The following is a 68,067-nucleotide window of genomic DNA, read 5'->3' as shown; positions in this document are numbered from 1 at the left end:
AATACTGTGTACAGATGTGGTCTCCTCACCTCAAAAAAGATATTCTAGCACTAGAAAAGGTTCAGAAAAGAGCAACTAAAATGATTAGGGGTTTAGAGAGGGTCCCATATGAGGAAAGATTAAAGAGGCTAGGACTCTTCAGTTTGGAAAAGAGAAGACTAAGGGGGGACATGATAGAGGTATATAAAATCATGAGTGATGTGGAGAAAGTGGATAAGGAAAAGTTATTTACTTATTCCCATAATACAAGAACTAGGGGTCACCAAATGAAATTAATAGGCAGCAGGTTTAAACCAAATAAAAGGAAGTTCTTCTTCACTCAGCGCACAGTCAACTTGTGGAACTCCTTACCTGAGTAGGTTGTGAAGGCTAGGACTATAACAATGTTTAAAAGGGGACTGGATAAATTCATGGTGGCTAAGTCCATAAATGGCTATTAGCCAGGATGGGTAAGAATGGTGTCCCTAGCCTCTGTTCGTCATAGGATGGAGATGGATGGCAGGAGAGAGATCACTTGATCATTGCCTGTTAGGTTTACTCCCTGAGGGGCACCTGGCATTGGCCACTGTCAGTAGACAGACACTGGGCTACATGGACCTTTGGTCTGACCCGGTACAGCCTTTCTTAGGTTCTTATGTTCTTATGTTCAAGACAGATGCCTGTCGAGCCTCCTTTACAAAACCTGCAGTGAAGGACTTTTCTCAGCCTGCCTGCGCTCTGTGGCAAGAAAGAACAGCTTTCCTCCATTTTTATAGTAACCTTTCAAGTATCTCAATACTGCTGTCATGTCCCTGCTTAATCCCTCTTTTCCAAACTAAACATACCCAGTTCCTTCAGCCTTTGCTTCTATGGTTTTCATTCCATCCTGTGGCTCATCTTTTTTGCTCCCCTCTGGATCCTTTCCAGTTTCTCTCACCTTCTGCAGCCTCCGATCATTTTTGTGTCTCTTTTCTGCATCCTCTCCAATTTTCCAATATCCTTTTTAAATGTAGACCCTGAGACTGGGCGTGGTTGGTTTCACAAGTGCCATGTGTAGAGGTAAACTCCTTCCCCTGCTCCAAATCAACACTCTCCCGGTTATGCATATAAGTATCACATTTGCCCTTTTGGCCACAGTATCGCACTGGAAGCTCATGATAAATTTGTTTCCACAGTGACCAATAAATCCATTACAATGTCCCTGCATTCCATAATACAGTGCCCTAGTCATCGACTCATAGAAGATTAGGGTTGGAAGAGAATTCAGGAGATCATCCAGTCCAACCCCCCACTCAAAGCAGGACCAACCCTAGCTAAATCATCCCAGCCAGGGATTTGTCAAGCTGGGTCTTAAAAACCTCTAAGGAAGGAGATTCTACCACCTCACTAGGGAACCCATTCCAGTGCTTCACCACCCTCCTAGTCAAATAATGTTTCCTAATATCCAACCTAGACCTTCCCACTGTACCTTGAGACCATTTCTCCTTGTTCTGTCATCTGCCACCACTGGCAACAGCCAAGCTTCATCCTCTTGGAACCCCCTTTCAGGTAGTTGAAAGCAGCTATCAAATGCCCCCTCACTCTTGTCTTCTGCAGACTAAACAATCCCAGTTCCCTCAGCCTCTCCTCATTACTCATGTGCTTCAGCCTCCTGATAATTTTCATTGCCCTTCGCTGGACTCTCTCCAATTTGGCCACATCCCTTCTGTAGTGGGGGGACCAAAACTGGACAAAGTACTCCAGATGAGGTCTCACCACTGCCGAATATAGGGGAACGATCACATCCCTTCATCTGCTGGCAATGCTCCTACTAATGCAGTCCAATATGCTGTTAGTCTTCTTGGCAACAAGGGCACACTGCTGACTCATATCCAGCTTCTCATCCACTGTAACCCCTAGGTCCTTTTCTGCAGAACTGCTGCTTAGTCAGTCGGTCCTCAAACTGTAGTGGTGTAAGGGATTCTTCTATGCTAAATGCAGGACTCTGCACTTGTCGTTGTTGAACCTCATCAGATTTCTTGTGACCCAATCCTCCAATTTGTCTAGGTCACTCTGGACTCTATCCTTACCCTACAGCATATCTACCTCTTCCCCCCCAATTTAGTGTCATCTGCAAATTTGCTGTGGGCGCAAATAATCCCATCATCCAGATCATTAATTTAGATGTTGAAGAAAATTGGCCCCATGACCGACCCCTGGGGCACTCCGCTTGACAACAGCTGCCAACTAGACATTGAGCCTTTGATCACTATCCACTGACCCCCACAATCTAGCCAGCTTTTTTCTACCTTATAGTCCATTCATCCAATTCATACTTTTTAAATTGCTGGCAATAATACTGTGGGAGACAGTATCAAAAGCTTTGCTAAAGTCGAGTTATCACATCCACTGCTTTCCCCATAACCACAAAGTCAATTATGTCATCGTAGAAGACAATTGGGTGGGTCAGGCATGACTTGCCCTTGGTGAATCCATGCTGACTGTTCCTGATCACCTTCCTCTCCTCCAAGTGTTTCCTTGAGGACCTGCCCTATGATTTTTCCAGGCGCTGGGGTGAGGCTGACTGGTCTGTAATTTCCTGGGTTTTCCTTCTTCCCCTTTTTTAAAGATGGGCACTATATTTGCCCTTTTTTCCAATTGTCAGGGACCTCCCCCAGTCATCACAAGTTTTCAAAGATAATGGCCAATGGCTCTGCAATGACATAAGCCAATTCACTCAACATGCTCAGATTCATTAGAGCTGAACCCATGGACTTGTGCATGTCCAGCTTTTTTCAATAGTCTTTAACCTGTTCTTTCACCACTGAGGGCTGCTCACCTCCTCCCCATACTGTGCTGCACAGTGCAGCAGTCTGGGAGTTGACCTTGTCTATTAAGACAGAGAAAATAAGCGTTGAGTACCTCAGCTTTTTCCACATCATCTGTCACTAGGTTGCCTCCCCCATCATACGTGGGTCGAGCCTGCATTCCCTGATCAGAGAGGATCACTTTGCATTTGATTATATTTAAATGTTTTGTTTGCATGGGCCAGCTCACCCAAGTCTACAGATCAATCGGTGTGCCTGCCCTGGCCTCCTCATTCTGACCACTCTGCCAATCATTGCATTGTCCACAAATTTTATCTGCAGTGATTTTCAATTTGCTTCTAGATCCTTGATGAAAATATTAATTACCACTGGGTTTGGAGCTGCTCCCTGCAGAACTCCAGTAGAATCAGCCCATTTGCTGACAATGGCACATTATCAAATGTTTTCTGAGATCTATGAGTTAACCAGATTTTTGTGCATTTAATATGTGCTCTACTGATATTGTATAGGGTTCATAATTTTATCTGACTGTTTTCCCCTACTGAAGCAAATGCCTCAGAGAAATCAAAGTCTGTTCCATCTGCTTGGTTCTCTTGATCAACCAAACATATATTCTCATAATTTGCCTTTGTGTGTGTGTGTGTGTGTGTGTGTCTTTGCTGCTGCCTGATTGCATACTTCTAGTTTCGAGTGAGGTGTGTGGTTCTTTAGTCAGTTCATAACTGTGGTGTGGGTGCAGCAACAGTGAGAGCAATGAACTGTTGGTAGCTATCCCATAGTTCACCTTGCCACCTTGTGCTGATAGGTGTTGTGGGAAGGCAGAGCAGATTGCAACACATCATGGAACTGAGCTCAATTACCCATGATGTGTTGCTTTATGTCCCAGCATTCCATGTTTTTCCATCTACAGTTCACGACATTTTTAACAACCCTTGTTCCTGCTCAGCTTGCCATCTCTCTTTGCAGGCATGTATCCCATGCTGCTCCCCACTGATCTGCTAGCTGTTAGTAGCACATCACGAATTGCAGTGGAATCAATCTTGAAGTTGCAGAGGCCATAGGAGTCACCATTGCCTGACATGCTGTCTGACATGGATTGCAACAGCATTAAAGTGCTTTTGGCGTTCACGGAAGAGCTGAACAAGTTGGAACATCGCTTTTGGGGTTGGGGAACTAGCATAGAATGGTGGGAACACATGATTATGCAGGTCTGGGATGAGGAGCAGTGGCTTCGGAACTTTAGGTTGCAGAAAGCCATCTTTCTGGAAGTGTGTGTTGAGCTCATCCCATCCCTGCCGTGCAAGGACACACAAATGAGAGCTGCCCTCTTGATGGAGAAGCACTTGGCGGTCAAGAGTGGAAGCTGGTGACACCAGGCTACTACTGGTCAGTTGCAAATCAATTTGGAGTCGGGAAATCAGCCACTGGGGCTGTGTTAAGGCAGATGTGCAGGGCCATTAATCACATCCTGCTATGAAGGACTGACTCTTGGCAACGTGCATGAAATTGTGGATGACTTTGCAGAAATGGGTTTCCTTAACTTCGAAGGGCAGATAGAAGTCATGCATATTTCAAATTTGGCACCAGAGCACCTTGTGATGGAGTGCATCAGTTGGAAAGGGTTATTCTCCATGGTGTTGCAGGTGCTCATAGATCACCGAAAGCTCTTCATTGACATCTCTGTGGGGTGCTCCAGAAAAGTGCATGACGCACGAGTCTTCAGGAATACCGGGCTTTACTGAAAGCTGCCAGTGAGGACATTCTTTCCAGACAAGAAAATCCCCTCAGCAGATGTCGACATGCCTATAGTGATCCTGGGATACCTGGCATACCCCTTAATACCATGGCTCATGAAGCCGTACATGGGAAACCTGGATAGCACTAAGGAGCATTTCAACAATAGGCTGAATATGTGCAGGATGATCATCGATGTGCATTTGGCAGATTAAAGGCACGGTGGTGATGACTTTATTCTAGGTTAGATCACAATGAGGATAATATTCTATGGTCATAGCCACATATTGCATGTTGCATAATATTTGTGAAGGAAAGGGTGAAAAAATTGCTTAGGAGTGGACTGCTGAGGCAGAATGCTTGGCTGGTGATTTTGAGCAGTCACATACCAAGGCTATTAGAGGGGCACAACAGGGGGCAATTTGAATCAAGGAGGTTTCAAGGCAACACACTGAAGATGAAGACCAATAATATTTATTGCTGAGCTTGGGATTGTAATGCATAATGAAGCCCAGTTTTCGTAGGGTACGACGCAGTTCTGATTGTTCAGGCCGAGTATGCAGTGTAAGGAAATGATAAAAATGCTTCTTTGTTTGCTACTGCCATATGCTGTCATAACTTCCATGGAAACAAATAAAGAGCGCTTATTATTGTAGCCAAAACAACCCACAACACCATGAGCTCACACACAGACACACATACATTCTTGGCCGGGGGGGAGGTACGAGAGGAGGGATGAATTTTAGAGTTAAGCGTAAGCCCCACTGTCGTTTGAAAAGCTGTTTGTGGGGGTGTAGTTTAGGGGAAAGCTTGAAGTCCCAGAAATTAGAAATGAATGTGCGGGTGGAATTTGGTGAGGGCATGGGGAAGAGTTCTGAAGGTTCTGAAGGGGAAGGCAGACATGCATGTTCTCAGTGTAGAGGGTTATAAGGGACTGCAGCATGTTGGTTTGCTGCTCCAAAGCTTGTATCAGCCTCTCTGTTGCATCCCTCATTTATGCCTCATTTTCTTTTCTTTCCTTCTTGTAGCTTTCCCTCCACAGCCTGTATTCCATCTTGTCTATATCAGAGTACTGCTGCGCCTCCCAGAACATATCTTCCTTGCCCCATCTTGGGCACTTTCTTATCCAGCTGAGATGCTCGGCTGGAGTGGAGGGGGTGCCTCCTTTGAAAAGACATATCTGGTGAACCACAAGTAACAATAAACGGAAGCATTATTGTTAATTACACATACAGCATTGAAACGCTACATTAAAATACACCCCTGGTAACAAACCAGTCATTTTCTGGCTGTCCCTTGATAAGCAAACACTGCAAGGGTGATGAGTGTACCGAGCAACGGGGAACATTGTGCGTGGGAAAAAGCAATGTGAGAGGGGTCGCGAGGCACTTATCATGGGACAACACTATAACATTTCCCACCCATTCCCACAGGAGGGGGTCATTGTGGCAGATATCTCTCTCCTGAGGGGAAGCAATGAAGCAAGGTTTCATCTAGTACATGCTTGCAGCTTCCAGCCCGGTCCCTATGCTACTCACCTATTCTTCCCCAAGTAATTGCACAATGGGGTGGGAAAGGGTCACTCAATGCTGGAAGGAAGAGAGCAGCTCTGCCAAGGACCCTCAGCACAGGATTGCTGAGTACCTGCCGGAAAGTTTCCTAGAAATTTCCATGGAGCAATCCTGTGAAATCTCCGTGTGCATCGGCAGCCTGCCCCCCACACTGCCTAGCTGCACAGGGAAATGCCCAGCACACAGAAACTCAGCCAGCCTTGTACATTTCTCTGTCCTCAACCAACCTCCATACTTCAGGGGTCTATTTTCCTGCTTCTGGCTCACCTGATTGCAACTGCCCAGACTGGCTGCACACCTCTGGAGTGGAGAACAGCTCCTGACAGGACAAAGCACTGGGCGAACCCAGCATGGGCTCCACATCTTCTAATGACTCCATCTCTTTATCAGTGACTTTCTCCTGTGGGTTGAGTCCAATTTCCATCATCTCGAGACCCACCAAAATAACCACAGGGTTCCTGGCCATGGAGGTGGTGCCACAGATGAGGATAGCTTCCAATTTCTTATAAAAATGGCAGGTCTGGGGAGCAGCACTGGAGTAACCTTTTGCCTCCATTGCCTTCTAGTACACGGCATTCCTGGTACGTGGCACTCAGCTCCTTCACCTTTCCTGTGCACTGCAGTGTGTTCTGGTCACCGCTATTTTCTTACACGCGGCATGAAACCTGCCCATTGGTATCGACATTCCTACAGCTGGAGCACAACTGGGACCGCACAGCCTCCTCTCCCCAAATTCTGAGCAGATCCAGCAGCTCCACAGTGGCCCAAGCGGGAGAGCATTTGCTTCGTGGAGCCGCAATGGTCACCTGAGAACAGGCAGTGTGAAGTCTCCACGCCAAAGAGGAAGGGGAATTTCAAAATTCCCGGGCCTTTAAATGGGGATGGGCAGAGGGTGTTTACCTTGGTGCAGGGCAGAGGAGTTGAAACTGCTGACAACAGGGGTCAGGATGGGCATTGTGAGACACTTTCAGGAGGCCAATTACAGTGATAAAATCAAGTGCAAGTGTCTACACTGGCGTAATAAACCTTACAACTCTTGTCAAGGTGGTTTTATGATGTCACTGAAACAGAGGAGTTCCATCATAGAAAGTGGATTTTCAGTATGGACACTGCCACTGTTTCTTCATATACAGTTGCTTTTTCATGAAAAAACTTGGCAGTGTAGAGAAGGCCTTAGAAACAATGATGGTTAAACAGTATCCACCATCATGTTTCCTGCTGGTGTCTATTAAGGTTTCCCATGCCACAATGTGTAAGAATTATTGAGGAAGGGAGCACTATAAAATACGGAATTCTGATTAGTAGGGTCATGTCATCATAATTCATTTATCTAATAAATGAAAATTTCATTTTTCAGTGTGTGAGGAGTGACCAATCTGCTTCACCTATAAGAACAGCCTCTAGTAGTGCATGTAGTGTCTCAGATTAATATTGTGTTTCCATACAGGTGTTTGTACTGTGACCATCAGCCTGGGCACATACAGGAAGTCAGTGGAACATACGGTACATGCAGGAGACACCGTTCTGCCTCAGAGTTGGACACCTTCTCCCCTACGCCATGTCAGATTCCAACACAACCGACTTCACCAACCCCTCCACCTTCATCCTGCTGGGCATTCCTGGCCTGGAGGCAGCCCATGTCTGGATCTCCATTCTCTTCTGCACCATGTATGTCATAGCCATCTTGGGGAACTTCACCATCCTGTTCATTGTGAAGTCGGAGCAGAGCCTCCATGTTCCCATGTACTATTTCCTCTGCATGCTGGCCTTCAGCGACCTGGTCCTGTGCATGTCCGCCCTGCCCAAAATGTTGAGTATTTTCTGGTTCAAATCCAGGGAGATCAGTTTCAGTGCCTGCCTCACCCAGATGTACTTCGTTCATTGCGTCTCAGTGATAGAGTCTGGCATCTTTGTGGCCATGGGTTTTGATCGCTACGTGGCCATCTGTGATCCCCTGAGGCATTCCATCATCTTGACAAATCCTGTGGTGGCCAAGATTGGCCTGGCCGTAGTGCTGCGTGGCAGCATGATCATTCTGCCCTATCCCTTGCTGGCCAAGCAGTGGCCATATTGCAGAACCAACGTCATCCCCCAGTCGTACTGCGGACACATGGCCGTGGTGAAGTTGGCCTGCGCTGACACCCGTGTCAATAGTTACTATGGCCTCTTTGTGCTTTTCTGTGTGAAGGGTCTGGACGCAATTTTTATTGCCATGACCTATGTCCAGATCCTCAGGGTCATCTTCAACCTCCCCACAAACAATGCCCGGTTCAAGGCTTTTGGTACCTGTGGCTCCCACCTCTTTGTCATTTTAGCCTTGTATATCCCAGGTCTCATCTTCTCTCTCATGTATAGATTTGCCCAGAATGTGCCCCTGCATTTCCAAGTTCTCTTTCCCAACGTGTACCTCTTTATTCCCCCCATGGTAAACCCCATCATCTATGGGGTAATGACCAAACAGATCCGGGACAGGCTGATCCGGCTCTTTACTCATAAAGAGGCCTAATGTTTTCTCCTGGTGCTCTGGCTCTGAGCTTTAGTTTCCGTTCAGAGCTGACTGGTGACATGGTGCTGGTCCCTCTCCCCTGAAACACTGACTGCAAGGCCAAAGGGGCATTAAATCCTTTCCTGGCCTTACTCTGCTTCATCTGCATGACAAACCGAGGAATCAGTCTGGGTACAGCTCATTAACTGACAGGGTTGCCACCTTTCTAATTGCTGGTAACGGGACACCTGAGACCCTGCAGGGCCAGCTCGAGACCCCAGTGCACCAAGCGCACGCGTGGGGGTGGCATTTTCCCACAGGGAGGCCGGCGGGTCTGGCAGACCTTCCGCCGTCATGCCTGTGGGAGGTCCACCGGAGCCCAGGGAGCAGCGGACCTCCTGCAGGCATGAAGCTCCACCGGGAGCTCCACCAGAGCCGCGGGACCAGCGAACCCTCCGCAGTCATGCCTGCAGGAGGTCTACCCAAGCCGCGGGACCAGCACCTCCCGCAGGCATGACTGCTTGGGGCGGCCAAATTCCTAGAGCCACCCCTGGACCCTGTTCCCTTCCCCACCTGTTCCCCAAGGCCTTGCCTCCTGCCCCACACCTTTCCACAAGGCCCCTCCCACTCTCCCACCGATTCCGTCAAGGCCCCACTCCCCTCTCCACCTCTTCCTCCAGGCCCTGCCTCACTTCTGCCTTTTCCTCCAAACTGCCACCCCTGTTGCTTGCTCCTCAGCTCCCCAGCCCCGACATTTTCTGGATTATCTCCACCTCCCTCCGCCCCTGCCCCCCAGCTGGGCTCCCTATGCTCTGGGGCTGGGACAGGAGCTGCTGCAGCCTGACAAGGAGCCTGTAGTGAGGGCAGTGAGGACAGAGTGCTGGGTCTGACAGACCAATGCGGAGCAGAGAGGGAAGTTAGGAAACCCTGTAAGAGCAGCTGATGGTTGGTAGCAGGGTTGTGTTGCAGGCGGGTGAGATTGTGCACCATACAGCTTGTGGGCCCTGAAGCTCAGCTACAAACTCCTGAGGGCAGAGACCCTTGTGTGGCTTATTTCCTTAGCTTTCAGCTCCCCTTTGTTCCTCCTGGCGGGGGGCCTGTAACAGGCAGGGCCCTGCAATGGGGCTGGGCTGGGAGCCCTTTGTCCTGAGCCAGGTCTTGGGGGCAGGGCCAGGGAACAGCTTTGAAGCTAGAGGGAGAACAGCTAAGTGAGGTGATAGGATAAGCCCCTGTGTTAGCTAGGAAAGTGGGATGCTGGCACTGGCCGGGGAGGCTGCGGTAGGTCACAGCAAAGGAGATAAATGGCACATTTTTTTATCTGGCTATTTAAACACATACATGGCACCTTATCTGGAATTGCAGGGCACTCGTTTCTCAAGGTGAAGCTGAGTCTAACATATGCTCTACATGACCATTTTGATCACTACACCTAGAAGCTGTTTAGCTTAAGCTGCTACCCAGCATCATCGTACAATTGCAGAATCATAGAATTATGAAAATTATTCTCATTGTGGCAGCCGGTGCCCTCCATAAGGCTTTATGGAAATATGTGTGTGTGTGTATCTATAGTCAGAGGGGTAGCCGTGTTAGTCTGGTTCTGTAAAAGCAGCAAAGAATCCTGTGGCACCTTATAGACTAACAGACGTTTTGCAGCATGAGCTTTCGTGGGTGAATGCCCACTTCGTCGGATGCAAGAGTGGAAATTTCCAGGGGCAGGTAAATATAAGCAAGCAAGAAGCAAGCTAGAGATAACGAGGTTAGATCAATCAGGGAGGCTGAGGCCCTGTTCCAGCAGCTGAGGTGTGAAAACCAAGGGAGGAGAAAATGGTTCTGTAGTTGGCAAGCCATTCACAGTCTTTGTTTAATCCTAAACTGATGGTGTCAAATTTGCAAATGAACTGAAGCTCAGCAGTTTCTCTTTGAAGTCTGGTCCTGAAGTTTTTTTGCTGCAGGATGGCCACCTTAAGATCTGCTATTGTGTGGCCAGGGAGGTTGAAGTGTTCTCCTACAGGTTTTTGTATATTGCCATTCCTAATATCTGATTTGTGTCCATTTATCCTTTTCCTTAGAGACTGTCCAGTTTGGCCGATGTACATAGCAAAGGGGCATTGCTGGCATATGATGGCGTATATTACATTGGTGGATTCACCTGCACATCCACAAGCCAACTACAAAAGCAGTTTCTCCTCCCTTGGTTTTCACACCTCAACTGCTAGAACAGGGCCTCATCCTCCCTGATTGATCTAATCTCGTTATCTCTAGCTTGCTTCTTGCTTGCTTATATTTACCTGCCCCTGGAAATTTCCACTCTTGCATCCGATGAAGTGGGCATTCACCCACGAAAGCTCATGCTGCAAAACGTCTGTTAGTCTATAAGGTGCCACAGGATTCTTTGCTGCTTGTATCTATATTGTGATAGACTCAGGCCAGGTGGGTACAGCAGAATAGCAGAAGGCAGATATACTGGCCACTGGATTAACAGTTTTCTGTTTTCTGACTGACCAGAGCAGGGGCTGCTCCAGGCTAATGAGAACACCTGACTCTAATTAACCTACAAAGAGTCAGGTGAGGCCATTCAGTTAATGTGACCACCTGGCTCTAATTAAGGCCCTGCTGATACTATAAAAAGGGCTCACTCCAATCAGGCAGGGGAGAGCCAGGGAGCTAGAGGAGAGGAAGTGCGGCTGAAGGGCTGGTTACTGAAGACACCCTAAAACCATCATTAAGGAGCCCTAAGGTAAGGGTGAAGAAGGGAAAAGCAGGAGAGCTGTGGGGAAGTGGCCCAGGGAAATGAAGCAACTCTGGCAGTGAAAGGTTGGCTGCCAACAACTGCTACCATTAGGGTCCCTAGGCTGGAACCCGGAGTAGAGGGTGGGCCTGGGTTCCCCCCAACCTGCCACTACAGGAACATCTCCTGGAAGGGAAAGTCAGGTCCTTGTCAGGACAGGAGGCTGAACAGAGACTGTGGGAGTTCTCTCCCCAAGCTCCTTGCAGGCCTATGATGAAAAGAGCTCAGTAGACTGTAACCCTGGCCCTAGAGAGAGAAGGGCTACGTGGAGGGTCACAATGAGCCACTGAGGCTAGCATAAACCACCTAGAAGCGCAGGACCCACGGGAACAAGATCAGAGCTCTGCCACAGTATATATAAACACACACACAAACATATATAACTAGAATATGTGTTATGCTATGTATGCCATGTAACATATCTATGTAAATGTTATGATTTACTGAATCTATTAATCCTATTTGTATGCATGTATCATTTTTGTATTTGAATTTATGAATATTGGTCGTGTACTGGCTTGATTTCTAACTAACCTTAGTAGAGCATTTGGTCAGTTCCTGAAGAAAGGAATTTGCAAAGTTAAGTATCCAATCAAGAAGCACTTAAGGAACAATGCATCTGGGAATGCTCCAGTCCACATAAGACGTCTTCCTGGAGACATTCAAGATACCATGTGGGCAATGGCTTCTGCCTGTAAAAACTGTGAGTCCTGCATGGACACGTGACTTGCCCAGGTGACTCCAGAACTCCATCTTGGAGCTGGACCTTGCATAGGAGGGAGGAGGGGGGTCTCCATCCACAAGAGAAAGTCTATTTAAGCCCAGGGGAAACCCCACCATTTTGACCGCAGCTGGCTAAAGAGGGAACCTCTCCACCCCCTAGGATACTTGAAGGAAACTGGAACAAAGGACCCAGGCTAAAAGGAGAGTAGCCTGTAAAATGGAGCATTCTGGAACTGGTGAGGATCTTATCTGTATTCAGTTTGATTAGACATAGATTTGCGCATTTTATTTTATTTTGCTTGGTGACTTACTTTATTATGTCTGTTACTACTTGAAACCACTTAAATCCTACTTTCTGTATATAATAAAATGACTTTTTACTTATTAATTAACCCAGAGTCTGTATTAATACCTGTAATGGTCTCAAGCTGCAGTGGAGGAGGTTTAGGTCGGATATTAGGAAACACTTTTTCACTAGGAGGGTGGTGAAGCACTGGAATGGGTTACCTAGGGAGGTGATGGAATCTCCTTTCTTAGAGGTTTTTAAGGCCTGGCTTGACAAAGCCCTGGCTGGGATGATTTAGTTGGGTTTGGTCCTGCTTTGAGCAGGGGGTTGGACTAGATACCTCCTGAGGTCCCTTCCAACCCCGAGATTCTATGATTCTATGATAATTCTCATAACTTCTTATGCATTAATGATATACATATATGGCTAGAGAAATGACTTTCAGCAGATCATAACCTTTACCTTGATACCTCATAAATCACGCTTTATATGCAAGATTACAATCATATATAAATGAGGAATATGGGAGTTTCAAGACACTCCCCCAAGGTATAGAATGTCACAGTGACGTACTTTGTACAAGTGTTGTCGCAATTGTATAACAGTCATAGCAACAATGATATAAATGGACACGCTCAATCATGCAGCATCCCACCATGTTTTTGTCAAACGATGGTGCTAAAGCTTCCAGCCTCCTAAGGAAGGGGCACTGTTAAATCCTTGGGGCAGCCGGTGTAGGAAGCAATCACTTGAGGCCAGAGAGCAGGCAGCTAACCAAAACCTCCATTTTATTTACAGATATACAGAGAGCTCACTCAGCCGGTTGAAACCGGTTGAGCTAACCCATAATAATCTAACTCAGTTGCCATAGCAACAAAAACCATGACACCCAAATACACAACATATTCCTCCCCCCCTAATAAGAACATCCCCTAAATAAAACACACACTAGACTAGAGAAGGAGGGTAGACTGCCTCCATTCCCGGCTAAACCCTGGGGATTATTTTGCCCCATAACCGTGGGTTCGCCCTAGCTAAAGATCCAGCCGATGAGGAGGCCTTCTGTCTCTAGGTGGATTACGGCGAACTTCTGGTGTTATTGCACCCAAAAGCACTAGGGGCTCAGGGTCCGCAGCACGAACAGGTGAGGAGGTGGTATCAGCTCGTGCTGGGCAAAGGGGTATCTCAGCCGCCGGCAGTAATGGAGGAGAACAGTCAGAAACAGGTGACTCGTGATTCGGTCCCTCACCAGAAGAGGTGAAGTCAGACCCCTCAACTGCAGATGGGTCCTGAGGACTGGCATGACCTGGCAACAGCTGATCTACATGTCGCCGCCAGGTAAGATTCTCTGCAGTCCGGACTGTGTAGGAAACAGGTCCTGTTTGAGTGATGACTGTGGCCGGAACCCATTTAGCTCTGGAAGTATAATTCCGAGCCAAAACTGGCTGTCCTGGGCTAAAGGTTCGGTCTTTTGCTCTGGGTGCCCGTCTGATGACTTCATATTGCTGCTGATGTTGCACAATTTGTCTGGGTTCAGAAGGTTTCAGCAGATCAAAGCAAGTGCGCAGCTGTCGTCCCATCATTAGAAAGGCCGGAGATGCGTGGGTCGTAGCATGAGGTGTGTTTCTGTAGGAAAGTAAAAAGGTATCCAGATGCTTTTGAATGGAGTGTTGTCCCCTTGCTGATTTCAAAGCGTTTTTCATTGTCTGCACAAATCTTTCAGCTAATCCGTTGGTGGACGGATGATATGGTGCTGACGTGATGTGGTGTATCCCATTTGCCTTCATAAAATTTTGAAACTCCTGAGAAACGAACTGCGGTCCGTTGTCGCTCACAAGTTGTTCTGGCAGACCAAAACGACTAAAGAGTCCTCGTAGTTTTTGGATAGTACTCTCTGCAGAAGTGGACTGCATTATAGAGACTTCTGGCCATTTAGAATGGGCATCTATTGCCACCAAGAACATGCTTCCTTCAAGGGGCCAGCAAAGTCAACGTGAATACGTTGCCACGGGTTTTCAGGCCAGTCCCATGGGTGTAGGGGTGCCCACTGGGGTGCATTCCTCACACCCTGACATGACATACAAGCTTTTGCCTTCTCTTCAATAGCGCTGTCCAGTCCAGGCCACCAAAAATAGCTTCGTGCAATTTCCTTCATGCGCACTATTCCACAGTGACCGGAATGTAACTGTTCTAACATCTGTGATCTCAGTGGTGGTGGAATAATGACACGTCTCCCCCACAACAAACAACCAGATTGGACCGATAACTCCGTCCGCTTGGACATGTAGGGAACAAGGTCGGATGAGACCGGAGAGGTTTGTCGAGATTTTCCATGTATCACCAGGTCCATAACGTGGGACAATACTGGGTCAACGCGAGTTGCCTTCTTTATCTGAGTAGCAGTGATGGGTGTATTCTCTACCTGTTCAAAGTAGAAGATTTCCTTTTGGGCACTATCTTGGTGTTTGACCGGCAAAGGCAACCTTGAGAGGCCATCTGCATTGCCGTGCAGAGTGGATTTCCGATATTTGATTTCATATGTGTGTGCTGAAAGTAACAATGCCCAACGTTGCATACGACTAGCAGCTAATGGGGGAATGCCTGTGTAGGGTCCAAAAATTGATGTCAGAGGTCGATGGTCTGTGAGAAGAGTAAATTTTCACCCAAACAGGTACTGATGAAACTTCCGAATTCCAAAAACAATTCCTAATGCCTCACGTTCGATTTGGGCGTAGTTAGTTTCTGCTTTGCTTAGAGTGCGTGAAGCAAAAGCAATAGGTCTCTCTTCTCCTGAAGGCATAATATGTGACACGACTGCTCCCACTCCATAAGGGGAGGCATCGCAGGCCAATTGCAGTGGTAAGAATGGATCAAAGTGCGTTAGAACTTCAGAATTTAGCGATGCATCCTTAGCTTTGTTAAACGCAACATCACAGGCTTCAGTCCACTTCCAGGCCTTGTTCTGCCCAAGGAGCTCATGAAGTGGTTTTAGCAGTGTGGCTAACTGTGAGATGAACTTTCCATAATAGTTCAGGAGTCCTAGAAACGAGCGCAGCTGGCTTACATTTCGAGGTGGGGGAGCCTCCACAATAGCTTTAACTTTTGCAGGGGCCTTATGAAGACCTGCAGAATCAATGATGTGTCCCAAATATTCAACAGAGGGCTTGAAGAATTCACACTTGTCTTTGCGAACTCGTAGGCCATACTCTTCCAGTCTTTGTAGGGTAGCCTCTAAATTCTTTAAGTGATCCTCTTCATTTCTTCCAGTGACCAGGATATCATCCAGATAGCACTGAACTCCTGACAAGCCACACAAGATCTGGTCCATAGCCCTCTGGAACAGGGCGGGAGCAGATGTTATTCCGAAGGGTAGGCGACAGTATCGATAAAGCCCCTTATGAGTCACAATAGTCAACAGCTCTTGGGACTTTTCATCGACGTGCATCTGTAAATATGCTTGACTCAGATCAATCTTACTGAACTTTTGTCCCCCAGCCAGGCCTGCGAAGAGGTCATCGATGCGGGGAAGCGGGTATTGCTCTGCACACAACACTGGGTTGACAGTGACTTTAAAATCACCGCAAATCCGGAGAGAGCCATCTTTCTTCACGATTGGAACGATAGGAGTGGCCCATGAGCTATGGGTAACTGGTATTAGGACTCCATTGGTGATCATCCTGGGTTTGCTCTAGGGTATGCAAGGTTCCTCTTTTTGTTGGCCAGACCACAGGGCTCTTTTTCTTTTGTTTACAGGCATACTCAATGTGTCCTTTTTTGCCACAGTGTCGACACACCAGGTCCTTACACCAGCATTCTGATGCCTGGTGACCCAGCTTACCACAGCGGTAACATTCTTGACTCTGCACCGTTTTGTGGGTCAGTTCTTGTGACACTTTTTGCACCCTAGGGGATGCACCGATGTATTGTGCCTCCCTTGTTGCCAGTTCCATGGAGACAGCAATATCAACAGCCTTCTGTAATGTAAGCTGGGCCTCTGTCAGTAGGCGCTTCCGTATAGCTTCACTGCAGAGGCCACACACTAACCTGTCACGCAGGGCATCATTAAACATCTCTTTAAATTCACAGTGTTCTGCTAGCTTTTTTAAAATGGCTACAAATTGTACAACTGTTTCATCTTCCTTTTGGTCTCTTTTGTGGAACCTATATCTTTCAGCAATTACCAGTGGTTTTGGGGAGAAATGAGACCCCAGGATTTCCACAATGTCACTGTAAGATTTAGTCTCAGGCTTAACAGGGTGCAGTAAGCTGCGTAGCAGAGAGTAGGTTTTAGCCCCTACAACAGTTAAGAATATTGGCACCTTCTTCGCTTCTGTAATGTCATTTGCAATACCAAAAAGCTCAAAATGCTCAGTATACACATGCCACTGCTCTGTATTCTCATCAAAAGGCTCCAGGGGCCTGGTCAGAGTAGCCATGATTTTTAGTTTCACTTTCACAGTCAGTGCAAACAAGCAGCTTTTTTTTGTTTGTTTGTTCTTTACCTTGACTTCCACTTCCTTCTGTTACTGGAGCAGCACCAGGATCCCACCCTCGTCGCCAGTGTTAAATCCTTGGGGCAGCCGGTATAGGAAGCAATCACTTGAGGCCAGAGAGCAGGCAGCTAACCAAAACCACCATTTTATTTACAGATATACAGAGAGCTCACTCAGCCGGTTGAAACCGGTTGAGCTAACCCATAATAATCTAACTCAGTTGCCATAGCAACAAAAACCATGACAACCAAATACACAACACAGGGCTACATGGACAATTGGTGTTATCCGGAACAGCCATTCTGATCATCTCATTTAGACCCAAGATGTATCTGCCTCTTGCTGCAACCCACTATACCCCACCCGCCTCCCAGAACTCAGATAAATCCCAGGTATGATAGAATCACAGAATATCAGGGTTGGAAGGGACCTCAGGAGATATCTAGTCCAACCCACTGCTCAAAGCAGAACCTATTCCAAACTAAATCATCCCAGCCAGGGCTTTGTCAGCCAGGAGTCCTGATGGGGTCTCTCTCTCCACAATGTTAGTAACAAATTAAGAATAAACATTAAAATTTTAACACTAACCTGTGTCCCTTAAGTAACGTGCCACAAGAGGTGAGAACATATTGGTTTTAGAGATGACTATGTTGCAGTTGACAACGGGAAGGGAAGAGAGGAACAAGAGACGGGGGCAGGGCATTGGGGAGAAGACACACAGCAGGGTCAAGACTTGACAGAAGAGATGCGGTAAGATTGTAATTCCAGGAATCCATCTATCATGGATTAGAAAGGCGGCCACCCAGTATAGTGTACGTAGACTGATTCCCCAGTTCATCACATCGACAGAGCACAGTAAGGACAGGGAAGGGTTTAATGTGTCTCTGTCTGTCCAGTAAGTGATTCAGGGAAGAGGCCCTGGCACCATGCACCAGGCAGCTCTGCACGGAGCTCAGTCTGAGACCCAGAGCACAAGGAGAAAACATTTAGGTCTCTTTATGAGTAAACAGCTGGATCAGCCTGCCCCGGATCTGTTTGGTCCTCACCCCATAGATGATGGGGTGCAGCACAGGGGGAACGAAGTGGTACACACCGGTAATGAGAATGAGGACATACAGTGGCACATTGTGGCCAAACCGCAGCATGAGAAAGGAGAATAAATCTGGGACATACAAAGCTGAGATGGCACAAAGATGAGAGATGCAGGTCCCAAAAGTTTTGAGCCGGGCATCCTTTGTGGGGAGGTGGAAGATGGCCCGGAGGATCTGAGTATAGGACACAGCGATAAAAAACACATCCATTCCTATCACAGAGAGAAGATCAAACAGGCCATAGTAACTACTGATGCGGATGTCAGCGCAGGCCAGCTTCACCACAGATATATGCTGACAATAGAAGTGTGGGATGATGTTCGTTCTGCAATATGGCCACCGCCTCGCCAGGAAGGGATAGGGTAATGCGAGTATGCCACTGCGCATTACCACAGCCAGGCCTATCTTAGCCACAACAGAGTTTGTCAGGATGGCGGAATGCCTCAGGGGATGGCAGATGGCCACATAGCGATCAAAAGCCATGGCCACGAGGATTCCAGACTCCATCCCTGAGAGGGAGTGAACAACATACATCTGGGTGAGGCAGGCACTGAAACTGATCTCCCTGGAATTGAACCAGAAGATGCTCAGTGTTTTGGGTATGGTGGCTGTGGACATGACCAGGTCGCTGACGGCCAGCATGCAGAGGAAATAGTACATGGGCCCATGGAGGCTCGGCTCCCTCTTCACAATGAACAGGATGGTGAAGTTCCCCAAGATGGCTATGGCGTACATGGTGCAGAAGGGGATGGAGATCCACATATGGGCTGCCTCCAGGCCAGGAATGCCAAGTAGGATGAAAGCTGAGGGGTTGGTGAAGTCGGTTGTGTTCGAATCTGACATGGCTTAGGGGAGAAAGTGTCCAACTCTGAGGCATAAGGGTGTCTTCTGCATTTACCATATGCTCCCCTGACTTTCTGTGTGTTCCCAGGCTCTTGGGTGATAGTCGCAGTAGAAATGCCTGCATGGAGAGACAACGTTAATATGAGACACTGCATGCAGTAGTGGAGGCTGTTCTCATGGGAGAAGCAGATTGAGCGCTCTTCACACACTGAAAAATGACATTAAAAATGACATTTTCATTATTCAGAGAGTAACTATGAACAATGACCCTGCTAAATCCAATTCCATATTTGTATTGTGCTCCCTGCATTAATCATTCCTACACTTTGTGGTGGGGGAACCTTAAGAGGCACCAGCAGGAAACACAAGGGTGGATACTGGTTATCCATCATTATTCCTTAATGCAATGAGCGCCAGGCTAGGGAATCCATACTGACAGGAGTTCCCCATTCATCCAGTTGCTCGAAATCAGAGATGGGAAAAAAACCCACCAAATTTTGCAAAGACATTTGCTGTGAGAAACATCCCATCTAGAACATACCTCAGGGGAAAGACCTTGGCGCCATTGATAGCAGCTCAGGAGAAACACCTGCTCATTCGCAGCAGTGGACAAAACAAAAGCAATGTTCAGATCCCTGAGATATCGGATGCTGAATAACATGTTAGGGAATGTGTTTCGTCACCCAGTCTCTATTAAGGGTATAGCACATAGAAAAGGGATTTCAAAGACAGGCTCTGAGAATGGGGGAGGGTGCCATATGCAAACATATAGAAAAGTCTGGGACTCTTTAGGTTACACAACAGACAAAGAAGAGAGCATATGATATAGGAGAGGAAAATAAAAAAGGAAACTGATTTACATTCAAATGGACAGTTCCAACCAGTACTATCGATAGACACTTAGTGCTCCAAGAGGACTAATTCCCTAAAGATGAGGAAAATTGTCAGCAAAACTGATCGGGAGGAAAAATTTAGGCAGAAAAATATGAATGAATATTGGTAATTCTTTGATAACGTTTTATTAGATATCAGAAAAGAAAACTCCTCAGACCAGAGACTCAACAAAGTTTGGGTAAAAACTCAGTTCAGTGGTAAAGGGAAGGCAACAATTAGAGGGAGGGAAGCAATATGTAAGAAAAAGGAAAAAGGGAAAGTAGCTGGCCAGCAATAGAAATCAGAAGGTAGGAAAATTGATAAGGAATGTTAAGACATCAGGGAAAACTCCATGTTTGCAGGGCTATGGATCACAAAAAGGAGTTTGTTAAGTGTATTGAGAACAAGAGAAATCCTCAAAAGGATTTATGTCAATTCTTGTGTTAAATGTAAAATATTAAAATGTAAAAGGATTTTTTTTAAATAAAAAAATTGACAAGGTTAAGAAAAAATGGAAAAGCAGGTATGGGATTAGTTAAAAAAAGTCTAGAAATGTAAGTACTGCCAATCACCAATTATGCAAATCAGATCTTGTTAAATAAACCTGATCTTTTATGAGAGTACACATTGGTTAATCAAGGGTACACATTTAGTGGATTAAGGGAACGACCCTGATGCAACAACCCTTGATTTCTCAGAGGCCTTTGATTTAGTAGTGGAAAATACTGAATTGGTGAGTTGGAGCAGTGAAAGGATTTTACCTGTGCACATGGATTGGTGAAACAACCTGCATCCAGTTCTGGGGTGCACATTTGAAAAAAAGATGTTGAAAACTTGGAGAAGGTGCAGAAAAGAGCCACAAAAATGATTGGAGGATAGAGAAAATGATGGACTGTTAGACTTGAAGATATAGATCTCTTAACTTATCAAGAAGATGATCTAGCAGAGACTTTCATGGGAAGAAAATCATGGGTAATAACGGGATCTGTAATCTAATAGAGAAAGGCTGAGCGAGACCAAATGGCTGGAAGCTGAAGCCAGGTAAATTCCATCTTGAAATTAGGGCCAAATATTTAGCACTGAGGATGATTAACCACTGGGAAACACTGAGAAGGGAAGTGTTGGATTCTCCAATTCCTCATGTTGGCAGATCCAGACTGGATGTTGTTTTTTGGAAGATCTCCTTGAAGGATTGTTTACACTTAAAATGCTACAGCGTTGCTGCCATAATGCTTCAATATAGACACTACTTACACAGATGGAAGGGTTCTCCCCTCAGCACAGGTAATCCCAGAGAGGTGGTAGCTAGGTCGATGGAAGAATTCATCTCATGCTGTCTACACCAGCGCACAGATTATCCAACATGTTCTTGGAATGTATTGGAGAGACTTTTTTGCTCCAGAAGCTGGAGAAACCTACTTGGAGAGATGTTCTAGACTTGATTTTGACAAAGAAGGAGGAACTGGTTGAGAATTTGAAAGTGGAAGACAGTTTAGGGGAAAGTGACCATGAAATGACAGAGTTTATGATTCTAAGGAATGGTAGGAGGGAGAACAGCAAAATAAAGACAATGGATTTCAAGAAGGCAGATTTTAGCGAACTCAGAGAGTTGCTAGGTAAGATCTCATGGGAAGCAAGTCTAAGGGTACGTCTATACTTACTGGTCGGGTAGCGTTCGACTTCTCGGAGTTTGAACTATCGCGTCTAATCTAGACACAATAGTTTGAACTCCGAATGCGCTCTCGTCGACTCCGGAACTCCACCACCGCGAACGGCGGTGGCGGAGTCGACGGGGGAGCCGCGGACTTCGATCCCACGGAGTCTGGACAGGTAAGAAGTTCGAACTAAGGTAGTTTGACTTCAGCTACGCTATTCGTGTAGCTGAAGTCGCGTACCTTATTTCGACCCCCCCCCAGTGTAGACCAGGCCTAAGGGGAAAAACAATAGAAGACAGGTATTTTTTCAGAGGGACATTATTAAGGGAACAAGACTAAACTATCCCCCTGCATAGGGAAAATAGGATGTATTAAGAATAAGTGGCTGTAATGCAAGAGACCTACATGTCAACCATCCTGTATGTGACGCTAACGCAACTTCAGCACATTTTGGGACCCTTACTCAGAAAAGGGATAATGGACAAAATACCTACGTAGATGTCTGGAGATCTTTAACTGAACCAATAACAGTAAAGGGTGAAAAAAGGAGATTTTTGCCCACAAATCTAACAAGTACACCACAAATTCGTACATACCTGTCATTTATACGCATATACGTACTGGCCTATGGGGCAAATGTACCCTAACATTTCCGTGCGGGAAAGATGAAATTTAATGCTCTATTAAAAGGTGACACCGCTCACCATTAGACAGGCAATTCTACCCATCTATCTGCTCCTGTCTACTCTTCATCGCCTCCACCCTCATCTACGTATTGATGTTACCCATCTACGAAGGCTATTAACTATTAATAGGCCGTAGTATTATTTCTTTTCAAAACTGTAAGTGAAAAGGGATTTAATCTCCCTTATATTTTATTTTAGTTAAAGCATATAGCATATAGAATTAAAATAGAAAGCAAACAACTTTGCAGTAACTTCCTCTGCCAGAGGTGTGAAAACGCCCAAGGTGCTGCTACATCAGCGTGTGAGTATTAATTAACTTTGCATAAATCATAAATATATATATCTTAAAGAACTGTGATATTTCTAACTCTGTAATCCTGACCTGTTTTACCATTTCATTGATTTTAATAAAAAGGTCTTTATGACTATATTTGTCTCAGTGTAAGCTCCTGTCATAACCCCGAAGTTCCTTTTATAAACTCTGTGAAGCCTGATTCAGGACGAACTTTATCTTCTGATCAAACATATTGGTGAGCCAAACCCATACTAATTAATATCCAATAAGTATTATTAATATTATTATTTAATTAAAAATAATCAAAATTAAAATTAAGTGGATAAATTATATCAACACTACTAACACACCCCAAATCAGGCTACATGGCAGAGGTGTTTAATGACTTATTTATTTAGGTTTTCACCAAGGCAGTTAGTGGTGTTTGGATACCCAACATAGAGAATGCCAGTGAAAATGGGGTAGGTTCAGATGCTAAAATAGGAAAGCAACAAATTAAAAGTTAGATGTCTTGAAGTCACAAGGGCGGAATGAAATGCATCCTAGAATACTCTGAAGGAACTGACTGAGGAGATATCTGAGCCATTAGCTATCTTTGAAAGGAGATGGGAGACATGGGAGATTCTGGAAGACTGGAAAAGAGCACATATAGTGCCTGTCTATAAAAAGGGAAATAAGGGCACTGCAGACAATTACTGACCAGTCAGCAAAAAGAACTGGAGTACTTGTGGCACCTTAGAGACTAACATAACTTCTGTACCAGGTAAGATAATGTACCAATTTATTAAGGAATCAATTTGCAAATGTCTAGAAGATAATAAGGTGATAAGCATGGATTCATCAAGAAGAAAACATGTCAAATCAACCTCATAGCTTTCTTTGACAGGGTAACAAGCCCTGTGCATGTGGAGAAGCAGTAGATGTGGTATATCTAGATGTTAGTACAGCTTTTGATAGAGTCTCACATAACCTTCCCATTGGGAAACTCAGGAAATACAACCTAGATGGAGCTACTATAAGGTGGGTGCATAACTGGCCGGATTACCACTCGCAGAGAGTAGTTATCAATGGCTCACAGTGATGCTGGAAGGGCATAACAAGTGGAGTTCCTCAGGGATCAGTTCTGGGTTCCGTTATTTTCAATGTTTTCATCAACGATCTAGATCATGGCATAGAGAGTGCACTTATGTTTGCAGATAATAAAAGTAGGGAGGGGTTGGAAGTCTTTGGAGAATCAGATAAACATTCAAAATGATCTGGAAAAACTGGAGAAAAGAATGATTAGGGGTCCTGAAAACATGACCTATGAGGGAAAAATGAAAGAGATAGGCTTATTTAGTCTGAAAAGGAGAAGACTGAGGGGAGGTATGATAACAGTTTTCAAATAGCTATAAAGTTTTTACAAAGAGGGAGAAAAAGTGTTCACCTTAACCTGTGAGAGAAGACAAGAAGCAGTGGACTTAAATTGCAGCAAGAGAGGTTTAGGCTGGACATTAGGAAAAATGTTGCAAAAAAGGCAAATGCAATGTTCGGATATATTAGCAGAAGTCGGTGTGGGTTAGGTCTCAGTTGGAGTTATGTATCCAATTAACAGAAAGGATGTAGAGAACCTGGAAAGGATCTATAGACAAGTAACAAATGTTGCACAAGGGATGGAATGCAAGCAGTATGAACAAGCCAAAGGAACTAGTATGTTTATTTTGAAAAGAGGAGATTAATGAGGGACAGGATAGTGGTCTTCAAACACTTGAAAGGCTGCCATAAAAAGGTGGAGGAAAGTATTTCTGTCTTACCACAGAGGGGCAGGACAAGAGGCAATGGGTTCAAATTCCAGCATAGCAGATTTAAATTAAATTTCAGAAAAATCTTCCTAACTTTAACTACAGGAGGCCAATGCAACAGCCTCCCTGGGAAGTCATGAAAGCGCCTTCTGGGGAGGATTTCCAAAGTCGTGTGAATAGCCATCAGTCTTAGATGACTAGGACAAAACAAATCCTTCATCTTGTCAGGGGATAGACTAGCTGTCCTTCACATTCCCTTATAACTCTATGACTCTATCATTCTATGATGTAAATTCCTAGTGTAGACTTGTCCTTAGTCACACAAACCTCTTTCAGCTCAATCCAGAGGTAACTGAGTGAAATTTAATGGGCCTGTGTTTTACAGGAGGTCAGACTGGACGATCAAAAGGTCCCTTCTGACCTTAAACCCTATGGAGCTATTGATAAAGAAAGTAGATCAGGCATTTATATTTAATGTGTCTCATAACTTTTAGTTAAATTGAAAGTCTGAACATATAACATTGAGAACATATAACACTGCTTGCATCCGAAGAAGTGGGTGTTCACCCACGAAAGCTCATGCTACAAAACATCTGTTAGTCTATAAGGTGCCACAGGATTCTTTGCTGCTTCATTGAGAAAAGGTAATTGCTACCATAATTCCTATTTGGCCTGTAGAACTCGTTGCTACCAACATTATTGGAGCAAAGAGCATAGAAGAATGGGATTCACAAATGGATTGGCCATTGTAGGTGGTGCTGGTGGCATCACCTTTAGTTAAGACTATCTGACACCTTCCATTAGACGACCTCATTTCCAGTTGCTTAAGTTTGCCAAATTTTCAGTGTTTGGACTGAAATTTTCCGTGCTGAGTTTCTGCTTCAAGAAGAATTGGGTTTTTTTGAAAGTTTGAAGAATAACAGTTCAGCCGACTTCTCAAATTAAGCTAGGAGAAAGTATGCATTACCCATATTGAAAAATTCTCATTATTGTTGTAGTGAGGAGCCCTAGCACCGCCAAGCTTTCCAGCAGATAAAAATCAGATAACCGCCCCTGTCCCTCTGTCCCATTAACAGACACAGCCCTGAAATGCAAGAGTGGCATGTGACAGGGTCTGTGCATTAACACACAGAGGTCTCCTGATGTCTCTACTCAGTTATTGCTCCAAGGGGAGTTTTGCCTCACTGGTGCCTGAGCAAAGTATGGCCCGTGATCTCAGAATCTGGCCTTGTATCTACTAACATCTTTCATCCTGAAGGATTCACTGTGCCACTGAAATGCACCACCGTGGGGCTGGAGTCCATCAGGTGGGATGATTGGGCTGCACAAAAAAGGGCAACATTTTGGCCAGTGATACTTTAGCAAACTCATCCCCTGTGGCAAGGGCCCTGGGATGCTTCATGGTTGTGCAGAGTAGAAAGTACCACAGACTTACTCTCTATCCCTCCACACCCACATTACACAGGGTTTGTCAATCAGGTGAGCTCCTCAGCGAGAGATTATACCTGTGAATTCTGAGATGGAAGTGTCCTCCCTGGGAATCCCCCTCAGGTATCCATGTCCCACACCTCTCTCACCCCAGCATCTGTGGCAGCATCCGACTCCGAGAGCTGACAAAGTGTGTGCACAGTTTCTAATATAGCTCTGTGTAATCCCAGGGGGGTTCGCTCAGATTCTAAAGGACAAGGGCGCATCTGAATGTAAACAGACTGTGGACAAGCCTGTCTCTGCTTCGGTGCTAATTATCCAGCTTTAGAAGTAAACAGTAATTAAGGGACCTTCCCAAAGGGAGATGAGAACTCCTGGGCTCTGGGCTGAGTCAGAGAGGAATTGGCTGCTCTGTACGTTTGTGTGCATATATTTAAAAATTATAGTTAGAAAGAAAATTAGGGATAATGCCCAACTCTCCAGAGGATCTGATATCCTGTAAATTCTCAGGATAGATGGGTAGATAGTAGACTGAGAGATCTGGAGAAAGTTGACTAAGAGGAGACACAAGTAATTACAACAAGCAAATGGGGCAGTTGCTGAGGGATCAGAGGTAAGTACTTCTCATCAGTAACTATCATCATTCTAAAAAGTGAGTTCTATGCCAAAATACAATTGTTAGTCTCTAAGGTTCTACAAGGACTTCTCGTTTTTGCTGACACAGGCAACCACTCTGAAACCTATCATCATACTGTGTGGCATCTTTAATTGATGGATCTTCAAAACACCTAGCAAAGGAATATCACTATGAAACGTCCCCATTTCACTGATTGGTAAACTGAGGCATGGGGAGGCATTACTTGCCCAAGTTCACAGTGACACGGAGTGGCAGAACCCAAGTGTCCTGACTTCCCTTCCATAACCAGGATCTCTCTGTCAGTAAGTGACCACATGACAACGGGGATTTGGACTTGCAGGGCCTGTTCACTGGGGTGGAGGGGGGGGGGAAGGAATTCCCTGGGGTGCAACCTGGACCTGGGGACCACCGAGCCCTCTGGCAAACCAGTCTGGGCCCCCTCTCACACTGTGCTTGCATCTGAAGAAGTGGGTATTCACCCACGAAAGCTCATGCTGCAAAACGTCTGTTAGTCTATAAGGTGCCACAGGACTCTTTGCTGCTTTTATACTGTGAGGCTGTGACAAGCTGCAATACTCTCAGGTCTTGCACTTACACAGCTATAAACAGTCAGGGACACACCCAGCTGCAGGTACATGAAAACTTTCACTAGCCAGCCATGAAACTACAGTAGAGAGGCTCCAGCCAGCTCCCCCCGGCTCCCCAGCCTAGGACCCCAGAGCTTTACAATCTTGCCCTTACCAAAAGCCTGACCAGTGTCAGTTTATTTCCCAGTCTGCCCCTCCCTCAGTGTGGAGAGGACAATACATCAGCCGAGCAGATTTCCCTTTTACGATTCAAAGAACATCCTGTAGTAAGTAAAATATATATATATATTTATAGAAAGATCGATTGTTTAAGTGATTAAAGAAATACTGTAAAGAACAACGTTACAAAGAGTCCTGTGGTACCTTTTAGACTAACAGACGAAGTGGGTATTCACCCATGAAAGCTCATGCTCCAGTACGTCTGTTAGTCTATAAAGTGCCACAGGACTCATTGTCGCTTTTTACAGATCCAGATCCAGTTCTGGGGCCCCCAGTACAGAAAGGATGTGAACAAATTGGAGAGAGTCCAGAGGAGGGCAAAGAAAATGGTCAGAGGCACATGACTTACGAGGAGAGGCTGAGGGAACTGGGATTGTTTAGACTGCAGAAGAGAAGAATGAGGGGGGATTTGTTAGCTGCTTTCAACTACCTGAAAGGGGGTTCCAAAAAGGATGGATCTAGACTGTTCTCAGTGGTGGCAGATGACAGAATAAGGAACAATGGTCTCAAGTTGCAGTGGGGGAGGTTTAGGTTGGATATTAGGAAACACTATTTCAACAGGAGGTTGCTGAAGCACTGGAATGGGTTCCCTAGGGAGGTGGTGGCTGAATCAGCCATTCTGTCCTGGGCATCCACTCCCAAGTGACCAGTGAGGAGACATTCCTGTTCTCCCACTATTCCTTTCCCAGATTCCCCTACTGCCCCCCTCCCCAAGACACACACCCCTTGGCTCTCTAGGGTGGGACCTGTCCCCTGTTCAGTTGTGAAGGGCTCACAGCTAACAGACTGGACACCTGTCTCACTGAGAGGTGCTACTCCCCCCTCTCTTCCCTAGGTGCTGTTGCCTCCTGCTGCTGCAGGGTTAAAGGAAGTCTCACCCGCCTCCCCAGCGATTTCTTGTATTCCGTCACCCTTCTCTGTTCTCCCCTCTGGGACACATCTTCCTATGCTTCCTAGCAATGGGTATCTCCCTCGTATAGCTGTAATCTGGACATGTTCTCCCTGACAGGTAATACACACTTCTCCCTCCAAGCAGTTTTAATAAATATATACACTCAGTAATGCACCTCACTCAAAGGACAAAACACGCACTTAGATTTACTGCCTAAGGCTCTGGGAGGGAGTTTGGGTTGGGGAGGGGGTCTGGAGTACAGGCCCTGGGCTTGCTGCAGGCTCCAGGCTGCAGCAGGGGGTTGGGGTGCAGGCTTTGGGACGGAATTTGGGGATAGGAGGGGGTGCAGGGGTGAGGGCTGTGGGGCTGAGGGTGAGGGGTTTGAGGCATTGGAGAGGCTCGGGGCATTGGAGAGTCTCAGGACTAGGGCAGAAGGGCAGGGGAAGAGCAGCCTGCCCTGGCCCTAGTGCAGGGGGGCGCTAGGACCCTGCGGCAGCAGGTGATGCCGGAAGCCGGCATAGCGGAGGAGTGGAGTCAGCGTGAGCTCCCAGGCAGGCTCCCGGGCGGTGAGGGGGCAGCAAGTGGGGGCCGGGAGACACTGGGGGGAGGCGCGTGGGGGTGGCAGGTGGGGCCAGGGGAGAGACCCGGCCCCAAACATTGGGGAGCAGCGCGCGGGGAGCTTAGGCACAGAAAATAACTCGGGGAGGGGGGCGGGGGTGAGGGGAGGTTGGCGGCGACAGGAAGTAACTGGGGGAGCTCCGCGGGCCGCAGGGAAGAGCTCCGAGGGCCGAATGCGGCCCGCGGGCCGCATGTTTGAGACCCCTGCTGTAATCCCACTATTCCTTTCCCAGATTCCCCATCTGCCCACCTCCCCAAGACACATACCCCTTGGCTCTCTAGGGTGCGATCTGTCCCCTGTTCAGTTGTGAAGGGCTCACAGCTATCAGACTGGACAGCTGTCTCACTGAGAGGCGCTACTCCCCCCTCCCTGCTGCAGAGGAATCAAGGAGACTCAGTCTCATTCCTTCGGCAGCTCCTGGGACATTCCCTCTTTCCCTCTGAGGTTCCAGCAGAATGATCCTTGTTGTAGGCAGACACTTTAACAGCCTAAGCGACATGAAAAATGTCATTACCAATTAGCATATTAATAGGGTTATCATCTACTACCCCAACCTCTGGTTCTGGAGCCAAATGCGGCTCTTCAGGAGTTAATATGCGGCTCCATGTCTAGGCACCAACTCCCAGGCAGGAGCTACAGGCACCAACTTTCCAATGTGCTGGGTGGGGCTCACTGCTCAATCCCTGGCCACAGGCCCTGCCCCTACATCCCCCTTCCTGCCTCCTCCCCTGAGCCTGCCAGGCCCTCGCTCCTCCCCGTCCCCAGAGCCTCCTGCACGCCACGAACCAGCTGGGAGCAGAGACAGGGATGATGGGGGAGCGGCTGACGTATTACTGTGCCTCTGTAGCAATGCAAAATTCTGGCGCCTTCTCAGGCTCAGATTGGCCACACCTGTACTACCCACACTGATAATGCAACTTCCCAACACGCATTTTTATGTGCACTTGAGCCGAAGGCACAAGGATTTTTTGACCTCCTCTACTAGAAGCTCTGCCATCTGCCCTGGCAATATGTCACCTTCGACCTTCATACCCTGCTAACCACAGAAACGTCTGCCCCTGTATCTTCCCACCCAAGGTTTTCCCTGCAATTAATGCTAACATCCTTGGTGTGCTTCATGTATGAGTGTGTAGAGGATAATTTTACAAACCCAGAATGATAAGTGACAGGTGACTGAGCAGTTTCTGTGCTCAGGGTCGCAGCATTCACATGGCTTCCTTGCTGCCTGCTTCCTTCCAGATCAGGCATTTATTCCTCATGTTGTCAGTGGAATTACAATGATAGCACTTGCTGGACTCTTCTGATTTTACAGGAGATTTGAGTGGAGGATTAGAGGAATGGGGTAAAAGAGAACCCTGGTTTCCAACATAATTATACCCCTTTCTCTGTGGTTTATTCACAACAGATGCTCGTGTCTGCTCGAAATCATCTGCTAGAGAAGCCATCTCATCCACAGTTTTCACTTTTTGTCCCATAGACACTGTTTTACATCATCTGTACATACGTTTAAGAAACACTCCTGAGCAACACTGTGAAACATTCCTTCAAACTGGTAACACCTTTCCTTCCGTTAGCATTAATTAGCATGAGGGAAGCCCCCAATCGAAAGACTGGACTTAGCCCTCATGAAATCCTGACAAGGCGGCCGATGCGACTTCCAGCAGCGCCTCCTCTGACCCTTGCCCAAATGGACGTTCATTTGATGGATGATACAATGCTTAACTGTCAGGCATTAATGAAATGTGTTAGGTCTCTTTATTCACAGGTGAAAGAGGCACTACCTAAGGCTCCTGAGCAGCCCTGCCATTCATTGGAACCAGGGGTCCATCAACGAAAGACCGCTCTAACCCCGTGCAGGAAAGGCCCTTATCAAGTTTTGCTGACTACCAACACCGCCGTGAAGTGTCAAGGCCTGACTGCCTGGACCCACGCGTCTCACTGCAAAAAGGCCCCACCACCTCAAGATGATGCAGCTCCGACTACTGATCAACCTCTCTCTCTTTCTGATACCTCTTTCCCTCCTGGACAATGAGAAACAAAGTCAAGGTGAAGTGCTAGTAACCTCTCCCTTGTTCACTAACAGAACCATCATCTAGCCAGCATCTGTTAAAGATACCAAACCACTACAGGGTGACATGCTAGTAACCTCTCCCCTGCGTGATCCTGCACCACAACTATACCGGGAAAGAAGAAGGAACACTCACTCTGCCAAAACTGCCAAGATCCATGGATTCCTGACTACAAAAGACATTAAGAATTGGCCCTGGTGGAGGAGACGGAGTATTGTAAACTGGCAGGGAAGAATTTGGAGGGACCGTGATTGGGAGTGTGGGGTTGAGTGGTGGGCTGGGCTTGTTATACCAATATAATAAAAACCATCAGGATCTTATTAAGAGAGATAAGGCAAAGATGCCACATTTATTGTAAATATAATAATAAAGCAAAAGATAAAAGCAAACAATGTTGTTTAACTACTTATTCTTATCACTACTTATTCCTTATACACACACAAACACACACACACATACACACAGTCATTCATTCAGGTTCTGTATACGTGTTATAGTTACCAGCCTAGAAGTTGCTCATGCCAAGTTACTGGCCAGGTATCTTGGTTATGAGGATGGAGCCGAGTCTGTGTCAGATGCACCTGATGCTCCTGGAGGCTGGCAGCAGAACCATAGACTCAAAGTCCTCAGTTTTTAGAGTCCATTTTTATAGGAATTAATTCCTTTCTTAGTCTATGGGAACCGTTTCATCCTGCTGTTGTTGGCTCAATTAGCAGATGGCACATCCCTGGTGGCTCCACATTGTCTAAAGTGGCACATTCCTTCCAGCTGTTTTGGGGTGGATCCCAGTTTACCCTCCGGGGGTGTCTGCTGGTCCACTTGACACATTCTTCGGCCGATGGATCCTTTCCAGGCTGGCACCTCCCTAACCATTCACGTACATCAAACATTCATCAACATACATTCCATATCTTAACCATATTTTAATGTACTGTCTCCACCATTTTTGGGGTGTGTGTTAATTCCTATGAGAATCCAGGCACTGTAATCACAGAGGATCGGAGTCTGTTTGTTTACATTGTATCAATTACAGCTTAAGGCCACCATAGTGTTTACTTCAAGGACAAAGTCAATTAACTTGTTTGTATGTTTTACATAGTAATAGAGTGTCTTTCACAGGACAGATACAATCAGTGTTTTCTGCAGACAGGAGCCCACAAGTCCCAACAGAAGAATTAAAAGACCTCTGCACTTGGTGAAACTGGGGGGTCACTGTCACTTGGGGGAATCACTGTTAGTACATTCTTTAATATTCATACAGGCTAGGATCTGCACTTATGGACAAGTATCATCAGGCTGTACTGCCCTGCCTAATTGGCTTCCAAATGATGAATACCAAAAGCGCCTTGTTGCAATGGACACTGCCCCCACCAGCTCCTCCACAACCACTACCACCCCTGTAACTTATCCAAATTTCAACAATCCTATATATTCAGATGGGACTCAATGGCCAAGGCCTTCACACCTTAATGATTTATTTAAATATTGTTTGGAAAAATTATTTTTTAAGGTTCAGAATATATCATACAAGTGAAAGACTGAGTGGAAAACAGATGGGTCAGTAGAGATTGAAGTGCATGAGATCACTACAAACAAGCTTCAGGAATTCGTCATTGAGATGAGTGGGTTTCATAACAATGTTGACATGATGGCCATTCCCAGAGCCTGCAATATATTGGAAGGAAGGGGTCCTCATTGTTATTTGGTTAGCAGAGCAAAGGGCATGGGTCTTTTCAAGAAGGAAAAGAGATTTGAGTGAATGCCTGTGGGATGGTGCCAATAGTGCAGCAGAAATTTGGACTCTTTACAAGGGCCAACAGCATGAGGAAAAACTAGGGCAGCTGGAGAAAGTCATGGGACTTATTATTGGATTACAGCTAGCCTACGTACAGGCTGGAATCAGTGAATTGCATGTTATCTCCACCCTCAGCTCTATAACACAGGAATTGCTAACAAGGAAGGTACATTGAAGCAGGGAAGATATTGCAGTGGGATTTGGCCCGCTAAGAGATTCAGGATTTCCTGAATGACCAGCTGATGGCAATTCAGAGTGATCTTGAGCATCAGACTTGTCCCACTGCCCTTACAAATACCTCGGGGATGCCATCTGAATTGTGGCCTTGGAGACATACTTGGAAGGTTTCACGGTGGAAATACAGACACTCGCAGTGCTGCTTCAAAGCATACGGGCTGGTTGGAGGGGTGTGGGCTCCCACATACCGAATCCTACCGGGTCCATGGGGAGGATGCATGTGTGATTGGGTAATTCACCGTGATATTTGGGAAATTAAACCACCTGCTGAACCAAGCCGATTTATACTCGGTGCTCCTGGAATAACACCCGATATTTGGATAGGGATAGGAAGCCAATGGACACTCTGGCCTCTAGAACCCCACAGCTTCAGTGTGTACAAAAACTGAAAAAAGGAGTGGTTGTCATGGTTCATGACAACGTATGTTGCAAAGATATGGGACTATGAACTACCCCGACAGGGCACCCGATCTTTCAGGCTAATGATAGATAGAACTCTAATACATTAGTAAAACACGAATTCCATTTACAGGAAACATGTTGACTTTTGCCGAACAATTTATGTTCTTCTATCTGTCTGACAATTTTATTCTTTACTATTGTTTCAACTAATTTGCCTGGTACTGATGTTAAACTTACCCATCTGTAATTGCTTGGATCACCTCTAGAGCCTTTTTAAAATATTGGTGTCACATTAACTATCTTCCAGTCACTGGGTACAGAAGCTGATTTAAAGGGTAGGTTACAAACCATAGTTGGTAGCTCTGCAAGTGGCCCCTCCCTGAATGTTTGTTTAAATCACTTGGTGGTGGCAACAATACCGTCCAAGGTCAAGGAAAGGAATTTGCACCTTGGGGAAGTTTTTAACCTAAGATGGTGGAATATAAGCTCATGGGGTCTTTCATGTGGGTCCCGACATCTGTACCCCAGTTCAGAGTGGGGAGGGAACCCTGATAGTACCCTACATCACAAAGAAAGGAGAGATCCTGGCAACATGGAGAACTACACTAGAGCCTCTGGTGTTCAATGCTGAAAGATGGTTGGCTTCATTCTGAGGGCTGAGGAGGATCCTCATGGGCAGGAGGATCCCCAGCCGGCATTGCAACAATCACTGACCAACCTGAAAAGTTTGTCACGGAAGTTGCTGGCCCGCCGGTAGACCAAGATGTCCTCCCTCTCAGTTCCCCTCCACTCCTCCAAAACAGACCTTGCGGCTGAGAAGAGGAGATAGAAGTCGCCCCCGTGCTGTAGAAGGAATTTCACCTTACCCATGAAATCGCAGGTGTCCACCAGAAACGGTCATGCTCATCCAGCAGCACAGTGGGGGATGGTGTCGTCGACTTCTGATAATTTTCTGGCTGAGCCCCTGTTATGACCCTGCAACCCATGGAGATGGGCAAAGAGAGAGCAGACCACTGGTTTTGCTACTGTAGCGGTGGTGCCGCAGACAGGGAAAGGGAGCTGGAGGGAAGAGAGCAGCCCCTAAAGGATCAGGGAGGGGACACAAAAAAAACACCCCCTGAGGTTTGCCCAAAGACAGGGGAAATGAGACAACTCCTGGATGGCAGCAGCATGGAAGATGGAGAGGACAAAAATGAGCAGCATTTCTCTCCACATTCCCCCCAACAGCTCCTGCCTCCGCTCTGTGGCTGTGGCTAGGGCTTGGGGCAGCCTAAACTGAGGGGCTTTTCTGCTGCTGCAGCCAGGGCCCTTCCCTTCTCCCGGTGACTTCCACTATGGCTGGAGGCTTGAACTCCTGCCAGATGAAGCTGAGGCAGTCTCGGCTCGGGGCTTCTGCTCCCTTCTGCCCAGCTTCTCCACATGAATCACAGGCTGATTGCCATGTTCTGTTCAATCCCTCTGGAGCACCTGGCACTGGGCACTGTCAGAAGACAGGCTACTGGGCTACATGGACCATTGGCTTCACCCAGTATGGCCATTCTGAACTTCTTATTTAGACCTCAGATGTATCTGCCTCCTACTGTAACAAAGTATTCCCCACTGCCTTCCCAGAGCTGCGGCAGATCACAGGAGTCTCTCTCTGCACAGAGTTAGTAACAAAGTAAGAATAAACATTAAAATGTTAACACTAAACAATGCCCTTTAGAAAAGGCCTTGACATAAGTTGTGAGAACATATTGGTTTTAGAGATGACTGGGTCACAGCTGACAAGGGGGGAGGAAGACATGAGCAAGTGACAGGGGCAGGACCTTGGGGGGAAGACACACAAAAGAGATGGGGCAAAATTGTAATTCCAGGGATTCAGCTACCAGCAATTAGAAAGGTGGCAACCCAGTCTAGTGTACATAGATAGGCTTTCCAGTTCATCACATTAAGACAGCACAGTAAGGACAGGAAAGGGTTTAATGTCTCTCTGTCTGTCTAGGAGGTGATTCAGGGAGGAGCCATCACACCATGGACCAACCAGCTTAATTTATGAGCCAGAGCACAAGGAGAAAACATTTAGGCCCCCTTATGAGTAAAGAGGTGGAGCAGCCTGCCCCGGATCTGTTTGGTCCTCACCCCATAAATGATGGGGTGCAGCACGGGGGGCACCAGCTGGTACACACAGGTAATGAGAATGAGGACGTACAGTGGCACATTGTGGCCAAACCGCTGAATGAGAGAGGAGAAGAAATCTGAGATGTACAAAGCTGAGATGGCACAAAGATGAGAGATGCAGGTCCCAAAAGTTTTGAGCCGGGCATCCTTTGTGGGGAGGCGGAAGATGGCCCGGAGGATCAGAGTATAGGACACGGCAATAAAAAACACATCCACTCTGATCACAGAGAAAAGATCAAACAGCCCATAGTAACTATTGATGCGGATGTCAGCGCAGGCCAGCTTCACCACGGCTATATGCGCACAATAGAAGTGGGGAATGATGTTCGTTCTGCAATATGGGTACCGCCTCACCAGGAAGGGATAGGGTAACGCTAGTATGCCACTACGCAGCACCACAGCCAGGCCTATCTTGGCCACAGCAGAGTTTGTCAGGATGGTGGAATGTTTCAGGGGATGGCAGATGGCCACGTAGCGATCAAAAGCCATGGCCACGAGGATTCCAGACTCCATCCCTGAGAAGCAGTTAATGAAGTACATCTGGGTGAGGCAGGCACTGAAACTGATCTCCCTGCAATTGAACCAGAAGATGCTCAGCATTTTGGGTATGGTGGATGTGGACATGACCAGGTCGGTGATGGACAGCATGCAGAGGAAATAGAACATGGGCTCATGGAGGCTTGTCTCCCTCTTCACGATGAACAGGATAGTGAAGTTCCCCATCATGGCTATGGCGTACACAGCACAGAAGGGAATGGAGATCCATATATGGGCTGCCTCTAGGCCAGGAATGCCCAGTAGGATGAAGGTGGAGGGGTTGGTGAAATTGGTTGTGTTAGAATCTGACATGGCGTAGGGAAGAAGGTGTCCAACTCTGAGGCATAAGGGTGTCTTCTGCATTTACTGGATGCTCCCCTGATTTTCTGTGTGTTCCTAGGACGCTGGGTGATGGTCGCAGTAGAAATGCCTGAATGGAGAGACAACGTTAATATGAGACTGTGCATGCAATAGTGGAAGCTGTTTTCATGGGATAAGAAGATTGATCTCTCTTCACACACTGAAAAATTTACATTTTCATTATTCAGAGAGAATAACTATGAACAATGACCCTACTAAATCCAATTCCATATTTTGTTGTGTTCCCTGAATTAATAATTCCTACACTTTTTTTCAGGGGGAAGCTTAAGAGGCACGAGCCGGAAACACAAGTGTGGATAATGCTTATCCATCATTGTGGCTTAATGCAATGAGAGCCAGGATAGGGAGTCCCCCATTTATCCACTTGCTCAAAGTCTGAGAGGGGTAAAAATAAACTTTTACAAGGACATGTGCTGAGAGAAACATCCCAACTAGAACATATCTCAGGAGAAAGACCTGGATGCCATTGACAGCAGCTCAGGAGAATCACCTACTCATTCACAGAAGTGGACAAAACAAAACAATGTTCAGATCATTAAGATATGGGATGGAGCATAACATGTTTGGGAATGTGTTCAGTTTCAGTCACCCAGTCTCTATTAAGGATAGAAACGTCTGGGACACTTTATTTTTCAAAAGGGACAAAGATGAGGCATATGATATAGGAGAGGAAAATAAAAAATATGAAACTGAATTACATTCAAATGGACAGTTCCCAACCAATACTATCTATAGACACTTAGAACTCCAAGAGGACTAATTCCCCAAAGCTGACAAAAATTGTCATCAAAACTGACTGGGAGGAAAAATTTAGGCAGAAAAACTATGAAAGAATATTGGTATTTCTTTGATTACACTTCATTAGATAGTGGAAAACTCATGATTCCAGTCAACAAAGTGAAAAACTTTGGATGAAAACTCAGTTTCATGGTAAAGTGAAGGCAGCAATTAGGGAGAGGGAAGAAATATGTAACAAAGAGGAAAAAGGGAAAATAGCTGGCCAAGAATAGAAATCGGAAGTTAAGAAAATTGATAAAGAAAGTTAAGACATCTGGGAAAACTCCATGTGTGGCATTGCTATGAATCACATAAAGGAGGTTATTAATTATATTAAGAATAAAAAATTAAATCCTAGAAAGGATTTATGTCAATTCTTGTGTTATATATAAAGTATTAAAAAATAAAGGGAAAGGGTTTGATATATATATATATAAATAAAACCCTTTCCTCTTATTTCTTAACCTTGTCAATTTATTTCTTAAACTTGTAAATTCTTATATATATATATATATATTCTTATATATATTCTTATATATATATATATAAGTATATATCTTAACCTTGTCAATTTATTTCTTAAACTTGTAAATTCTTATATATATAAGAATTTACAAGTTTAAGAAATAAATTGACAAGGAGTTTATTTAAGGGTTTTATTTATATATATATCAAACCCTTTCCTTTATTTTTAATACTTTATATATAACACAAGAATTGACATAAATCCTTTCTAGGATTCTATATATATATAACACTTTCCCTTTATTTTTAATGCTTTATATATAACACAGGAATTGTATATATATAAGAATTGACAAGGTTAAGAAACAATGGAAAAGCTGGTATGGGATCAGTTAAAAAAAAAGTCTAGAAATATAAGTAATGCCAGTCACCAATTTAAACAGATTTTTGCAAATAAACCTTATTTCATTTTTTTATGAAAGTACACATTGGCTGACCAAGGGAACAGTGCTGATGAAATGAACCTTGATTTCTCAGAGGCATTTGATTTAGTAGTGGAAAACACTGAGTTGGTGAGTTGGAGCAGGGGGAAGGATTTTACCTCTGCAAGTGGAATTGGTGAAGTAAACTGCATCCAGTTCTGGGGTCCACATATGAAAAAAGATGTTGAAAACTTGGAGACGGTGCAGAAAAGAGCCACAAAAATGATTGGAGGATCGTTAGACTTGAGAAAAAGGTGGATCATTAGATTTGAATGGGTATATCTCTTTAACTTATAAAAAAGATTATCAAGTGGAGACTTTCATGGGGAGAAAATTATGGGTAATAATGGGCTCTATAATCTAGCAGACAAAGGCTGAACAAGACCAAAGGGCTGGAAGCTGAAGCCAGGCAAATTCCAGCTCGAAATCAGGGCCAAATACCTAGGGCTGACTACCTGTTGAGCCTCTGGTGTTCAATGTTGACAGATGGTTGGCTTCATTCTGAGGGCTGAGGAGGATCCTCGAGGGCAGGATGATCCCCATCTGGCCTTGGAACGATTGCTGACCCACCTAAGAAGTTTGTCACAGAAGTTGTGGTCCCACCAGTAGACCAGGATGTCTTATCTCCCGGGGCATTGGGGAGACTTCTATCTCATCTTCTCAGCCACAGGCTCTGTTTTGGAGAAGTGGATTGTACTGGTGGTGCCGCTGAAAGGGAAAGGGAGTTGGAGGGAAGAGAGCAGCCCCTAAAGGGTCAGGGAGGGGACACAAAAAAACCTCCCCCTGAGGTTCGTCCAAGGACAGGGAAAAAGGAATCAACCCCTGGATGGCAGCAGTATGGAAGATGGAGAGGACAAAAATGAGTAGCATTTCTCTCCACATTCCCCCCAACAGCTCCTGCCTCCGCTCTGTGGCTGCGGCTAGGGCTTGGGGCAGCCTGAAGTGAGGGCTTCTTCTGCCGCTGCAGCTGGGCAGCCTGGGACCTTCCCTTCCCCTGACAACTCCTATTGGGGTTGGAGGCTTGAACTCCTGCCAGATGAAGCTGAGGCGGCCTGGGATCAGGGCTTCTGCCTCCTTCTGTGGAGCTGCTCCACATGAATCACAGCCTGATTGTCATGTTCTGTTCATTCCCTCTGAAGCACCTGGCACTGGGCACTGTCAGAAGACAGGATACTGGGCTACATAGACCAGTGGTTTTACCCAGTATGGCCATTCTGATCTTCTTCTTTAGACCCCAGATGTATCCCACTATTCCCTACTCCCCTCCCAGAGCTGAGATAGATCCCAGGAGTGCTGATTGGGTCTCTCTCTGCACAGTTAGTAAGAAAGTAAGAATAAAAATTACAATATTAACACTAACCAGTGCCCCTTAAGTGACTTGCTGTAAAATGTGAGAACATATTGTTTTTAGAGATGACTGTGTCATAGCTGACAAGGGGAGGGGAAGACAGGAGCAAGTGACAGGGGCAAGGTCCTGGGGAGAAGACACACAGCATGGTCAAGATTTTACAGAAGAGATGGGGCAAGATTGTAATTCCAGGGATGCAGCTACCAACAATTAGAAAGGTGGCAACCCAGTGTATTGTACATAGACTGACTCCCCAGTTCATCACATTGACACAGCACAGTAAGGACAGGGAAGGGTTTAATGTCTCTCTGTCTGTCCAGGAAGTGATTCAGGGAAGAGGCCTCAGTACCATGCACCAGCCAGCTCTGCAAAGAGCTCAATCTGAGACCTAGAGCACAAGGAGGAAACATTTAGGTCTTTTTATGAGTAAAGAGCTGGAGCAGCCTGCCCCGGATCTGCTTGGTCCTCACCCCGTAAATGATGGGGTGCAGCACGGGGGGCACCAGCTGGTAGACACTGGTAATAAGAATGTGGAAATGAAGTGGCACATTCTGGCCAAACCGCTGAATGAGAGAGGAGAGTAAATCTGGGATGTACAAAGCTGAGATGGCACAAAGATGAAAGATGCAGGTACGAAAAGTTTTGAGCCGGGCATCCTTTGTGGGGAGGTGGAAGATGGATCGGAGGATCAGAGTGTACAACACGGTGATAAAAAACGCATCCATTCCACTCACCGAGATAAGATTAAACAACCCATAGTAACTACTGATGCGAATGTCAGTGCAGGACAGTTTCACCACGACTATATGCCCACATTGGAAGTAGGGGATGATGTTGGTTCTGCAATATGGCCACTGCCTCGCCAGGAAGGGATAGGGTAATGTGATTATTCCACTACGCAGCACCACAGCCAGGCCTATCTTGGCCACAACAGAGTTCTTCAGGATCATGGAATATCTCAGAGGATTGCAGATGGCCACATAGCGATCAAAAGCCATGGCCACGAGGATTCCAGACTCCATCTTTGAGAAGGTGTGAATGAAGTACATCTGGGTGAGGCAGGCACTGAAACTGATCTCCCTGGAATTGAACCAGAAGATGCTCAGCATTTTGGGTACGGTGGATGTGGACATGAAAAGGTCACTGACAGCCAGCATGCAGAGGAAATAGTGCATGGGCTCATGGAGGCTCGGCTCCTTCTTCACGATGAACAGGATGGTGAAGTTCCCCAACACGGCTATGGCATACATAGCACTGAGTGGAATGGAGATCCAGACATGGGCTGCCTCCAGGCCAGGAATGCCAAGTAGGATGAAGGTGGAGGGATTGGTGAAGTCGGTTCTGTTAGAATCTGACTTGGCATAGGGGAGAAAGTGTCCAATTCTGAGGCACAAGGGTGTCTGAGGACCTTGGTTGATGGTTGCAGTAGAAATGCCTGAATGGAGAGACAACTTTAATATGAGACTCCAGTAGTGGAGGCTGTTCTCATGGGAGTAGAAGATTGATCTCTCTTAACACATTGAAAAATTACATTTTCATTATTCAGAGAAAATAACTATGAACAATGACCCTACTAAATACAATTCCATATTTGTATTGTGCTCCCTGCATTAAGAATTACTACTTTTTGTGGTGGGGGAACCTTTAGAGGAACCAGCAGGAAACACAAGCGTGGACACTGGTTTTCCATTATTGTTCCTTAATGCAATGAGAGCCAGGATAAGGAGTCCATACAGAAAGGATTTCCCCATTCATCCAGTTGCTCAAAATCAGAGAGGGGAAAAAAACAAGCTTTTGGGATGACGTGCCAAGAGAAACATCCCAACTAGAACATACCTTAGGGGAAGGACCTGGGCACCATTGGTAGCAGCTCAAGAGAATCACCTGCTCATTCACAGTAGTGGACAAAAGAAAACAATGTTTAGATCACTAAGATAGGGGATGTAGCATAACACATTGGAGATATTTTTTCAGTTTGGTCACCCAGTCTCTATTAAGGACAGAAAAGTCTGGGACTCTTTATTTTCCACAAGAGACAAAGATCATAGAATCATAGAATCTCAGGGTTGAAAGGGACCTCAGGAGGTATCTAGTCCAACCCCCTGCTCAAAGCAGGACCAAACCCAACCAAATCATCCCAGCCAGGGCTTTGTCAAGCCTGACCTTAAAAACCTCTAAGGAAGGAGATTCCACTACCTCCCTAGGTAACCCATTCCAGTTCTTCACCACCCTACTAATGAAAAAGTTTTTCCTTATGTCCAACCTAAACCTCCCTCACTGCAACTTGAGACCATTACTCCTTGTTCTGTCATCTTCTACCACTGAGAACAGTCTAGATCCATCCTCTCTGGAACCCCCTTTCAGGTAATTGAAAGCAGCTATCAAATCCCCGCTCATTCTTCTCTTCTGCAGACTAAACAATCCCAGTTCCCTCAGCCTCTCCTCATAAGTCATGTGCTCCAGCCCCCTAATCATTTTTGTTGCCCTCCGCTGGACTCTCTCCAATTTATCCACATCCTGCTTGTAGTGTGGGGCCCCAAACTGGACACAGTACTCCAAATGAGGCCTCACCAGTGCTGAGTAGACGGGAATGATCACATCCCTCGATCTGCTGGAAATGCCCCGACTTATACAACCCAAAATGCCATTAGCCTTCTTGGCAACAAGGGCACACTGTTGATTCATATTCAGCTTTTCGTCCACCGTAACCCCTAGGTCCTCCTCTGCAGAACTGCTGCCCAGCCATTCGGTCCCTAGTCTCTAGTAGTGCATGGGATTCTTCCATCCTAAGTGCAGGACTCTGCACTTGTCCTTGTTGAACCTCATCATATTTCTTTTGGCCCAATCCTCTAATTTGTCTAGGTCCCTCTGTATCCTATCCCTACCCTCCAGCATATCAACCACTCCTCCCAGTTTAGTGTCATCTGCAAACTTGCTAAGGGTGCAGTCCACACCATCCTCCAGATCGTTAATGAAGATATTGAACAAAACCGGCCCCAGCACCGACCCTTGGGGCACTCCACTTGATACCGGCTGCCAACTAGACATGGAACCATTGATCACTACCCGTTGAGCCCGACCATCTAGCCAGTTTTCTATCCACCTTACCGTCCATTCATCCAGCCCAGACTTCTTTAACTTGCTGGCAAGAATACTGTGGGAGACTGTATCAAAAGCTTTGCTAAAGTCCAGAAATAGCACATCCACTGCTTTCCCCTCATTCACAGAGCCGGTTATCTCATCATAGAAGGCAATTAGGTTAGTCAGGCATGACTTGCCCTTGGTGAATCCATACTGACTGTTCCTGATCACTTTCCCCTCCTTTAAGTGGTTCAGGATTGATTCCTTGAGGACCTGTTCCATGCTACACACAGGAATGGTGCAACCCATCGATTTGCACCTGGACATAGGTAAAGGTGGAATTGTTATCCAGATGTTAGTTGTGCCAGAAGTCCAGCAGGGAGTGATTCCTTCAGCAGCCTGGCTGCCCTCAATCCCTGAGCGATTCTGGTATTCAAAGAAGGAATTTAAAACCCCACCCAGGCCCACACCCGACTTCAGCCACCAACTAGTCTCAGTGGCTGGATCCATATGGGTTTCCTGCAGGCAAACCACAGAGTACCCTACAAGAACAGAGAGCACCTGGCAACTGTTGAGATCCACCCTAGAGCATCTGGTGTTCAATGTTGAAAAGATGGTTGGCTTCATTCTGAGGGTCGGAGAGGATCCTCGTGAGCCTGGAATCCCCATCCAGCCTTGCAACAGTCGCTGATGAACCTGAAAGGCTTATCACAGAAGTTGTGAGCCCACTGGGAGACCAGGATGTCCTACCTCCCAGTTCCCCTCCACTCCTCCAAAACAGCCCTCGTGGCCAAGAGAACAAGATGGAAGTATCCCCAGCACTGGAGAGGAAGCTTCACCTTACCCTTGACATCACAGGTGTCCACCAGAAAGCGGTCATGCTCATCCCGCAGCACAATGGGGGATGGTGTAGTGGACCTATGATCACTCTCTGGCTGGGCCATTTTTACGACTCTGTGGCCCACGGAGATGAGCAAAGAGGGAGAAGACCACCCTTGTGGCGACTGTACCGGTGGTGCGACAACCCATCTCTGTCTCCAGAGAGCGAAAGGGAGCTGCAGGGAAGAGAGCAGCCCCTAAAGGGTCAGGTAGGGGAGAAAAAAAACCCACTCCCTGAGGTTCACCCAAGGACAGCGGAAATGAGAAAACCCATCAGTGGCAGCAGTATGGAAGATGGAGAGGACACAAATGAATAGGGCTTCTCTCCCCCCTCCCCCCACAGCTCCTGCCTCTGCTCTGTGTCGGCAGCAGGGCTCAGGGGAGCCTGATATGAGGGCTTCTTCTGTGGCTCCATCAGGGGCAGCCTGGGCTCTTCCCCTCCCCCCGCAGCTCCTACTGGGCCTGGAGGCTTGAACACCTGCCAGATGAAGCTGAGTCAGTCTGGGCTTGGGGCTTCTGCCCCCCTTCTGCTGAGCTTCTCCACACGAATCACAGGCTGATTCCCATGTTCTGTTCATTCCCTCTGAAGCACCTGGCACTATCAGAAGACAGGATACTGGGCTACATGGACCATTGGTTTTACCCGGAATGGCCATTCTGATCTTCTTAGTTAGACCCCAGATGTTTCTGCTTCCTGCTGTAACACACTATACCCCATTCCCTTCCCAGAGCTGAGATAGATCCCAGGAATCAGTTCCCAACTGTCTGGGTGGTTAAACACTGGAATAAACTGCCGAGGGAGGTTGTGGAATCTCCATCTCTTGAGATATTTAAGAGTAGGTTAGATAAATGTCTATCACGGATGGCCTAGACCGTATTTGGTCCTGCCAGAAGGGCAGGGGACTGGACTCGATGACCTCTCGAGGTCCCTTCCAGCCCTAGAATCTATGAATCTATGAGTCATGACGGAGTCTCTCTCCACAGAGTTAGTAACAAAGTAAGAATAAACAGAAGAGATGGGGCAAGATTGCAATTTCAGGGACCGAGTTTCCAGGAATTAGAAAGTTTGGAAACCATTGTAGTGTGAATAGACTGACTCCCCATTTCATCACATTGACACAGCACAGTCAGGACAGGGAAGGGTTTAATGTCTCTCTGTCTGTCCAGTAAGTGATTCAAGGAAGAGAACACAGCACCATGCACCAGCCAGCTCTGCCCAGAGCTCAATCAGAAAGCCAGAGCACAAGGAGGAAACATTTAGACCTCTTTATGAGTAAAGAGCCGGAGCAGCCTGGCCCGGATCTGTTTGGTCCTCACCTCATAGATAAGTATGTTAACAAAAAGAGAAATCCTATAAAAGTTTTATGTCAATTCCTGTGTTGTAAAGTATTAAAAAATAAAGGGAAAGTGGTTTTTTGTTATAAAGTATATAAAATCGAGAGGTGGTAGCTAGGTCGATGGAAGAATTCATCTCATGCTGTCTACACCAGGGCACAGACTATCCAGTAAATTCTTGGAATGTATTGGAGGGAATTTTTTGTTCCAGAAGCTGGAGAACCCTACTTGGAGAGAGGCTGTTCTAGACTTGAGTTTGACATATAAGGAGGAACTGGTTGAGAATTTGAAAGTGAAAGGCAACTTGGGGGAAAGTGATCATGAAATGCTAGAGTTTATGATTCAAAGGAATGGTAGGAGGAAGAACAGCAAAATAAAGACAATGGATTAAAAGAAGGCAGATTTTAGCAAACTCAGGGAGTTAGTAGGTAAGATCCCATGGGAAGCAAGTCTTAGGGAAAAACATTAGAAGACAGCTGGCAGTTTTTCAGAGAGACATTAGTAAGGGCACAAGAGCAAACTATCCCACTGTGTAGGAAAGATAGGATGTATGGCAAGAGACCACAGTGGCTTAACTAGGAGATCTTGAATGATCTAAAAATTTAAAAAAAGGGATCCTAAAATAGTGGAAACAAGGTCACATTACAAAGGAGGAATATAAACAAATAGCACATGTATGTAGGGGCAAAATTAGAAAGGCCAAAGCAAAAAAGAAAAGAAAAGAAACTGAAAAATATCCATAGGCAAGTAAGAAATGTTATGCAAAGGAATCAATGCAAGCTGTGTGAGCTGAAGGAACCAATATATTTATCTGGAAAAGAGGAGATTAATGGGGGACATGATAGTGGTCTTCAAATACCTGACAATCTGCCTTAAAAAGGTGGAGGAAAGTTATTCTGTTTTACTACAGAGCGGCAGGACAAGAGGCAATCAGTTCAAAATTCCAGCATAGCAGATTTAAATTAAATTTCAGGAAAATTTTCCTAACTTTTACAACAGGAAGCCAATGGAACAGACTCCAAGGGAATTCATGGAAGCTCCTTCTGTGGAGGTTTTGCAAAGTCATCTGAATAGCCATCAGTAGATCAGACATTTATATTTAATGTGTCTCATAACATGAAGAAGGGAACATTTAGTTAAATTAAAAGTCTGAACATATAACATTGAGAAAAGATAATTGCTAACATAATTCATATTTGGCCAGTAGAACTCCTTGCAACCAATATTATTGGAGTGAAGAGCATAGAAGAATGGGATTCACAAATGGATTAGCCATTGTATGTGGTGCTGGTGGCATCACCTGTAGTTTAGGCTGTCTGACACAATCCATTAGAAGAACTCATTTTCAGTTGCTTATAAATTTTACAAATTTTCGGTGTCTGGACTCAAATTTCCCATGCTGGGGTCTGCTTCGAGAAGAATTATTTTTGGAAAGTTTCAGGCATAACAGTTCAGCCAATTTCTCGAATGAAGTTAGGAAAAAGTATATGCTACCCAGGTTGAAAAATTCTCATTATTGTTCTAGTGAGGAGCCCTAGCACCGCCAAGCTTTCCAGCAGATAAAACTCAGGTAACACCCCCTGTCCCTCTGCCCCATTAACAGACAGAGCCCTGAAATACAAGAGGATGGTGTGACAGTGTCTGTGCATTAGCACACAGCTGGCTCCTGACATGTGTATTCAGTTTTTCCCCAAGGGGAATTTTGCCTCACGGGGGCGTGAGCAAAGAACGGGCCATGGTCTCAGAATTTGGCCTTATATTGCACATCTACTAACACCTTTCACCCTGAAGGATTCACTGTGCCACTGAAATGCACCACCTGCAGCTGGAGGCTATCAAGCGGGATGCGCAGGGGTGCATAGAAATCAGTGACATTTTGGCCAGTGATTCTTTAGCAAATTCATCATTTATGGCAATGGCCCTGGGAAGTTTCATGGTTGTCCAGAGCGGAAAGGACCACAGACTTACTGTCTATCCCACCACATCAATGTTGCAGAAGGATTGTCGATCGGGTGAGCTCCTCAGCAAGAGATGGGTACCTGTGAATTCTGAGATGGAAGTGCCCTCCATAGAAATCCCCCTCAGGTAGCCGTGACCCACACCTCTCTCACCCCAGCATCATCAGCAACATCCCATGCCAAGAGCTGACTCAGGGGTGCACAGTTTCTAATATAGCTCTGTGCAGTCCCAGGGGAGTTCGCTCAGCTTCTAGAGGACAAGGGAGTATCTGAATGCAAACAGGCTGTAGAGAAGCCTGTCTCCACTTCTGTGCTAATTATCCAGCTTTAGAAGTAAACAGCAATTAAAGAACCTTCCCAAAGGGAGATGAGATCTCTTGGGCTCTGTGCTGAGTCAGAGAGGAAGTGGCTGCTCTGTACGTTTGTGTGTGTGTATTTAAAAGTTATAGTTGATGAGTAAGGAAATTAGGGATAATGCCTAACTCTCCAGAGGATCTGATGTCCTGTAAATTCTCAGGATTCAGAGAGATCTGGAGAAAGTTGACTAAGATGAGACATAAGCACTTAGAGCAAACACATGGGGCTGTCACTAAGAGATCAGAGATCAGTACTTTTCATCAGTAACTATCATCAGATTGTGTAACTCATTTCATTGAGTGATCTTCAAAACACCTAGCAAAAGAAAGTCACTATGAACCATCCCCATTTCATTGATCTGTAAATGAGGCACAGGGAGATATGACTTGTCCAAGGTCACATAACCATGCTCTCTCTGTCAGTAAGTGACCTCATGACAACAGAGAAAGGACTCATGGTCTCCCAGGGCTTCTTCACTGGAGAGGGGGAAGGAATTCCCTGGGGTGAAACCTGGAACTGGGTAATGCCGAGCCCTCTGGCATATCAGTCTGGGCCCCTTCTCACACTGTGAGGCTGTGACAAGCTGCAATCCTCTCACGACTTGCACTTACACAGCCATACACAGACAGGGACACACCCAGCTGCAGTTACATGAAAGCTTTCACTAGCCAGCCATGAAACTACAATACAGAGGCTACAGCCAGCTCCCCCCAGTTCCCCAGCCTAGGACCCAAGAGCTGTTCCGTCTTGCCCTGGCCAAAAGCCTGACCAGTGTCAGCTTATTTCCCAGTCTGACTCTCCCTCAATGTGGAGAGGACAATACATCAGCCTGAGCAGATTCCCTTTTACGTTTCAAACAGCATCATGTAGTAAGTAAAAAATATAAAACAGATTCATTAATTACAGTAAGATCGGTTGTTTAAATAAGTGACAGGTGACTGAGGAGCTTCTGTGCTCAGGATCGCAGCATTCACATGGCTTCCATGCTGCCTGCTTCCTTCCAGCACAGGCATTTATTCCTCATGTTGTCAGTGGAATTACAATGATAGAACCTGCTGGACTCTTCTGATTTTACAGGAGATTTGAGTCAAGGATCAGAGGAATGGGGTAAAAGAGAACCCTGCTTTCCAACAAAATTATGAGTTAACAGTGTGTCCTTGTTACTGAGAAGGCTACTGGCATATTGGGCTGCATTAGTTGGAGCATTGCCAGCAGAGCAAAGGAAGTGATTATTCCCCTCTAAATATAGAATATCAGGCTTGGAAGGGACCTCAGGAGGTCATCTAATCCAACCCTCTGCTCAGAGGACAATTAAGCCCCAGACAGATTTTTACCCGAGTTCCTTAAATAGCCCCCTCAAGCATTGAATTCACAAACCCTGGATTTAGCAGGCCAATGCTCAAACCACTGAGCTATGCCCCCCCAATTGTCACTGGTGAGGCCACGTCTGGAGTATTGTGTCTAGTTTTCAGCCTCCACACAACAGAAAGGTGTGAACAAATAGGAGAGAGCCCAGCAGAGGGCAACAAAAATGATCAGTGAGTTGGGGCACATGACTTATGAGGAGAGGCTGAGAGAACTTGGCTTGTTTAGTCTGCAGAAGAAAAGAGTTAGGGGAGATTTGATCACATCCTTCAATTACTTGGAGGGGGGTTCCAAAGAGGATGGAACTTGGCTGTTTTCAGTGGTGGCAGATGACAGAATGAGAAGCAACAGTCTCAGGTTGCGGTGGGGAAGGTTTAGGTTGGATATTAGGAAACACTATTTCACTAGGAGGGTGGTGAAGCACTGGAATGGGTTCCCTAGGGAGGTGGTGGAATCACCATTATCGGATGTTTTTAAGGCCTGGATTGACAAAGCCCTGGCTGGGATGATTTAGTTGGTGTTGGTCCTGTTTTGAGCATTGAGGTCGACTAGATACCTCCTGAGGTCACTTTGAATTTTCTGTGATTCTATGATTCTAAAGAGACAGTTCATTTTCACAAGCACGCCATAGAGCTGGATTGGGGTACCATCTGTTACCCCTCCCTCTATCCCCAAGAGGTCAGTTGTGTGACTGATCCCCTCCAGGAGGCCAGTGACACAGTCCCCTCTCCAAACTTGAGTCACAGGCTGAGTGCCTGGATGCACAGATGCTGAATCAGCCATTCTGTCCTGGGCATCCTCTCCCAAGTGACCAGGGAGGAGACATTCCTGTACTGCCACTATTCCTTTCCCAGATTCCCCCTCTGCCCCCCTCCCCAAGACACATACCCCTTGGCTCTCTAGGGTGGGATCTATCCCCTGTTCAGTTGTGAAGGGCTCACAGCTAACAGACTGGACAGTTCTCTCACTGAGAGGCGCTACTCTCCCCTCCCTTCCTGAGGTGCTGTTGCCTCCTGCTGCAGTGTTAAAGGAAGTCTCACCCACCTCCCCAGCGATTTCTAGGAGTCCATCACCTTTCTCTGTTCTCCCCTCTGGGACACATCTTCCTATGCTTCCTAGCAATGGGTATCTCCCTCGTACAGCTGTAATCTGGACATTTTCTCCCTGACAGGTAATACACACTTCTCCCTCCCCGAGGAGACTCTGCCTTCAGCTGCAGTGCAGGAGCTGGTTTCAGCCACCCCAGCTCTTGGGACCCTGCAGCTTCCCCCTGCTGCAGAGGAATTAAGGAGACTCGGTCTCATTCCTTCAGTCACTCCGGGGACATTCCCTCTTTCCCTCTGTGGATCCAGCACAATGATCCTTGTTGTAGGCAGACACTTTAACAGCCTAAAGGACATGAAAAATGTCATTACCAATTAGCATATCAATAGGGTTATTGTCTACTATCCACACTGATAATACAGCTTCAAAACACTCGGATTGTATGTTCCCTTTAGCCAAAGGCACAAGGATTTTTTGACCTCCTCTACTAGAAGCTTTGCCATCTGACCTGGCAATATGTCACCTTCTTCCTCTATACCCAGCTAACCACAGAAACTTCTGCCCCTGTATCTTCCCATCCAAGGTGTTCCCTGCAATTGATGCTGACATCCCTGATGTGCTTTATGTGTGGTTGTGTAGAGGATAATTTTATAAACCCAGAATGATAAGTGACAGGTGACTGAGGAGTTTCTGTGCTCAGGGTCGTAGCATTCACATGGCTTCCATGCTGCCTGCTTCCTTCCAGCACAGGCATTTATTCCTCATGTTGTCAGTGGAATTACAATTATAGCATCTTCGAGACTCTTCTTATTTTAGAGGAGATTTGACTCAAGGATTAGAGGAATGGGGTAAAGGAGAAACCTGTTTTCCAACAAAATTATACCCCTTTCTCTGTAGTTTATTTACAATAGATGTTTGTATCTGCTTGAAATCAACTACTAGAGAAGCCATCTCATCCATATTTTTACCTTTTTGTCCCACAGACACTGTTTTACATCATCTGTACATATGTTTAAGAAACACTCCTGAGCAACACTGTCAAACATTCCTTCAAACCTGTAACACCTTTGCTCCTTACACAGTTTCCCATCAGACCCTTCAGTTTGTTTACTTGTTCCACATTACTCATACCAGCCCCCCTCAGAAGATTCCTTGTAGTAGCTTTGCAGTGGTACCTCACCCTCTGGGCCACTCAGCCTCACTACACTGCTTGGTGTCACCCACAGTTAGGGAATTTTCCAGGCAACCCACAGCCTGTGTCTCTGTCCAGCAGTCCGGGCACAGCGGTTGTCAGTTAGGGTCTCTAACCTGCAATCGGAGCAAAGGAGAAAACAATGTTTTGAGCCCAAGCCCTTCATCAGGGCAGGGCAGCAAAGAGTCTACAGCTTGGGCCTGTAGTCAGGGCTGAGCAGCTCTACGACATCCCACAAAGGCTGTGGAAGGGAGCAGGGCAGCAGCTGCTGCTCTCCAAGTGCCACATTTTTTGAGCGACCTCCAGCTCTGTCTATGAATCTGCCACATGCTCAGCTTGGTTAATACCAAGAGAGGTTAATACCAATCCGGTTATAGTTTGAAGTGGCAGGTTGCTTGATGACGTTAATGGCCAGAGACTTTGTTTTACCTGGATGAATGACCAGAGTAATGGACACGGCTCCTTGCCCAGTGTAGACGTGCGGTCTCACCCCCGTGGCGCCTCCTGCTGGCCTCTCAGGGAATTAGTTCTTTTCCAGCCAGGAGCGCCCTCTGCAGGCAGGGGCGGCTCTAGAAATTAGGCTGCCCCAGGCAGCGCGGTGTGCTGCGCCGCCCTTCCTCGGTCCCACGGCGGGTCCCCTGTTCCCGCGGCTCCGGTTGAGCTCCCGCGGCAGGTCCACCGGAGCCCCGGGATGAGCGGACCTGCCGCAGGCATGACTGCGGGAGCTCCACCGGAGCCGCGGGAACAGCGAACCTCCCGCGGGCACGGTCCGGCGGCTCCGCTTGAGCTGCCGCAGTCATGACTGCGGCATGACTGCGGCAGGTCCACCGGCCCAGCCTGCCGCCCTCTAGATTTGGCTGCCCTAGGCAACAGCTTGGTTTGCTGGTGCCTAGAGCCGCCCCTGTCTGCAGGGCGGTTACCCGCCTGTCCTCTGGCCCCCGTGTCCCTCCCTGGACCCTGGTGCCCTTTTAACTGGGGTGCTGCCCCCTGGCTGTACCCCACCAATCTGGGTCTTCCCTCCCTAGGGAACCCCCAACCACTATCCCACCTCGCCTCAGTTTTGGCTACTGCCCAGTCTCCATCTAGCCCCCGTTATCTGGGGCAGACTGTGGTATTAGCCACTCATCATAGGCAAAGAGGTTTGGACCTGCTGCCTTGGCCTACCCCGGGGCTGCCCTCTGCAACCCCCAGTACCTACTGGCCTTGTGCTAGGCCGCAGCCTGGGGCTTTCCAGGCGGGAGCTCCCCAGCTCCTCAGCCTGTCCCCAGACCTGCTCCACTCAGCTACCCTGTGTCCAGCTCCCTGCAGCCAGGCCCATCTCCCTCTACAGCCACAGCTGAGCCTGCTTTCCCCAGTCAGCCCAGGCTTCTTGCCCCAGCCCTCTCCTGGGCTGTTCCAAGCCCTTCAGGGCAGGAGCAGGGGGACCACCCTGCTACACCCAGCCAGATCAGCTCTTAGCTGGAGCCATTCCCAGGGCTACACCTGCAGTTGACACTGAAGTCAAGCCAATAACAGCCCCTTGAGTGTTTGTAACTGGCACCTAATGCGGGATGCACGTTAGAATTGGCAGAGAGAGGGAGGCGTGTGAGGTTAGCTACAAAGAAAAGAGAGAAATGGACTTAAATGCATGGAGAGAGACAGAGAGAGAGAGAGAGAGAGAGAGAGAGAGATTGGATGAAACCTGCTAAAACAGGGACTGCCTGCATTTTCCATCCTGGGGAGCACGTTCCAAGGGTGTTGGTGTCTTTAGGCATAACCCTAGGTAACTCAGGAGGGTGGAAAACCATAAGTGTCAATAAAGCCTTCCTGTACTAGGCCTGAATGAACTAAAGTCACTCCATGTCTGACCAAAGCCTTTCCATGTTTGAACTTTAATCGACCTAACAGGCCAGCAACAGAGAATGGTTATCAGTTGCAACACCTGTACCAGAAGGTAATAATGAAGCCTGCTATAATGAGGCCTGCTTGCTCCTGGCTAAGGGGCAAAATAACAGATCAAAGAAAGTAAGACAAGATAACGGTTCACAGAAGAGTTACTAACGAGCTAAATTGGTTGCCGCCAAGTATGACATAACTGCTTAATGTAATTGCTACTACAAAGTGTATCTGCTACATGGGAATGAAAGGTGGGGAGAGGGGGGAGTCGGGGGGAATAGAAGAGGCTTAGTTAAAGTTATGTATAAAAAGAGAAAAGCTGCTTGTAGCTGTGTGCTTGATTTGAGACGTGTCTGTCTCCTTGCATCGCTTTGAGATCTCAAATAAACTTTGTCTGCTTCTCCACCTTGGTGTGTTTATTGGCGAAGCACACCGGGCAACGAACCACTGTTGCTGACCTCGGGCACTCTGTGCCGGCAACAAGGGAGAAGAGAAATCCACTCCCTGACCCCAAAACAGTACTCCCAGAAAGAGAGAGAGAGAGAGACGGATGAAACCCACTGGAACAGGGACTCCCTGTCTCTGCCGTTCTGGGGAGCACTTTCCAAGGAGAAACAAATTCTCTCTCTCAGCCCAAATATGCACTGTGTGTTCCAGAAACATTTCCTCCAAGGAAGCCCGGCTGGATCAGTTCTGGAACCAGAGCACTTGGGGAAACACTGAGGGCAGAGGAGTCATATTTGGGTGAAGAGAACATCTTGGGACACCTCCCTGCCCAGACCCACTCCCCTTCCACTCACAGTCCACTAGCATCTGTGCAGCAGCTCCACGTTTGCTGTCACAGCCCTGCTCAAGCTCTTGTGGCTGGACACCCAGTAGGTGGCTCTGTTTGGGTCCCACACACCGGACACGTGATTTTGAATCAGAGCAGGATTCAGGTGTTCGGTGGTTCTGGGTTTCTAGGCTCACTCTCGTGGGGCGGCTTCCATTCTTGCACCTCTATCTGGGAGCAGAGACTCTGAGGGCAGTTTTGGCCTGGATGCCCCAGACTCTCCCATTGCTTCAGCCCACCCTTCCCAGGGCTCCCCTTGGGCCCACTCTGTTTCCAGTTTCTCTCTTTCGGGGCACATGACTGTTAAAGGAAACAGACCCAGGTCTTGCAAATGAGGTTCCTAAAACAATTACTCTACTTGAGAGAGCACAAACAATACCCAGATCCAGGTAATCACTATACGACACCTGCACGCCACTCCCTGCCTCTGTGTCCTCACCATGCTGGAGCATCTTTGGGATTTCGTCAGAGTCCTCCAGGGCATTCAGGGGCCACTTCCTGGCTCTCCTGGCTTCTCCTCCAGCTGGAATCTCTCTCTGCTGCAGCCAGAGCCCTGCAACCAAAGAGTCCCCACTGCCATGTTTGTGCCTCTCTCCTGCCCCAGCTTCTTCTGATTCATCCAGTCTCTGTGTTTTTGAAGGTGTGACAGGTTGAATCACAGAACCCACCTTGGGAGCGGACACCTGATGTGCTAAGACTACTTCTGCTCCTGCCTTCCTGCCCTGGCAGCTCGGGACTCCAGCACCCTGTCTTGCTGAGCCAAACACGCCCGTCTGCTCCAACATAGACCCAGGGTCTGAATTACTCGCCCCACAGCTACAGACTTAACTGAAAGCAGCTCACAGAAGTGTCCCTGTCTTTAACACTCAGATGCCCAACTCCCAATGGGGTCTAAACCCAAATACATCCATTTTACCCTGTATAAAGTTATACAAGGTAAACTCATAAATTGTTCACCCTCGATAACACTAATAGAGAGATATGCACAGCTGTTTGCCCCACTCCCCCAGGTTTTAATACAGACTCTGGGTTAATTAATAGGTAAAAAGTGATTTTATGAAATAAAGTAGGATTTAAGTGGTTCCAAATAGTAACAGGCAGAACAAAGTGAATTACCAAGCAAAATAAAATAAAGCACACACGTCTATGTCTAAGAGAGTAAGAAATTGAATCCAGATAAGATCTTCACCAGTTCCAGAATGCTCCCTTTTACAGACTAATCTCCTGTTAGTCTGGGTCCAGCAATCACTCCCACCCCTTGCACTCACTGTCCTTTGTTCCAGGTTCTTTCAGGTGTCTTTGGGGGTGGAGAGGCTCTCTCTTGAGCCAGCTGAAGACAGAATGGAGGGGTCTCCATAGCTCTCTCGTGGGCAGTCTCTTCTGCCTCCATAGCTCTCTTCTGGGCGGCTTCCTCTCTGGTTGGTTCTGCCTCCACAGCAATTAATTTCTAATTGTCTTAATTCCATCCATCTTTTATGTTCGTTTTCTTTCTCTTGTGCTTCCCGTCTGGCCAGCTCTACTTTATTAGCTGCTTTCCTGGGAGTCATTTTCCTGCTTTCTTGCGCTGGGCCTTGCCCCCTCTGCAGGGGATTCTTAGTTAACCTGGGACTTTCCCAGAGCCCAGAGTTCAGCCTTTCTGGGCAATTTGCAACCTGTGCAGTTTCAGCTTGTTCAGATCTCCACTCTTACTTATTTTGCTTCCTTTTCTGTCCCTTCTTCCCTTACCCAAAATAAACAAACAAAAAAGTAACCACTTTGTCTGTTCTCCGGCCACCACACTTAAAACTCACTTAAAATCACTACCAGTGTCTCAAAGCCACCAGCGGTACCCAGACCCTGCTCGACTACACCACTGTGATGGGTTCAGTCACAGAACCCCCCTTGGGAGCTGCCAAGTGACGTGCCAAGACTACTTCTGCCCCTGTCTTCTCTGCCCTGGCAGCTTAGGACTTCAGAGCCCTGCCTGGTTTGAGCCAGACACCACTAGGCCGCTGCAGACCCAGACCCAGGTCTGAAACACGTCCCCTAACAGCTGTAGGCTTGACTGAAAGCAGCTAACAAAAGTGTTCTTGTCTTTAACACTCAGATGCCCAACTCCCAATGGGGTCCAAACCCCAAATAAATCTGTTTTACCCTGTATAAAGCTTACACAGGATACACTCATAAATTTTTTGCCGTCTATAACACCGATAGAGAGATGCACGGCTGTTTGCCCCCCCCCCAGGTATTAATACAGACTCTGCGTTAATTCATAAGTAAAAAGTGATTTTATTAAATACAGAAAGTAGGATTTATGTCGTTCCAAGTAGTAACAGGCAGAACGAAGTGAATCACCAAGCAAAATATAATAAAACACGCACGTCTCTGTCTAATACAGTAAGAAACTGAATACAGATAAGAGCTCACCCTCAGAGATGTTTCAATGTGTTTCTTTCACAGACAGCCAAGTTACATAATATGATGGTTATTGAAAATCTTGTTCAACATGTAATAAAGTTCTACTAATCCCAAAGGATAAATAATAAAATATAAAATTAAAAAATAAATTGAGACACCACTTCCCACGTGAATGAATATTTAAGGTATTACTGAAATACTCACTTAGAATCAATTCTTATTAACTAAACTAAGATTTATTAAAAGATAATTACACATAGAGACATGATTAGAGTTTTAAGTCAAAGTATTTCAAAGGACGAGTGGAGATGGATCTAGCGAAGGGGATTAAAACCAATAGCAAACGGTTTTTTAGCCATATAAATAGGAAGAAAACCAAGAAAGAAGAAGTGGGACCGCTTAAAACTTTAAATGGAGTGGAGATTAGGGATAATCTTGGAATGGCACAATATCTGAACGAATACTTTGCCTCGGTCTTTAATGAGGCTAATGAAGGGCTAAGGAATAGTGATAGAGGGACCGATGGGAATGAAGATATGGGGGTAGACATTACGGTAGCTGAGGTAGAAGCCAAACTGGAACAGCTTAACGGAAGTAAATCGGGGGGCCCGGATAATCTTCATCCTAGAATATTAAGGGAATTGGCGAGGGATATTGCTAGCCCGTTAGCGATAATCTTTAATAAATCCCTAAATTCGGGGATTGTACCGACTGACTGGAGATTAGCTAATGTAGTTCCTATATTCAAGAAGGGAAAAAGTGACCTGGGAATTATAGGCCTGTTAGTCTAACATCTGTAGTATGCAAAGTCATGGAAAAAAAAAAAGAAAGAGAGAATGGTTCCGAGCATGAGGCCGGGGCCAACTGGGATAGATTACAGCATGGATTTACGAAAGGTAGATCGTGCCAACCAACCAACTTGATCTCCTTTGAGAGAGAGTAACAGATTTTTAGACAAGGGAAATGGGTGGATCTCATATATCTGGATTTCAGTAAAAAGGCGTTGATACGGTACCGCATGAAGAATTACTGGTTAAATTGGAAAAGATGGAGATCGGTGAAAATCCAGAGGTGGATAAGGAGCTGGTTAAAGGGGAGACTGCAGAGGGTAGGAAGGGGAACTGTCCGGTTGGAGGGGGTTACCAGTGGAGTTCCTCAAGGCTCGGTTTTGGGTCCGATTTTATTCAATCTATTTATTGCTGACCTGGGAACCAAGAGTAGGAGTGGGCTGATAAAGTTTGCGGATGACACCAAGTTGGGGTATTGTCAAATTCGGAAGAGGATCGGGATATTCTCCAGGAGATTTGGATGACCTTGTAAACTGGAGTATTAGTAACAGGATGAAATTCAATAGTGAGAAGTGTAAGGTTATGCATTTAGGATGTCTAACAAGAACTTTAGTTATAAGCTGGGGCGCACCAGTTGGAAGTAACGGAGGAGGAGAAGGACCTAGAGTCCTGGTTGATCGCAAGATGACTATGAGTAGGCAATGTGAATGTGATGTGGCTTAAAAAGCTAGCTATGCGGTCTTGGGTTGCATTAGGCGAGGTATTTCTAGTAGGGATAAGGAGGTGCTAGTCCCGTTATATAAGGCGCTGGTGAGACCTCATTTGGAGTATTGTGTGCAGTTTTGGTCTCCCATGTTTAAGAAGGATGAATTCAAACTAGAACAGGTACAAAGAAGGGCCACTAGAATGATCCGAGGAATGGAAGGCCTTTCGTATGAAAGGAGACTTGAGGAGCCTGGGTTTTGTTTTCCTTAACAAAAGAAGGATGGAGGAGATATGATTACACTCTTTAAATATATCAGAGGGATAAATGATAAATACCAGGGAAGGAAGAATTATTTCAGCTCAGTGCTAATGTGGACACGAGGACGAACGGATATAACTGTCACTGTCAGGTCAGGCTGAAATTCAGACGAAGCTTCCTAACCATCAGGGGAGTGTTCCAAATAGTGGTGCAGTGGAAACAGTCTACAGGGAAAGGGAAGGACCTCCAGGACTTTAAGATTAAGCTAGATAAGTTTATGGAGGGGATGGTATGATAGGATAACGGGCTTAGTCAATAGGTCAATTATGTGCCTGGTATGATGTAACCTTTTCCAGAGGGTTTGGCTGGAGAGTCTTGCCCGCATGCTCGGGGTTCAGCTGACCGCCATATTTGGGGTCGGGAAGGAATTTTCCTCCAGGGAAGATTGGCTATGGCCCTGGAGGTTTTTCGCCTTCCTCCGAAGCATGGGGCAGGGTTCACTTGCTAAGGAGTGGGTGGATCGGCTTATGTGGCCTGCATCTTGCAGGAGGTCAGACTAGATGATCATAATGGTCCCTTCTGATCTTGAATTCTATTTAAGTCAGTTTCATTGTGGAGATGGCTGGCCTCAGAGTTCCACCGAGTTCTTTCAGAATTAGTCAAGAGAATATAGTCCAATGTTGAAATATTCATTATCAGGGCGGTCCAGGGTGTAACTGGAGACCAGAGTCTTGTGACTTGAGTTTCTCCTGATGATACTTAAGCAGGGCTGAGATTAAAAGATCAGGTTCGAAGAGCCCTTTATACAATTTCTGGGCAGCATGGCAGTACTTGGGTGAACAATAGGGTTTTGAAGTAACCTTCTATTTCCTAAACATCACTAGTAATTAACTACCTGGATTAACATAAGGTTGTTATCCATTAAGCAGTTTATAGAATGTTCACAAGAAACTATAAAGAGACTTATAGAAAATGATATTGCATGCAAGTTCCATCTAATAATATTTCCTTTTCATCTCTGAATTAACCAAATACAGCTCTAGTCAGGAATCATTTGGTTACACTGCTACCCTCTAAGAAGCTGTCAGTAAACAGAGACTACTAGAGTCACAAACTTCCTCCAGTTCTTTCATAATACAAGTCTACATTTCAAAGCTCGAGTCTCTCTAAGATGGAATGGCCCTAATTACCATCTACATACTTTTCTAACCTGTCTCTAAAGGGTGAATCTGGGTCAATAGCCTGCAAGCGATCATGTGACTCAACAAGGAGAAACTGGAAATAGCGTGCGCCCAAGGGGAGCCCTGGGAAGGGTGGGCTGAAGCAATTGGAGAGTCTGCAGGAGCCGATCCAAAGCTAGTGTCAGGGCCTTGCTGATTGGCGGGCAGGTTTCTGCTCCCAGAGGGAAGCACTAGAATGGAAGTTGCATTACAGAGCCAGAGGCAGGGCCTGAACAGTGCTGTCACTCAAAATCACAGGGGTCTTGTTTGTGGATGCCAAACACCCTCGGCTGGTGAGTGTTCAGCTTCACAAGGTTGAGTGGGGTTGTGACAGAAAACCTGGAGCTGCTACACAGATGTGGATGGGGAGTGGGCCTGGCCAGGGAGGTGTCCACAAGATATTTTCTTCACCCATATGTGGCTCCTCTAATGTCTGTTTCCCCAAGTGCTCTTGTTCCAGAACTGATTGAGCCGGGCTCTGGAACACACGGTGTCTGTTTGGGGTCAGGGAGAGAGTTTTTGTGTCCCTTGGAAAGTGCTCCCCAGAATGGCAGAGACAAGGAGTCCCTGTTCCAGTGGGTTTTGTAACATCTCTCTCTCTCTCTCTCTCTCTCTCTCTCTCTCTCTCTCTCTCTCTCTTTCTCTTTTCTTCTGGTGTATTTAGGTCCAGGTCTCTCCTTCCTTTGTAACTCACCCCCCCCCCCCCACACACACACACATGCCTCCCTCTCTCTGTCACTTCTAATTCCCAAGTCCCTAGCTATTTCTAATGGGTTTGATTATTTGTTTTATTAATAAGTTTACAGATTAATATTAGAGTATATTTCACCTGTAACAAAAGGAACCTGCAGGCCACATCCTGTATGTTGACCTAAAGCAGGTAGAAGATATGGAAAGGTGTAGGGAAAAGTGCAGCCAGAACCTCCTGTTGAAGTTGTGGAGGAGTTGGAATAGGGGCTGCAACCTTGCACATTCTAGATAGGTGTGCACCGGGGTCTGCCTCATGCCACAAAATGGGCAGGCATCTGGACTGGGGGTGAACTGTGCCACGTACATGCCTGTGCTCATGGCTCCATGAAGGAGCCACCAACCAATATCCCCAGTGGACCATAGGACCAGGATGGAGTACTTTCTGGAACACCGGATTCCTCACCCTCTGCAGCTGGGACTAGATTTCTCCACTTGGTATCAGGGTATCTGAGGAAGTGAAGCGTGTGGAGCATGAGCATGTAAAGTTGTGTCCTTGATGGAATTCAGAAATGAAATGGATGCAGGTTGTTCAGCTGGCTTGGGTTGTGATAGTGAGGGGGGCCGGAGGGACTCATAGGACAGGAGCCCAATCAAGAATTCCAGAGGTCCTGCAGTGAGGGGGTGGGTGGGGATCACCCTCTTGTAGGACCGCTCATGGAAAACCTGAGCAGTAGGCAGTAAGGTGACCCACACCTACTGGAGTATGTGTAGAGCGATCTGAAGAATGAAGAGCCCCAGGTGAGCTCCGAGATGAAAGAGGCCATCATAGTCACTAAAAGGTGGGCTGACAACTGTGCTGGTTGAATGCTGGAGGAGAGGGCCCAGGCAAGACAGAAAAAAATACATACATGTGGTCGACCACAAGTTGCTCAACCAATCAACCTCCAACTGGACAGAGAATCACAGAATATCAGGGTTGGAAGGGACCTCAGGAGGTCATCTAGTCCAACCTCCTGCTCAAAGCAGGACCAATTCCCAACTAAATCATCCCAGCCGGGCTTTGTCAAGCCTGACCTTAAAAACCTCTAAGGAAGGAGATTCCACCATCTCTCTAGGTAGCCGATTCCAGTGTTTCACTACTCTCCTAGTGATGAAGTTTTTCCTAATACCCAACCTAAACCTCCCACACTGCAACTTGAGACCATTACTCCTTGTTCTGTCACCTGGTATCACTGAGAACAGTCTAGATCCATCCTCTTTGGAACCCCTTTCAGGTAGATGAAAGCAGCTATCAAATCCCTCCTCATTCTTCTCTTCTGCACACTAAACAATCCCAGTTCCCTCAGCCTCTTCTCATAAGTCATCTGCTCCAGCCCCCTAATCATTTTTGTTGCCCTCTGCTGTACTCTTTCCAGTTTTTCCACATCCTTCTTGTAGTGTGGAGCCAAAAACATGACACAGTACTCCAGATGAGGCCTCACCAATGTCAAATAGAGGTGAATGATCACATCCCTCTATCTACTGGCAATGTTCCTTATTAGGCAGCCCAAAATGCTATTAGCCTTCTCGGCAACAAGGGCACACTCTACATAGATAAAGGAGGAATTGTCATCTGTGTGTTGGTCTTGCAGACGTCCACCAAGGAGTGATGATTGACAATCTCTCTGAGGATGCCTGCAGCAGCCTGGCTGCTCTCTATCCTTAAGTGTTCTGGTCCCTCAGTCCCCACAGAGGACCAGGCACTAGTGGGGATCCAAGGTTCCAAGGATGGCAGACACCTGTTGATAGAAACACACTCACTCTGGGTCTGCATTCGGTGGGTAGACATTGGACAGATTCAATGTCAGCCCCTCCACACTGGCCTGGAGGTGCAGCAGGTGACTTGGGACGGCCTTGGGAACTCCCAGCATCTCAGGCTGTAAGTAGGGGGAGAACAGGGTGGCCACCCCAGCTGAATGAATGCTGAGGTGTCTACAATATACCTGGTCTTCCCACTCCAGCCACCAGCTAGTCTTGGCAGCTAGATCCATGTGGGTTTCCTGCAGGCAAAGCACAAACTACCTGTCATAAACATACAGCTAAGAGTAGCACAAAATCCCTCCTTTAGCGGTACTTTCAAATCGGGCGGTGGGAGCAGGGGTTGTTCTTTGTTCTCTTTGCTTTGTCCTCTCAGGACAAAGAGAGAGACCAAGCAGGTAACCCAGCTTCTACTGAAATGACACACACATATAAAATTGCAGAAATTGTAAGTAGCAAGGAAATGCATTAGATTATCTTTTCATTTAGCTTGTGAATTTTCCTTATTCTACTAGGGGGGTATATTCCTGATTTTTGTAACTTTAAAGTTGAGCCTAGAGGGGAATATTATTCTCAACTCTTCCCAGGAAAGGGGATGAAGGTGCTTGGAGGGATATTTTGGGGTGGGTAGGGCTCCAAGTGGCCTCTCCCTGAATGTTTGTTTAAATCACTTGGTGGTGGCAACAATACCATCCAAGGACAGGGAAAGGAATTTGTGCCTTGGAGAACTGTTTAACCTAAGCTGGTAGTTATAAGCTCATGGGGTCTTTTATGTGGGTCCCGACATCTGTACCCCAGAGTTCAGAGTGGGGAGGGAACCCTGAAAGTACCCTACATCACAAAGAAAGGAGAGGACCTGGCAACATGGAGAACCACCCTAGAGCCTCTGGTGTTCAATGTTTAAAGATGGTTGCCTTCATTCTGAGGGCTGAGGAGGATCCTCATGGGCAGGAGAATCCCCAGCCAGCCTTAAAACAATCACTGGCCAACCTGAAAGGCTTGTCACAGAAGTTGTGGGCCCACTGGTAGACCAGGATGCACTCCCTCCCTGTTCCCCTCCACTCCTCCAAAACAGCTCTCGTGGCCCAGAGGACGAGCTAGAAGTCTCCCAAATGCTGGAGAGGGAGCTTCACCTTACCTGTGAAATCACAGGTGTCCAACAGAAATGATGAGGATCATCCAGCAGCAAAGTGGCAGACGGTGTCATGGACTTAAGTTTATCCTCTGACTGGGCCTCTGTTATGACCCTGAGAGGCTCTTTCTCCACAGGGCTAGTAACAAATTAAGAATAAATGTTTACATTTTAACACAAATCAGTGCTCGTTAAGTGACTTGCCATAAGATGTGAGAACACATTGGTTTTAGAGATGACTGGGTCACAGCTGACAAGGGGACGGGAAGACAGGAGTAAGTGACAGGGACAGCACATTGGGGAAAAGAGCCGCAGCAGACTTGAGGCTTGACAGAATAGATGAGGCAAGATTGCAATTTCAGGTACCCGGCTAAGATCAATCAGAAAGTTTACAACCCAGTGTAGTGTACATAGACTGACTCCCCAGTTCATCATATTGACACAGCACAGTAAGGACAGGGAAGGGTTTAATGTCTCTGTCTGTCCAGGAAGTGATTCAGGGAAGAGGCCCCATCACCATGCACCAACCAGCTCTGCACAGAGCTCAATCTGAGAGCTAGAGCACAAGGAGAAAACATTTAGGTCTCCTTCGGAGTAAAGAGTTGGATCAGCCTGCCCCGGATCTGTTTGGTCCTCACCCCGTAAATGATGGGGTGCAGCACGGGGGGCACCAGTTGGTACACACTGGTAATAAGAATGAGGAAATGAATTGGCACATTCTGGCCAAACCGTTGAATGAAAGAGGAGGCTAAATCTGGGATGTACAAAGCTGAGATGGCACAAAGATGAGAGATGCAGGTACGAAAAGTATTGAGCCGGGCATCCTTTGTGGGGAGGCGGAAGATGGCCCGGAGGATCAGAGTGTACGACACGGCGATAAAAAACATGTCCATTCCACTCATCGAGATAAGATGAAACAACCCATAGTAACTACTGATGCGAATGTCAGTGCAGGCAAGCTTTACCACAGCTATATGCCCACAATAGAAGTGGGGGATGATGTTGGTTCTGCAATATGGCCACTGCCTCACCAGGAAGGGATAAGGTAATGTGATTATTCCACTACGCAGCACCACGGCCAGGCCTATCTTGGCCACAACAGAGTTTTTCAGGATCATGGAATATCTCAGAGGATTGCAGATGGCCACGGAGCGATCAAAAGCCATGGCCATGAGGATTCCAGACTCCATCGTTGAGAAGGAGTGAACGAAGTACATCTGGGTGAGGCAGGCACTGAAACTGATCTCCCTGGAATTGAACCAGAAGATGCTCAGCATTTTGGGTACAGTGGATGTGGACATGACCAGGTCGGTGATGGCCAGCATGCAGAGGAAATAGAACATGGGCTCATGGAGGCTCGGCTCTCTCTTCACAATGAACAGGATGGTGAAGTTCCCCAACACGGCTATGGTGTACATAGCACAGAAGGGAATGGAGATCCAGATATGGGCAGCCTCCAGGCCAGGAATGCCCAGCAGGATGAAGGTGGAGGGGTTGATGAAGTTACTTGTGTTAGTATCTGACATGATGTATGGGAGAAAATTTCCAACTCTGAGGCATAAGGGTGTCTCCTGGATTTACCCTATGCTCCCCTGACTTTCTGTGTGTTCCCAGGATCTCGGGTAATGGTCGCAGTAGAAATGCCTGAATGGAGAGACAATGTTAATATGAGACACTGCATACAGTAGTGGAGGCTGTTCTCATGGGAGAAGCAGATTGGTGGCTCTTCACACACTGAAAAATGACATTTTCATTATTCAGAGAAAATAACTTTGAACAATGATCCTACTAAATCCAATACCATATTTGTATTGTGCTCCCTGCATTAAGAATTCCTACACTTTGTGGTGAGGGAACCTTAGGAGGCACCATCAGGAAACACATATGATATGTGGATACTGGTTATCCATCATTGTTCCTTAAAGCAATGAGAGCCAGGATAGGGAGTCCATACTGATGGGAGTTCCCCATTCATCCAGCTGCTCAAAATCAGAGAGGGCAAAAAAGAAACAAAAACCTTTTTCGAAGACATGTGCTGAGAGAAACATCCCAACTAGCAACAAAGAATCCTGTGGCACCTTATAGACTAACAGACGTTCTGCAGCATGAGCTTTCGTGGGTGAATACCCACTTCTTCAGATGCATCTTCAGACTTGCATCTGAAGAAGTGGGTATTCACCCACGAAAGCTCATGCTGCAGAACGTCTGTTAGTCTATAAGTTGCCACAGGATTCTTTGTTGCTTTTACAGATCCAGACTAACACGGCTACCCCTCTGATACTTGATCCCAACTAGAACATACCTCAGAGAAAAGACCTGGGCACCATTGATAGCAGCTCAAGAAAAACACCTGCTCATTCCCCGCAGTGGACAAAACACAACACTGTTCAGATCCCTAAGATATGGAATGTTTTAGTTTACACACGAGACAAAGATGAGGACATATGATATAGGAGAGGAAAAATGAAACTGATTTACATTCAAATAGACAGTTCCCAGCCAGTACTATCTATCGACACTTAGTGCTCCAAGAGGACTAATTCCCCAAAGCTGAGGAAAATTGTTAGCAGAACTGATTGGAGGGGTGTGGGGTAATTTAGACAGAAAAATATTAATGTCTTCATCAACGATTTAGAACATGGCATAGAGAATACACTTATTAAGTTTGCAGATGATACTAAGTTGGGAGGGGTTGCAAGCTTTTTCAGAATCGGATAAACATTCAAAATGATCTGGAAAAACTGGAGAAAGGGATGATTAGGGTTTTTGAAAACATGACCTATGACAGAAGACTGAAAGAGCTAGATTGGTTTAGTCTGAATAAAAGAAGACTGAGGGGGGACATGATAACAATTTTCAAATACCGAAAAGGTTGTTACAAGGAGGGAGAAAAACTGTTCTCCTTAAGCTCTGAAGAGAAGACAAGGAGCAATGGACTTAAACTCCAGCAAGAGTGGTTTAGGTTGGACATTAGGAACAATATTTCAAAAAAGGCAAATACTATGTTTTGTTATACTAGCAGAATTATAACATGCAAGTCATGGTCCGAGATAGTATTCCTCTGCTAGGTGTGGGCTAGGTATTAGTTGGAGAAATGTGTCAAATTTTGCTCACCAAGGTATAGAAAGGATGTAGAGAATCTGGAAAGGATCCATAGACAAGTAACAAATGTTATGCAAGGGATGGAATGCAAACTGTATGAGAAAACCTAAGAAACCAGTATGTTTACTTGGAAAAGAGGAGATTACTGGGGGACAGGATAGTGGTATTCAAACACTTGAAAGGCTGCCATAAAAAGGTGGAGGAAAGTTTTTCTGTCTTACCACAAAAGAGCAGGGCAATAGGCAATGGGTTGAAATTCCAGCATAGCAGATTTAAATTAAATTTCAGAAAAATCTTCCTAACTTTAACTACAGGAGGCCAGTGGAACAGACTCCCAGGGAAGTCATGGGAGCTCCTTCTGTGGAGGTTTTCCAAAGTCGTGTGAATAGCCACCAGTCTTAGATGACTAGGACAAAACAAACCTGCATCTTGTCAGGAGATAGACTAGCTGTTCCCTTATAATTCTACGGCTCTATCATTCTATGATGTAAAATCCTAGTGTTGACCCGGCCTTAGTCACACACACACACGTCTTTTGGCTCAATCCAGAGGTAACTGAGTAAAATTTAATGGGCCTGTGTTTTACAGCAGGTCAGACTGAATTCTCAAATGGTCCCTTCTGACCTTAAACTGTATGGATCTATTGATAAAGAAAGTAGACCAGGCATTTATATTTAATGTGTCTCATAACATGAACAAGGGAACATTTAGTTAAATTGAAAGTCTGAACATATAACATTGAGAAAAGGTAATTGCTACCATAATTCCTATTTGGCCTGTAGAACTCCTTGCTACCAACATTATTGGAGCGAAGAGCATAGAAGAATGGGAATCACAAACGGATTGTCCATGGCATGTGGTGCTGGTAGCATCACCTTTAGCTAAGTTTCTCTGACACCTTCCATTAGAAGACCTCATTTCCAGTTGCTTATAAATTTGCCAAATTTCAGGTGTTTGCACTGAAATTTCCCATTTGGGTGTCTGCTTTGAGCAGATTTTTTTTTTGGAAAGTTTCAGACATAACAGTTTAGCTGACTTCTTGAATGAAGCTAATAGAAAGTATATGTTACCCATTTTGAAAAATTCTCATTGTTCTAGTGAGGAGCCCTAGCAACTCCATGCTTTGCAGCAGATAAAAGTCAGGAAACACCCCCTGTTCCTCTGCCCCATAAATAGACAGAGCCCTGAATTGCAAGAGGAGTGTCTGTGCATTAACACACAGCTGGCTCCTGACGTCTGTACTCAGTTCTTGCTCCAAGGGGAGTTTTGCCTCACTGGGTCCTGAGCAAAGTATGTGCCATGGTCTCAGAATTTGGCCTTGTATTGCACATCTACTAACATCTTTCAGCCTGAAGGATTCACTGTGCCACTGAAATGCACCACCATGGGGCTGGAGTCCATCAGGTGGGATGAGCAGGGGTGCACAGAAATCAGTGACATTTTGGCCAGTGATTCTTTCTCAAACTCATCACTTATGGCAAGGGCCCTGGGATGTGTCATGGTTGTGCAGAGCGGAGAGCACCACAGACTTACTCTCTATCCCACCACACCCATGTTGGACAGGGTTTGTCAATCAGGTGAGGTTCTCAGAAAGAGATGGGTACCTGTGAATTCTGTGATCGAAGTGTCCTCCTTAGGAATCCACCTCAGGTATCCGTGACCCACACCTCTCTGAACCCAACAGCAGCATCCCACGCCGACAGCCGACAAACGGTGTGCACAGTTTCTAATATAGCTCTGTGTAATCCCAGTGGAGTTATCTCAGCCTCTAGAGGAGAAGGGAGGATCTGAGTGTAAACAGGCTGTAGACAAGTATGTCTCCACTTCTGTGCTAATTATCCAGCTTTAGGAGTAAACAGCAATTAAGGAACCTTCTCAAAGGGAGATGAGAACTCCTGGGCTCTGTGCTGAGTCAGAGAGGAATTGGCTGCCCTGTATGTTTGTGTGTATGTATTTAAAAATTATAGTTTATGAGTAAGAAAATTAGGATAATGCCTAACTCTCAGGATAGATGGGTAGATAGTAGACAGAGATCTGGAGAAACTTGACTAAGAGGAGACACAAGCACTTACAGCAAACACATGGGGCTGTTGCTAAGGGATCAGAGATCAATACTTCTCATCAGTAACTATCATCATACTGTGCAGCACCTTTCATTGATGGATCTTCAAAACACCTAGCAAAGGAAAGACACTATAAACCATCCATATTTCATTGATAGGTAAACTGAGGCACGGGAGAGACATGTCCTGTCCATGGCCACACAGACACTGACTGACAGAACCCAAGTGTCCTGGCTTCCCTTCCACAACCATGGTCTCTCTGTCAGTAAGTGACCACATGACAACAGGGAAATGGACTTATGGATTTGCAGGGCCTGTTCACTGGGGCGGAGGGGGAAAGGAATTCCCTCTGGCCAACCAATCTGGGCCCCCACTCACACTGTGAGTCTGAGACAAGCTGAAATCCTCTCACGTCTTGTGTTTACATAGCAGAGGCCCCGCTCCAGTTCAGGACCCCTTCTGCTGGGCCCTTTGCAAATCCAGAAGGATAAACAGCCTCTGCCCCAAGGAGCTTAGAAATCAAATTAAGATAAGACACAGCTACTGTGTGCAACAAACCAGAGAGGGGGCAGGCGGGGAGACGGGGGAGGAACAGCACTCAGAACGGGTGGTTACATAGGCTGCCGGGTGGGTGTGAGACAGCGGAAATGCACAGCCCTGCCCTGGCTGTTAGAAATGTGTCCAGGGCCTCTAAGAGCAGAACACGTGTTTGGGGAACTAGACTGGGGCTAACGAGAATGGGCCATTGAGTGGCGGCTGCAGCAGACACACAGCTGGGAGCGCGTGACTCTCCGTTAGCTTTTGTAACCTGCTTTAGTTCCAATCACACCTCCCTCCATCCAGTGCAGACTGAGCCTCCTTCTTATGAATT

At 46.4% G+C, this 68,067-nt stretch overlaps 4 protein-coding genes across 4 annotated transcripts; 1 reads left to right on the top strand and 3 right to left on the bottom strand.

Annotated features, from left to right (window-relative positions):
- Positions 1–7,697: 7,697 nt before the first annotated feature.
- On the top strand, positions 7,698–8,648 carry LOC120379781 (olfactory receptor 52R1-like; the record flags this gene model as incomplete). Its single annotated transcript, XM_039497291.1, has 2 exons — positions 7,698–8,537; positions 8,643–8,648. Coding segments are annotated over 2 exons (846 nt in total), but the record flags the coding sequence as incomplete, so codon positions are not given.
- Positions 8,649–17,852: 9,204 nt separating this feature from the next.
- On the bottom strand, positions 17,853–18,800 carry LOC120395592 (olfactory receptor 52E4-like). Its single transcript, XM_039520122.1, has one exon. The coding sequence runs from the start codon at positions 18,798–18,800 to the stop codon at positions 17,853–17,855; it is 948 nt and encodes a 315-aa protein (XP_039376056.1).
- Positions 18,801–35,036: 16,236 nt separating this feature from the next.
- LOC120379667 (olfactory receptor 52E4-like) lies at positions 35,037–35,984 on the bottom strand. Its single transcript, XM_039497176.1, has one exon. It carries the CDS (start codon positions 35,982–35,984, stop codon positions 35,037–35,039), a length of 948 nt encoding a protein of 315 aa, XP_039353110.1.
- Positions 35,985–62,609: 26,625 nt separating this feature from the next.
- LOC120379346 (olfactory receptor 52E4-like) lies at positions 62,610–63,557 on the bottom strand. Its single transcript, XM_039497161.1, has one exon. The coding sequence runs from the start codon at positions 63,555–63,557 to the stop codon at positions 62,610–62,612; it is 948 nt and encodes a 315-aa protein (XP_039353095.1).
- Positions 63,558–68,067: the final 4,510 nt, after the last annotated feature.

This window comes from Mauremys reevesii, linkage group 1 (genome assembly GCF_016161935.1).
Source record: "Mauremys reevesii isolate NIE-2019 linkage group 1, ASM1616193v1, whole genome shotgun sequence".
Classification (NCBI taxonomy): domain Eukaryota; kingdom Metazoa; phylum Chordata; order Testudines; family Geoemydidae; genus Mauremys; species Mauremys reevesii.
The sequence above is the reverse complement of the archived record's forward strand: the minus strand, read 5'-3'. Positions and strand labels throughout refer to the sequence as shown.

Bases quoted from the DNA above. Each gene is read 5' to 3' on its own strand.
- LOC120395592 (XM_039520122.1), bottom strand. From the start codon at position 18,800: ATGTCAGATTCGAACACAACCGACTTCACCAACCCCTCAGCTTTCATC.
- LOC120379667 (XM_039497176.1), bottom strand. From the start codon at position 35,984: ATGTCAGATTCTAACACAACCAATTTCACCAACCCCTCCACCTTCATC.
- LOC120379346 (XM_039497161.1), bottom strand. From the start codon at position 63,557: ATGTCAGATACTAACACAAGTAACTTCATCAACCCCTCCACCTTCATC.